The sequence below is a fragment of the Lycium barbarum genome, chromosome 6 (assembly GCF_019175385.1).
Source record: "Lycium barbarum isolate Lr01 chromosome 6, ASM1917538v2, whole genome shotgun sequence".
Taxonomy (NCBI): Eukaryota; Viridiplantae; Streptophyta; class Magnoliopsida; order Solanales; family Solanaceae; genus Lycium; species Lycium barbarum.
This window is the reverse complement of record NC_083342.1, coordinates 109454475-109526563: the sequence shown is the minus strand read 5'-3', so window position 1 is coordinate 109526563 and position 72089 is coordinate 109454475. Positions and strand designations below refer to the sequence as shown.

General features: G+C 35.0%; 3 protein-coding genes and 1 long non-coding RNA gene across 5 annotated transcripts; 2 read left to right on the top strand and 2 right to left on the bottom strand.

Moving 5' to 3' along the window:
• Window positions 1-3193: 3193 nt before the first annotated feature.
• On the bottom strand, window positions 3194-5135 carry LOC132645402 (AAA-ATPase At2g46620-like). Its single transcript, XM_060362366.1, has one exon. It carries the CDS (start codon window positions 4917-4919, stop codon window positions 3441-3443), a length of 1479 nt encoding a protein of 492 aa, XP_060218349.1. The 5' UTR covers window positions 4920-5135; the 3' UTR covers window positions 3194-3440.
• Window positions 5136-41478: 36343 nt separating this feature from the next.
• On the bottom strand, window positions 41479-44189 carry LOC132645401 (uncharacterized). The gene is made up of 2 exons (XR_009584099.1): window positions 43509-44189; window positions 41479-41805 (listed from the first exon to the last, which is right to left on the bottom strand). It is a non-coding gene; the product is annotated as an uncharacterized LOC132645401 (long non-coding RNA).
• A 13146-nt stretch (window positions 44190-57335) lies between these two features.
• Window positions 57336-62174, top strand: LOC132645400 (uncharacterized). 2 transcript variants are annotated; one of them, XR_009584098.1, is made up of 5 exons: window positions 57336-57705; window positions 58064-58327; window positions 59136-59295; window positions 61492-61593; window positions 61820-62021. XR_009584098.1 is itself a non-coding variant. In XM_060362365.1 (4 exons), exons 1-4 carry the CDS (start codon window positions 57478-57480, stop codon window positions 61996-61998), a joined length of 831 nt encoding a protein of 276 aa, XP_060218348.1. In that variant the 5' UTR covers window positions 57337-57477; the 3' UTR covers window positions 61999-62174. The 2 variants fall into 2 exon arrangements, 1 of the variants encoding a protein (XP_060218348.1); XM_060362365.1 differs by lacking the exon at window positions 61492-61593 and having other exon boundaries at window positions 57337-57705; window positions 61820-62174.
• A 2524-nt stretch (window positions 62175-64698) lies between these two features.
• LOC132644364 (extensin-like) lies at window positions 64699-65769 on the top strand. The gene has a single exon (XM_060360958.1). The coding sequence runs from the start codon at window positions 64699-64701 to the stop codon at window positions 65767-65769; it is 1071 nt and encodes a 356-aa protein (XP_060216941.1).
• The last annotated feature ends 6320 nt before the right edge of the window (window positions 65770-72089 follow it).

Below are 72089 nucleotides of genomic sequence, written 5' to 3'. Positions count from 1 at the left end.
ATCTGATATGTACTTCCCTCAAATAATCAGTAACCCCTTTTCAATTCTCTCCATTTCTACTACCATCTTCCTCCATGTGATGTTGTCTGCTTGAGTGAATTGATTTGTAACAAGTTGAAGTTGGTTTGTTAGTTTTTTTGTAAACCTTAAGTGGTTGAGGTATGATCTTTAAAAATATCTGAAAGAGAAGTGTATTGCAGTTCTTCCTAATAATAAATAAAAGAAAATGCTTATATTAACGTTGCCAATCAGTTGATGAAGGCGAGTCCGAAGCCAAAATGACTTATTTTTGCCGTCATTAGCCCAAAATAGTATGTTTTTTTTTAGACCAAAATGGGTATTTCGTTACCAACGAAATACCCACACTCACACTGTTCCGGTGCCGAATGAATTCTTGCATTTCGCTACATGTAGCGAAATGCAACAATTTTTTTTTTTTTTTTTTTTTTTGCAATTCATGAAAGAAACTGTTTTTTTTTTTTTTTTTTTTTTGCATTTCGTTGTGCAATTCACGAAATGCAACAATATTTTTTTTTTTTTTGCAATTCGTGAAACTAATGAAAAAAATTATTTTTTTTTTTGCATTTCGTGAATCAATGAACGAAATAGTTTTTTTTTTATTTTATTTCGTTCATCTAAAAACGAAATTGGAAAAATATATATATATATATATATATATATATATATATATATATATATTGTATTTCGTTGATATACCAACGAAATAGGAAATTATATTTATTTTTTTTGCATTTCGTGTATTAAAAAACGAAATAGGATAAAAAAAAATTAGTTTTATCCTATATGTTGAGAAAATTAGTCAGCTTTATTTTCAAAAATTGAAACCACATAAGTGAAATTGACATTCACAACTACATTACTCCGAAATTTTTATGTTGAAGTCTATTGCGCATCATCAAAACATAACTTTATTTTGAATATAAATATAATTCAATTAGATAAAAACATAGTTAAAAAATATAGGAGAAAGAGTAGTTGTAAATTGGTCAAACTTTAAACAGTCATAACTTTGTGCTCGGATAGCAACGCAAGTCGCCGTAAGGCAGTTTGCCGGGCCGATTTTCTAGAAAACCTCTTTTTTCCCTTCCAATTTTAATTTTCCCCCAAATTGGCGGGAAATTTTAGTTTTCTTTACTTATAATATGATGATGCGCAATAGACTTCAACATAAAAATTTCGGAGTAATGTAGCTGTGAATGTCAATTTCACTTATGTGGTTTCAATTTACAAAAATATATATATATATTTTCCAATTTCGTTTTTAGATGAACGAAATAAAATAAAAAAAACTATTTCGTTCATTGATTCACGAAATGCAAAAAAAAAAAAACAGTTTCTTTCATTAATTTCATGAAATGCAAAAAAAAAAAAAAAAAAAAAATTCATTAGTTTCACGAATTGCAAAAAAAAATTGTTGCATTTCGTGAATTGCACAACGAAATGCAAAAATAAAATAAAATTTGTTGCATTTCGTGAATTGCACAACGAAATGCAAAAAAAAAAAAAAAGTTTCTTTCACGAATTGCAAAAAAATAAAATAATTTTTTTTTGTTGCATTTCGTGAATTGCACAACGAAATGAAAAAAAAAAATTGTTGCATTTCTCTACATGTGTAGCGAAATGCAAGAATTCATTCGGCACCGGAACAGTGTGAGTGTGGGTATGTCTAAAAAAAAACATACTATTTTGAACTAATGGCTGCAAAAATAAATCATTTTTGCTCCGGACTCTGATGAAGGCCATCCTTTAACTTTGTGATGCTTTTAAGGAAATAGCAGTTGAGTTGTCAACTTGTCATACACAAGTGCGCATAATTCTTATGAAGGTTGTTACTATAATGAGTAGGAATGGGAGCAGGAAGGTTGCTTTTAAAATAGATTTGATTTATATGAATTGTTAAGGTAAGAAAAATCACAATCAAAGTATATTTTATTTTTGGTGTAACGTATAATTTATCTTATTTTTCAAGTAATTAATCTCATATTTTAAATATTTGTTACGTGTAGTTATTTTTTAGATATTTTTTAAATTGACCTGTAGTTATTTTTTAGATATTTTTTAGATGACCTGACCCTTTTTACTACTATTTAGTATATAGAGGTCAAGTTGTTTCAATTTATTTAAAAAAATACTTAGTATAATAAATGATGTTAGATGGCTTTAAATCTATGGTTAAGGGGTTGTCTGAGTTGATGATTTGGTCAAAGGATGACTATATCTATAATATGTTTTGCACTAGACCAAGGACAGCATGTCACGTTTGAAATAACAAAAGTTTCTGCCTCTTTTTCTCCTTTCTTGGTTTAGCACTTTTGCATTTATATTAAACCTCTCTCATAATGCCCAAGAAAGGAAAATGGAGTTGCATAATGACTTATTGATTTTCAATTGGAATTGAATAATAAGGTCCAAAAGTTAATGTCTAAAACATTTTTTGACTATATGACTCCTTAAAAGTCATTACCATCACAAACCTCATCTTAAAATTAGGAAAGAAGGAAGAAGAAAGCATGGAACTCGTCATGTCAAATTATGGTGTTTGTTTGAAGTGACGGAGTATTTTTAATTTGCACTTTGCAAATTCAATTTTTGAACTTCTGCAACAGAAATAATCCACTTATTTGAGCTAAATCTTGAAACAAAGGTTACTTTTCTTTCTAAGATTTCAAGCGCAATAATCTTTTCAAAACTACTTCATTGATCCTAATACTAAAATTCAAACTCTCTAGAGCAGAGACCCTTACTTGGACTTGTTATGCTTATTCTCAAACGCTTGGTTGCATCTTTTAGACGTCGCATCCCATACCGGTATATTATTCTTTTGTTACTACATTTATAGAATAGGTTCAAACTTACTTTGGTGCTGGAGCATATTTTGGTTCTTTTAGTTTTGTAGCTTTTCTACCTGCAAAATCATTCGAATCTTTAGTTACAACCACCTCTTCTGACTACTTACTTACTTACAATGTATATAATAAGTTAGAAGATACTATAGTTTCCTACTTTTTCCTTATAAATGAGAAAGGTCTAGTTAAAAAGGAATAACAAACAAATCTTTCACTATTTAACCTGTACTTTTCTTCTTTGCCAGATCTCAAGGGAATCCCAAATGACAGTTTACCATGAGGCTAGAGCTATCCTAAAAGAGAAGATTGGCTACCGCACAATAAAGTTTGGCACAAGCTTTAACCTTTTTGTATTTATCTAAAACTTTCATCTAAACAGCAGAATATCATAATCATCATTTACAATTTGAAAGCTAATGCGATAGCTGAACCACATATTTATCTTAAGACAAACTCTTTAAAAAAAAAAAAAAAAAAGAGAGAGAGGACACCTACCAGACAAAGACTTTACTTATAATTCGAAAAATAAGGTAAAAAGAATAAGAAAAATGAAAAAAAAAACACAAACATTTGTCACCGTTCGATCATCTCGGAATCATGATCTATCGAACTAGGACTCTTACAACTTTTCAACCTAAACAACAACTTCCGAAACTCCTTAGCTACAGGAACAGAATCCTTCCAATTTCCGCCACCTGTCTCCTCCGTTTGCGGTAACGGTAACGGTAACGGCGATGATGATGAACTGTCACTTAACCGTTTACCCCTTCCGGTTATCTTTCCTTCCGTTCCGTTGGATTGTAACGCCGTGATAACGGACTTCAAAGCCCTGCTTGGTGAGCTCCTGTTGACCATCATCAACTCTCCGATTGCCGCGTGGCTCATGGTTGCACCGTTATGGAAAATCTCTTCCACTTGTGGAAACAGTTTGTGTTCTTTCACGCCCAGATAATTATTTGCTAAACACTTGAATGAATTAAAATCACACGAAGGAAAGTGTATGTGTACATCTATTCTCCCTGGTCTTAACATAGCTGGATCAATATGGTCTTTACTATTCATAGTAAAAACCATAATCTTTTCATCGCCACAACACGAATTTACAATACCATCCATGAAATTAAGCAACCCTGATAAAGTCGTTGTTGTTGTCGTTCTTGATTTCTCGTTGATCAAACGATCGACATCTTCGATAACAATTAAGGATCTGCTAGTTGTTTGTAACAAAAGGAGTTTAAGATCTGAATCATCAGAAACTCTTGACAAATCAATGTCGTAAACATCGTAATTCAAGAAGTTTGCCATGGCTCCAATAAAGCTTGATTTTCCAGTACCAGAAGGACCATAAAGGAGATAATTACGCTTCCAAGCACGACCCAATTTGTGATAATAGTTTTGCGATTTAATAAAATTTTCAAGATCGGATTTTACCTTGTTCTTGAGATCCACGTCCATGGCTATCGTATCCAAAGTGGCAGGATGTGTAAACGGAACAGATCTCCACCGTCCATTTATTGGATTTTCCAAAGGCCCATTATTTATAAACAATTTCAATTCTCTTCTTCGTTGTTCGATATCATCAGATACAGTATGAATATGCTGAAGATATGGCCTGAGAATTCTGCGTTTATCTTTCTTCTTGATCCTTAACAAGAAACTCTTATTACAAACTCCACCATGGTTAAATTTTTCAACTTTATTTACCCATGAGACTCTTGCTCCGAGAAATTCGTCTTGAATGACCTGATTATCATCTAGAGATAAGATGATATCATTAGATTTCTTACCAGAGAATAGATTGGTGAAATTTGAATCTTCAAGTGATGGCAAAGAATTAATGTAAAGGAAGACTCTTTTGTAGAACTGATTGTCTTGGCCATTTTCGTTGAGTTCTGCAACTTTAAGGTATTGATGAACATGGATTCTGTCGTCGACCCAATTTGCCCATTTTCGTAAAACAAGAATCAAAGCTGTTCTGTACAAGATAAATCTAACAAGAAATAAAAGGCAAGGACCCAAGAATAGAAGCAAAATTATATTTACAACCCACATGGTGCAATATAGATGGAATTTTTGGTCGGAAATTAACAAAAAAAGCTCATATTATATACGGCGGAGAAGAGGGTTTAGTGATATATTTAAATATCTTATGAAGAGGGCAAGTAGTCGGTAAGAACATTATCAAAGAAGAAAGTGAAAGAAGGACGTTTATATAGTTTAAATAAAACACTGTAGTTGTTTGGTGTGAGATGATTACTCTTTGCTTGCAACTTTCCAGCCAAGACACTTATTAAAGGCCTCGCTGGACAGTTGAGACTATTTTTCCCGTCCCATTGATTGAAAACTATTTTCTTTTCTTATTTTTGTTTTTATTTTTATTTTTTTCCAAAAAAATTGGGTAATTGAACCTATGACTTATTATGTATGAGTAATAGAAGAGTAGAAAACCTTGGATCCAGCTCCTTTCTATTACAGCTTCCTTCTATATCCTCAAACACATCTAGATGAGCGACATGTGTTATATTTAAGTTTTAAAGGTCCATATAATATCACACTAACAAGTACTCCCTCACTCGAAGGGCAGAGGGTGTAGCGGCTGTGGGTTATCCTGGAGTTTCAGGAAAAAAAAAAAAAAAACAAGTACTCCCTCAGGATCAAAAAAAGAATTCACTTAGCCTCTTTTTATTGGATAAAAAAAAGTGTCCACTTAGCAAATCAAGAAAGATTAACCTTGTTTTTTCATATTTGCCCCTATTAAGTATTATATGATCAAATTCCAATGCATATTTAATTAGAGGTAATTTGGTCAAATTACTTATTTTTGTCTAGGAGTTAGTATTTTCTTAAGGGGTGAGCAAATGACTAAGTGAACTCTTTTTTTGATCGTGAGGGAGTATTTCAATCATAGTTAAGTGAATAAATGTTGAAAAATACCATTCAATTTTTGTAAGAAAAAGATATTCCCCACAAATTTTTGGACCAATTAATTTCATCATATATTTTAATATTTAAATTACATGTTAAAACTTATTATTTTTTGTCTCAGGTTGATAGTTAGTTTATAGTAGTATTTTTGTAAAACGGTGACAGCATATTATATATCACACGCATTATATAATAGAAAAATATATTGACACATAAAATCTTAGAAATAGTGTTGATGTCCTCCTGAGAAAATGTGTGCGCTACTGAAGTTTGATGGGATAGTAGAACCCCACGTCTAAGTCCAAGTGATACGGGTTCATTTGTGACCATTCTTCAAATCGAGACAAACCGTTGGTTACGCCAACTATCCATTGTAGTAGTTTTAACCAAAAAAAAAATGTAGTTGCAACAAAACAATTTGTGAGTACGACTTGGAATAAATACCTTTTCCACCCAATTTTGGCATGCTATAATGAATAAAATGCAAATATTTATGTGTGAGCTAACCAGACCATACTCTCCTCAATAATTTGAGTTCATTGGACACGAAGATCAGACAATGTTTTTTTTTGGCTTTCTTGGGGAATTGGTATAACTTCATGAAATCGAGGAATTTAATTAAATGAATGGGTAGGTTCACCTCTACAATATTTTTATGGTTTCTTCCATAGTACGACTCTACTGGCGATTAAATGAGTTACCCTATTGCCTTTGACGTCTAACAACTTAGTATGACAAGCTATATTCCTTTTTAATTGCTAAGCATTACCAGTTGAAGTATAAAAAATGGAATGCTGTCTTTAAAGGCAATTGTTAAATACATTTTCACACTGGTAGATTTTCAAGAATTAGATCCACCTACGTTAATGCAATAAATATCTTATGTCAGAATAATGTTGCCTCAAATATATGATCGTATCCAGGGCATTTGGAAAAATCGTGGATCCTTGATTCGTTTACCTTTAAATGTTTGAATTCAGGACTCATTTTTCTTTATTACTACGTAATATCATATTCAAAATTTGACAAATGTATTTGACAGCAGTTTTCTTTGTCCGTTATAGTTTATTGGTGCGTTTCATTATTCAAAGCTTCATTCTCTCAATTCAACTCACCTAGCAGCTGACGTTGTTCTAAGCACACTTTTCAACATATGGAGGCTGTTCTCTGCTAGTTCAGACACAATTGTCAACCTATTGTGCATGCTCTATGTGAGGCGGAGCCAAGTGGGTGCGAGGGGTTCATCCAAATCTCTTTGACGAAAAATTAAATTACATATATCAAATTAAAATTATTTTATTATTTATATATAGTAGATGTTAGATTACTTGACTTCTCCGTATGTTTACCTCTTTATGTTTTGAATCTCCTTACTCGAAATTCTGATTCTGTCACTTACTCTGTCTGTTGCACAATCAGTATGTAAATAGTGAACTGCTCTAAGCTTCTATATCCATAGATTACACGTGTTAAAGGATATTGGTCTTAAATATGATAAAATATATTTATAAGATTAGCCTGAGAGTTTAAGTTAAATAATTTCAAAAATTAAAAAAGAAACATTCTTTTTTCGAACAGAAAAAATGAATAGCGTGACATAAATTGAAACACGATGAGTATATGACAAGTCACTATAGGTACATAAAGTCATCCAAGCTGATTTGTAAAGGTGGTGAACCAATTCTCTTTTTATCACTTCAAAATTTTCCAATTGAATTGTTAAAAATTTTACCTTAAAAGTTTTGAGTTTTATATTCAGCTTTTTCACATTTTATTTTTCCTATAGTATTCTCTTTTCCGTAAAAATTGTCACCTCTGCTCAATATGAATTTATAAATTCGTGTGGGCAAACTTCTTGACCTAGGTCTAATATAACAGCTGAGACTCTAAAAACACTCTGCCAAGTGGCAATTAGCTCAATTTGCTTTGACCATTGATAACTGACCAGCTGATCCATTTAAAATTGAAAATGACCCTCTTCCTTTATAGTATATCTGACTCATGAGTCATGGTTATCTTTTGAAATACGAACTCTTCAAAGATTAAACGGGTAAGTAACCCCTGATTTAGTCCAATATCCAATTTCTGATGAGAATTAATTAATTAACATCAATACAGAAAACTACAAGTTGGATTAGCTAAGCCCTGGGCCCCACTTTGATCCTTTTTTGGCCTAGCCGAAAGCCAAGCTTTTCTAAGTTTCCTCCCAAAAGTCTCTGTTCATTAGTCAAATTTCCCTGTAAAAGTTTCTATATATTCTATATTTTCTTTTGTGAAAAACGAAAATAAAATAAAATTATGTGACTTCAACGTTCGCGTAGTAAAAAGGAAAAAAGTAACAGGGGAAAGCATTACAAAATCAACCTTGCATATCATGAACTTTTTCCTTCTTTTCTTAGTTGATACCCACAGGAATATACAAAGGTGGTTCAATTTTAGATAGCACTTTATTTAACGCTTAACCTATTTTTGATGAATTAGTGTATTCATTTGTATAGTCCTCAATTTGGCTGAAACCTTCTTTAGTTTTTTGTTAAAGTGGAAAGAACAAACTAAATAAATATTCTAAAGTCGTTCATAAACATCACGGCTTAGGTCCTCAAGGAGAAGAAATTCCATGTCCTTAAATGCATTACTCCGTGTCGAAAGTTAGAGGTTCAAATCATGCATGCTCACTATAAAAAAATGAGTAATTTGTGGAGGTTGAAAGTTGCAATTCGCAAGGGTTTTAGCCTCATTAAGCAATTAGAGCAGGCGAAAACCCCTGCAAATTGCAACTTTCAACCTCCACAAATTACTTTTTTTTTTATAGTGGCTACATCCGCCACTGACAACCATCAATATTCAATTTAATCTTTTCTGCACAAAGAGAAGACCAAGCTAATAGTTTATAAATACAGAACAACTTGTCTACTACATATGCGCAAAACAAGTGCATAAATGATAAATGGTAAATGTCCAACTTGAACGATTTCAAAATCCTTTCTGTCCGAAGATATGAACATAATTGTAGTTCCTAAATTAGGTTGAAGAAGATCGTTATCCTTCTTTTCCCTTTTTATCTTTTTCCTTTTCAATTTTGCATTTCATAGGAGAAATAAACCAGAAATGGCCAGTCATGCAACTTAATTTGAAGTTTACTTATTGTGCGATATTTAACCGAGGCGATATTTTGTTATCTCACTTGGTATTTAACATCCGTTTTGAGATTCAACTAATTCAGATTCGCACCCTGACTTGTTTTTATAATTGAATCTTACAACATACACCTAAAGATTTTTGGGAAAACTAAAAGATTTGTTATTTTTACTCTAAAAGGATTGCTATTCGTGGTCATGAATAATCTTAGAAAGAGACAACGTAGATCCTACTGAAAACACAAATGAAGGAGAGATCTTAGTAGTAGCATTTGACTTATCTCTATAATCAAGGTAGTTGCAACTTGCAAATCCGTCTTCAAGATATATGCATAGTAGTTTTACTGTTAAAACTCCACTCAGTTCCCGTTTATTATTCCTCAGTGATTCAAGACGGAACTTTAGTAGTACCATTTTGGACCTATGCGAATAAAAAAAGTTGCTTTACTACATTCTCTAGTCTAAAATTCTTTGCCCCTTTTCATTTGCCACAATTATATACCTTTAAGTTGAACTTTTAAATGAAAAAAGTAATGATTAATGGGAAATAATTAACGAGTACAACAACAAAAAATTGTTTCCAAAGTGAAAAAAACTGAAGTACAAATGTCAAGCGATTAAGCTTTTACATATAAATGACAAATAGAAAATATAATAGGAATTGAATTTTGATTTGTATGGCTGAAAATTGTAGGTTTATTTGAGGCGCATAAAGAATAGATACAATAGTACAAATCTTTAAGGCAATGAATGTGGTCCAACAATATATTAGCCTGTTAGGGTATCACATCATTATAAAATGGCCCCTAGCTTGAACCAGCGCCGATATTGCTGGCCTACTCATTCATTTCGAATATCTTTAGAATCAATGTAATATTTATTTTCCTAAAAGAGAAGGATGAAGATTCATATTGTTGAAAAGAACCAGTCATAACAAAAGAAGAAGAAAAAGAAAAAAGAAAAAAAAAACAAAGTTGATAACCATAATGTAAGAATAATCTTTCAGAAAATTGGTGATTCCAATATTATTATGCTTCCATGCGATAGAGAATTATACAACTAAGCATATTCCCACGACCTACAATTTTATTCGAAAGAGCCGTCAACTTCATGATATTTTGATCATTATGCCACGATTTCCTAATTAAATTGGCTTTGTTATCTCCAACTTTTTATTTTATGTAAAACATTTGTTGTCTTGGCATTAGACAGTATACGCGTACAAAACGTGTAAGCTATATAGTTAGTTCTATAACACGGAACAACCACATTTTTGACTGTTTGATTTTAGCTTTGTTCTTATTATATTTTCCCCCTGATTATTAATTTCATGCTGTAATCCCTTTTAACATATCTCGACTATCCAAAGGTAAAAATAGCATTTCACTATTTGAGTATTTGTCTTAAATGTATGAGTTCACGTAGTGATTTACCAGTGTTTGAATAGATCTAAAACCATCACGTTTCACCCTTTTATAAATTCAGTAATCTATAAGTCGGATTAGCAGATTCCGAATACCGGAGGGTCAAATTAAGAAAAAAAATCCATTAATAGTAATACTATTACAAGCTAGTTGAGAAAAGTTCTTTCTTATTTGGTTACCTACCTGTTTCCATTTTCTGTTTGACAGTTGTTATGCGATTTGGGGGCTGGCTCACCAAAATTGGATCCTTTCGCTTAGATGACTTTAATTTGCCCGCACGATCACGATGTGTTTGAGTTTTCTTGAAAAAAAATCCATTAATAGTAATCCACAAAATCCTTTCTCTTCTTTTTCTTTTTAATTAAGTATCAACTAGGTAACTTATTCAATATCTATAATTGTTTCATAGAGCTAATATTTTGATATCTACTTTACCATGCAGTGTAATAAAAAAGAAATAGGAAAATTTTAACCGTCTTGTCTTATTCGTCCATTATTTTCAGTACGCCAGAAAGGTAAATACTTACCGAGCACAAAGTATTTACAGCATATCAACTCAACTTACTATAGTTAAGTAATTTAATATTATAAAAATATGCATTAATTAACTATGATAAAAATGCATATACAAACACATATCATGCATCTATAATTTATTTGTTCAGTTTAAAAATGCAGAACAAAATTAAGAAAAAAGAACAAAAAAGAAAAAAAGGTGAAAGAAGAAGATCAGCTTCGCTTGAGCCTGATCCACAAGGAATCTTTCACCGCCCAGTCATGTTCCAGGGTGGCTAACTGGAAAAACATAATTATCGGCGAGATAATTAAAATTCCGCTTGATTGCTTTGCACGTACGTAATAATAAACAGATAGCATATTATATACGAGAGATTATGTGTTGGATCGTGTAATTTGAGGAATGCGAAGAATTTGAGAAACTTCCTTGTAAGAAACTAAATGTACATAAATTTTAGTCAATGCAAGTCTAGCATACGTGTGATGAATCTTCTACGCATATCCGTTGCACATGTGTGCATGTCTTTTTGTATTGATTGCAGACCACATGACTAATATCTATGCTGTAGTACTGTCGTGTTCTTTTCTTCTCTCTTTTTTCAAATGAAAAATGCCAAGTAGCTCGTATTCGAAAATAAATATTACTACTAGTGTCTGCTCCGAGTTTTAGTTGCAACTCTTGCATTCCGTTCGGTTAAACTTTACACGTACATATGAAAAGAAATCATACGATCTAACAAAATAGAAGAAAACCTAAACACATGCATTTATACCAACAGTTTTCTAAACTCTTTTTCCATTTTGTGTTTTCATATTTATGAAGTATTTCTAATTGATGCACAATAAGGACATTCTATTTACAAAATTCCAACTTACCCAAAATATGCAATAACATAATAATTGGATCATCAGAAAAGGAAGTTTTATGAGATACTACCTATTAGAGGTGCACACTTGTGTTTCTAGATAATGAACTTCGCCTAAACTGAAAGTCAACTAATATTGAAGCATAAGGCTAAGGAAAAAAAAAACATATTTCCATAAAGCAAATTACCATTAAAGTAGAAAGTTATGGCAGGGTATAAGGAATCCTACATCAAAATGGTTAGTGAACAAACTAGTGAAGCCCTCAATCATATGTTTTCTTTTCTTTACCTTACCTTCTCAGCAATACTAAAGAGTTTGAACTTTCCTTTTTTATACTCTATAGGCTAATCGAATAATTGTTTGTTGACACCTTTAAGTGGGGGATCGGAGCATTTTTGGAATCTAATCTAACGTGGCTGGAATGCGATGCTGCCTTCTGTGAATTGTGGGATCGCTGCTCTTACCCTTTGCGTACAATATTCCCTTGCTAGCAGAGGTGGAGCCAGGATTCGAAACTTGTGGGTTTGAGGTTCTAATTCTTTAAAGTTACTGGGTTCTTAATTAATAACTTTTACATATTTGATAAAAAATTTAATACAAATATATGATTCGGACAAAAGCTACTAGGTTCGGCTGAACCCACACACAAAGGGCTGACTCTGCCCCTGCTTGCTAGTAGTTGCTATTTGTGATTTTAGCACTATTGGGGCCTTATCATGGCTCTTTTTGTTGAATTAATATAGTAGTTGCTATATCAGTCGTTAATGTATTTAATTTTAGATCAATTGTAATCATTTAGAAATATTGGAGCTGTTCCGTGTTAAAAATATTTTTACCAAAATGTGACTTCTGCCTTGAAAATGACTCTTTGTTCAATTACATTTCTAATGATGATTAAACTTTGATTGCTATAATTACGCTGGAAACATTACCATAACCAACAAAACAACAAATAAACCGAAAGATCACCTAACTTCAGAATCACCTTCTAGAAAGGGTGCTATGAAAATTAAGCCTCCAACAGAAAAGAAAATTCCAATTACAAAAGAATCTCTGAATCAAGCTACTATATCTATGTGCTTTCCTAGTCAGTATAAGAAGATCTAATCTCTCTACAACTTCCTTCGAAATTAGTGTAACTAGTTTTAACATACGTGTGTTGCACGTGTCAATAAATTTAAAATTCTATACAAAAAGAATAAATTACTTAAATAGCAATGAACGTTAAAATAGATGCGACATTCATTCAAATAATAAAATAATTTGCTTATTATTTCTTTATAATTGAGTTAGTCAAGTACTCCCTGCTTATTATTAGACAAAATAAGTTCATGTTTCTCTGTAGATTGTTAGAATTAATTTAGGGTGCGTTCGGTATGGAGGAAAATGTTTTTCAAAGAAAATGTTTTCCTGGAAAATGTGTTCTTGGAAAATAAGTGAATTTCTACTTATTTTCTCATGTTCGTTTGGGTAGCGAAAAATAAGTGAATTTCTTACTTATTTTCTCATGTTCGTTTGGTTGGTAGAATATATTTTCAGGAAAATACCCACCCAAGCCCCACAATTCCACCCCACCCCAACCCCCCACCCCCACCCCCCCTTTTTTTTTTTTTGAAGTTTTCAATTTTCCTTTCTTGGTTTTCTACACCACCACAAAACACACACCCCCTCCCTCCCCCCACCCCCCCAAAAAAAAGTTTTAAAAGTTCCTTTGTTCGGATTTTTACACCACTTACCCCCACGACCCCCTCCAATAACCACACAAACTTTCAGTTTTTATAATTTTTTAATAAAGGTAAAATTAAATAGGAAGTAGAAAATTCGGGAGGGGTCGTGGGGGTGGGTGGGGTGAACAAATAAAAAAAGAAACTTTTTTAAAAAAATTCAGAAAAAAGAAAAAAACAATGGGGGTGGGGGGGTAGGTGTCACGCCCCAAACCATGGCCTGGGCGTAACACGGCACTCGGGCCTTGCTTGCATGTGTCTGAGCGAACCTCATGGATTGCTTGTCAACATGGGCATCAAAACAACATAATCTATATGATGCAATTTTAAATGAATCATGGAAACGTAATTGCGGAATAAAGTCTTGAAGTAATCTCATAGCATAAAAAATCATGAAAAACGTAATAGTCTGCAATCATAAAAGCACAACTGACTCCGTGAACTAACATTTGTCTATGAAACCTCTAAACATGTCTGAATACTAATTACCAGGACATGGCCCTGGACTACCATAAAGTGAATACTAGTGCAGACTCCATGTTGAACCTCGAGAGAAGTGGGGCTCACCAATAAGTTGATAACTGAGGTGATCCTACTGTGCAGGTGTATGCTCCTGAAAATTAGTATCTGCACCGTGAAGTGCAGGCCCCGGGCAAAAAGGGACGTTAGTACATGGTGAATAGTACTAGTATATAAAACCGTTGAAATGAAGAACATGGCACAATATAGGTATAGGACATGAACTGAAACTGAATATAACTTGAACATGAGCATGAAGCGTGAGTAAAGTCTGAAAACAGTAAATCAATAGAAATACATGTATATATAATTGCTTGTAACGTGGGGAATGATATAGTATAACCGACAACATGATTTGGTACTTGTGTCCTACCAGCAGAACACTCACACCTTGCTAGAGATATGAGATTTAATTAATATAAGCATGTAAGGATCCAAACTGCATAATGAAGGCGTTGCCTCCTTGCTGACAATCCTTATCCTACGGTGGCTACGTAGTTTCAGGCTTTACTGAGCCTTCTCGGTTAACTAAACAAATCCCAAAACATGTGAATTATCATGATAGCTTATGAGATCGTGGTTTCATGAGATACTTGTCATAGTCTTGCAAATATGTTCTTCATTCATGAATAATAATAATAATCATAAATACATGTAGTTATCTTGAAAACATACTTGTGTCTTGCTAATAAAACCATAAAGTTTAATAAAAACATAATGGGAATGCATGAGGTTGAATTCATGATTCACGGATTAAGATTGGGTTCCTAATAACCGTAATGGAAGATTAAGAATACTATAATTGATATAGATACACAATTCATGATCATAATTACATAACTATGGGCTACTCATATGTTAGATTTAATGCCCTAGGATTTGAACTTCATAGATATAAGAAAATAAAAATAAAAGAAACGAGGCATGGGGAAGAACGTAGAGATTCCCACATATAGATAGAAGTTCTACATACCTTGGTAAAGTTTCAAACTTGAAACAATTCCCCAGGGTTTAGACCTTGAGCCTTGAGTTTGGGTTTTTCTTGGAAACCCTAGATTAGGAACAGTGATTTCTTGCTTAGATTATTAGAGTATATGTTAGAATTTATTTGGAAGGGCTTGGATTAACTTACCGTGATGTTTTGGATTGTTCCTAGGGCTTGAAATTGTGAATAATGAAATAAAAGAACTGAAAGCTTGAATTTATACTAAAGTGAGGCGGAAAATTATATGGACACTTATACGGTCCGTATAATATGACCATATTTTATCATGGCACAAAACAGAATGTCGAGTTTAAATTTCATGAAATATGGACTAATTATACGGTTCGTATAAAATTATATGGACCGTATAACTCGTTCGTATAACATGACCAGTGAGCGAACTGCTCTGCAATCCTTCAGTAAAATGGTCATAACTTTTTGTACAGATGTTCCATTGACCTCCATACTATTCCGTTGGAAAGGTATTTCAAAGCTACAACTTTCATCAAGGAAGTTTTCCCAAATTTCTAATTGATAAAGGGGCTATGGTAGCTGGAAATAAGACCTTCTAAAAACTCACTTGCAAACATGCCCCATAGAGTGGCTTCCAACTTTGTTTTGCCTAAAAACGCTTCTTATGACTTGATTAGTTTTCAAGACACTTCCTATAACCCTCATATTGGTTCCATTATATTATCATCTTACGAGTCAAACCTTAGCACGAAGTTATGAGGTATTACAGTAGGGTGCGGGGTGAGAGGAGAGGTTGGGGGTGGGTTGAGTGGGGGGTGGTGGTGAGGGCGAGGGGGAGGGATGTGGTGGTGTAGAAACCCAAAAGAATTATTTTTTTGGCGTGGGGGGGGGGGGGGGGGGGAGGGGGGTAAGGGTGCGGCGTGGGGGGAGTGGTGCATGGGTTGCGGGAGTGTTTGGGGGGTGGGGTGGTGCATGGTTGCGGAAGTTGTTGGGGTTTGGTAGTTGGGGGTGGGTGGTGCAAAAAATAAAAAATAAAAAAATATTCAAAACTTTTTTTTCAAAACAGTTTTTTTTTTTTTTTGGGAGGAGGATGGGGACAGAGGGTGTGTTAGGGTGGTGGGAGTGATTGGGGTTTGGTGGTTGGGTGGTTGGTGGAATGCACTTGTAAACTTGTTTTCCCTACTTTTATTAGGGAAGTCATTTTCCCATTTTTGAGGAACTTGTTTTCCTAAAGTGTTTTTCAAATTTTTTGTCCAAACAAAGATGAGAAAATTGAAAAAAAAATCCGAAAAATATTTTCCTCCATACCAAACACACCCTTAATCTAACTAATTGCCGCTAAAGGCCCCTTTTGTAGTAGTGAGATTAGCATGTACGACTTGATTTCTATTGAAAAACACAAAAGAATATTCATGGTATTATCCAAAGAGGATATATTAACATTATTATCCAATAAAACCCTTCATAACTTTGTTTTTTTATTCTTTAATTCAATGTCTCAATCTTGAATATTGTGATGATAATAACTCATATCTCTCATTTTTCGATTATGTTTATCGCCTATAATTGACCGGCCCACAAGCAAATAAGCTCTATTAAATTGTAATTGTGACTTTTTTTCGCTTTTTTGCCTCTTTAATTTGTTTGTAATATCTAATTTACGTGTATGTATGATTTTAACTAACATATATAGGAAAGAAGCTACATTAATTTACACAATCTCATTCGAAAGAATTAAGAACAACATGGTATCGGAAAAACACTCTAAAAGAACTTGTTCCTCCTAATCTCATTCGAAAGAATCATCAATAATATACTTATCGGGTAAATAAATAACAATAGAATAATATAAAAGAAGAAAATTAAACCTATCAACCCATAATTATGGTGAAATAGATAGGACCTTTCATCCTTAATGAAAGAAATCAGCTTCTAGTCCTAAGAAGAAAACTTTTAAAATTTCAAGACAAAATTCATGATTTATGTTTTTTTTATAATGTTAAAAGAAAATATTATTTATACATTTAAAGTTCCAAATACACGATGGAGTTGTCTGTTTATTTTGAACACTAATTATCATTGATGTACGAAAAAAACTTTCCAACTCAAAGCGTAACAAAAGAAATTGGGAGTATCACATTTATGATAGATTTTTTATATGCAAATTCAACCACTGCCCAGCAAAAGAAATATTATTGAAATTACGTCCAAGTGCAAGAATTCTACCTGGAAAGGAAAGAAAAAAATAAAGTCCTAAATATATTGCATCAACATAAAACAAAAAATTGACAATCTTTTTTACCTATTAGTAGGGGTGTACAAACGAAACTGACAAACCATGTCAAATCGATAACCCGAATCAAATCGAGAAGAAAAACCCGACTAGTGGTTTAGTTTGACTTGGTTTGGTTTTAAAAAGAAAAACCTGATCACCATTGGTTTGGTTTGGTTTGGTTTGGTTTTAACTAAAAAAAGTTAAACCGAACCAACCCAACTCGACATTATATGTATAAAATTTCAAAAATATCTTATACATAAAAATATATATTATAATGTAATTTATAAATATTTCTTGAACTTTTCCATATTTTTTGTCTTTTAACATATTATTTCAAACTTGGATTTAGAATTTTAAATGGTCCAATAAGTTTTATAACCCATAGATGTTAGTAACTCAAATAAAACCCACCAAAAATCATATCAATATTAATGCTAAGAAAAGAAATTCAATTCTAAATTACAATAATATTGAATATCTATTCTTTAGTTTTATGTTCGTTTAGAAAGTCAAAATACATAGCTTATTTTTTTTTTTTTTTTAATATCTAGTCATTTAATTAATACTTATTAGCCATACTTATTTTAGCATGACTTAGGCCTCATTTATTTGCACTTAATGGAGATCTGAATCTTAATTATTCAGACCTTAGTCATTAAGTGTGTTTGATTTTTAGGTCTGAATCTTAATTATTCAGATCCAGCCCATTAAATGCATATGTTTCTTTCATTTTAAAAGCACTCAAAGTCTTATCACAATTCAAACTCTTAAAATATACATGTTTTAGTTCCACCAAATTTCACGCCTCCCTCTCTCTCCAACCAGCAATCGACAACCAAATTCTTTTCCTCTTCAACTAGTAAGACTCTATAATCTTCACAGAATCAATCAAATTGTTTGGTTGACGTGGATTTGACTGTCATATTCTTTCACTACAAGCCGTCGATCACTGCCCACAATGGGTGTGTTAGCTTTGCAATTGTGATATATTGGATCATCTTCGAGCCCACACTAGAGATAGATCAGATTGCTTGTCAGCCATTTATAATATATTCAAGTAGTTTGATTAGTTTTCTGGTAAGCCCTAAGAGGCACGAGTAAATGGAACCAATGTCTAAATATTCATTCATTTCTTCAAAATATTATTTTCTATGACAAAATTATTTTATTTTTGTTGAAATGGTACCTTTAATAAAATTATTGTCTAATTTTATTTGAACTTTATATTGATTATGTTTAATAAGATAAATTAAGCATATTCAGATATTAAAAACAAACAGTCTTAATAATTCAGTGTTCAGATCTAAAGACAACAGCTTAATATTCAGATTTAGACATCTTAATCTTAATGCATATCTTAATATTCAGATGTATATTCAGATTTAGACATGGAAACAAATGAGGCCTTAGTACTTTTAGATTAAGATCATTTTCTATATGCCTTAAAAATTAACCGTATTTATTATAGCATGATTTAGTACTTTTAGATGATGATCATTTTATTTTATGCAATTTTATTATTTTTTTGTTGTTGAATATTTTAGTACAATGTCATCTCTCATCTCACATTTTGTGTTATTTTCTTAATAAAAATCTTAATTAGATAGTCGTATAAAAATCTTAATTAGATAGTCGTATCTTACTAGGACTAAAGAAATGTTTGAAGTACAGGTTTTATGTTTTGTATGAAGACTTTACCGAAAAAAAATCCGAAAAACCCAAAAAAATCTGAGCAACCCGAAAAAACCGAGAAACTTCGAGGTTGAAAAACCTGACTTTTGTTGATTTGTTTTGGTTTATAGATTTAAAAACCCAATGCGATTTGGTGTGGTCTTTAAAAAATCCGAACCAACCCGGTCCGTGTATACCCAGCCAATTAGTCGTTCCTCAAGTTTCAAACCTTGTGATTTGGGCATTTGGCTATCAAAGATGTAAAATCCAACCGAAAAAGCTGGTGATTATAACCAATTTCCCACTCTTTCAGCAATCAAATTAACTGACATAAGTTGAAACTTCCTACTCCATTATTCTTTACTGAGAAAAAGCATATCTTAAATACAAAATCAAATTAAAAACAAAAACTGAACAGGAGTATCAGCAAAAGAACAACAAAATAATACGGACAGAGTTAAGCTTCGTTATCAAAGAATACTGATAAGAGTAGATTCACAATCAAGAAAACCGACGAAAGCTGATTAATCTATTGATATTAAACCATACTCCCTCCGAATAAAAAAGAAGTGTTCACTTAGCTTTTTTTTTTTTTGGTCAAAAAAAGTGTCCACTTATTGAATCAAGAAACAATTAACCTTATCTTTTCATATTTGCCCCTATTAATTTTTATGTGATCAAATCCCAATGCCTATTCAATTAGGGGTAGTTTAGTTAATTTACATATTTTTTTTCTTGGAGTGAGTAGTTTCTTAAGGGGTGTGTAAATGACTAAATAGACTTTTTTTTTTTTTTTTTATCCTGAGGAAGTATCTTCTAAAATGACCTCAATTAATGTATCTGGTAGGCGTTTGTAACATATCGAAAAGTTTCAAACCCGGTGCAACTTCTGCTTGAAAGACAGCAGGAGCATTGCTATTGCACCTTGGAGGCTCAAATACTAAATACTTAGCATATCAACTTTATTGAAGATGAATCCTTAATCGAATTAAATATATAGTTAACCTAAGAGTACTATGTCTTTCTGATAATACGTAGTCTTACCATATTTAATTTGAATTGGAGACAAATTCAAATTCATCAAGGATTTTCCAAAATTAAAAGAATAACAAAATATTAGGGTTTATTACCCGTTCAAATAAGGAAGTGTTTAGTATATAAAATTTTAGTTGATTTGAAAATCCTAAATATAAGGAAAATAATTAAATTATTTATGTCTTATGTGAAATCATTTGTAATTATTAAAAGACGATTTTTTTCTATTATAGAGTCTTTTAATGAAGGGCAAAAAGTTCAATCAATATTTATAAGGCCCTTCGTGCTTTTAATGTAGTATAGATATATATATGATGGCCTCCACCCCCCCCCCCCCCCCCCGTCAACCAAAAAAACAAAACCCCCCACCCAATATAGTTGCCGCAACTTCCTTTAGAAATCCACTCCAATGCTTCCTTTAAGTCTCTCCAGCACCTGCCTGACTTCAACTTGGATATGAATAACTAGCCCCGCTAAACAGCTCAGTTCTCCCAGTTTTAGTCCAGATACAATTGCAAATAGTTGCAAGGACCTCTCTATGTACTGACCCTCACATAAATAACAACCAGCATTATCAACTTGTATATGATCTTTCCTTATTCAATAATCTCCTCTGCACAGCTAACCATAAAATGAACCTATGCTTAGGCTGTATAACAACACTCCAAATCAAGTCAGCTATCCTCCATATTAGCCCAAAGTGAGTCTTGGATGAAACGAATTGACTTAAAAATGGGTTATCCACAAATATTTGGGGGCTAATTTTGGTCAATTTAATTGGAGATGGACCTATATATAACATCCACAGCCCAGCCTGTGCTGATGTTCATACTCATTTACTAAACTCATATATCAAGGAACCAATAATTTTTGATATTGTATAATTCAAAATTGTATAATTCAAAATAGACGTTCTCAATTAATTCATGAGCGAGATACAATATTTCAGTGCTTAATAATTGGTAAGTTCTGGAAAAGTTCCGTTACATTATTCATAGTAGTGTCGAAATTAATCAAGTAATTATTTGTTAATATTGTCCAACATTTGTTTTTAAGGTTAGGTTTCCATTTTGCCCGAGAAATGTTCAAATTAGTAAAGATTCCTTATTGTGATTTATCATTTTATATTGAAATGTGAAGAAAAATTTCATACTTAAAGAAAAAGAAATTTGGGCCGCCTAAATTAGTTGGGCTAATGAGGATGACTATTGCTATTGAATCATCTTGGGCCAATATTTCGGGAATCTTATAGGGTCATTTGCACTTTTGTACCTGTTTTGTGCTGGTCTTTAATGTTTACCCTTCAAATGGGCTGATCCTTAATTGTTAGCCTTCAAAATCATAAGTTACGCATTATAATATTTATAAGTTGTGTCAGTGTCCTTAAAGAATTTAAGTGATTTTAAAGGCCAAAAGTTAAAGACCAGACCATTTGATAGACAAAAATTAAAGACCAGTCCATTTGAGGGACAAACCGTGCAATTACTTCAATCTCATAAGTAGTTCATGGGCTAATGAGCATGATTGAGCCAAGTCTCGCGAAAACATTGAAGGAAATACTAAATTCTTGATGTGGGGTAAATATTAGGACTTACAATGTCTTATTTCTTTTTGGGAAAAGGGTTAAAAATACTCTCTTATTGAAAAAAGATCAAATATACACTCCGTTTGAGTTTGGGTGCAAAATTACTCTTAACGTTACACAATAGGATAAATAATACCCCTGACTAACGAAAAAGTGAAAAAACAGGATTTTAGAACACTTACAAGGTTGACTTTTCTTTGCTTCTCCCCTTCCCAGTTCTCTCTCCATGTCTTTCATTCTGCTTGCTATCCCTTTCTCTTTTCTTTATATCTTTCTTTCTCTTTTCTTGCTCCTTAATTCAAATCAATACAAGAGAAAACCTCCTAAATTTCATCTTTTTCACACAAAAATCTAACCCATTTTGCTTTATATGTGCAAACAAGTTCCATCCACCAGCACCTGTTGTATAAAAAAAAGTTGTTTTTTTCTCAAAGCAAATATATCAAGAACTTGCATGATTTTGCCATGGACGGGCTAAAATGCTATACTCAAATTATGCCATCTCATTGACAGAAGGAAATATATATCGAGCAAAGGATATGTACAAATCTTGAATACTCTTGTCAATAAGTGTAAATCAATTACTCATTAATTTGACCGCTACTGCACAAAATCAAGTTTGAATTTCAGTAGGTGCAAACTCAGTTTGACATATACACTGCACTAATTGTTCTAACGAGAAATTTTTTGCTCTTGGTATCACTCCTACACGCTAGTTTTCTCCGCTCATTATCCTACATGCAAGTTCATGTTGACTTTTAAGCAACTTTATATGCAGTACAAGAAGACATTAAAAGGTTGCAATTTATCTTGATGGCTATTTTTCCACCTGCTGAAAAATAATACTTGAAGGACATTAAAGCTAGACAACCAAAACCAAAATTTGCTCAGACTAGTTCGTTATGCAATATTGATAGGAAATAACTTGTATGCAAATTCATTTACTTGACAACCTAATATGTCATCAATCACACCGCACTTGTATACACATAATTAGTTAATGGCTGGTTTGTTTTAGGATACAACCGGTGGTCGTGGGTGCAAATTGAGTGTAGATAAAGCAAAGTGGGTTCAATTTTGTGGGAAGAAAGATGGATTTCTAATAGAATTTTTTTCTAGATTTGACTTGATTTGAATCAAGAGGTAAGGAATGAACAAAGAAGAAGAAGAGATAGGGAATCGGTGGGCAGCGGACAGAATGAGAGAGGAGGCATGGAGAGAGAACTGGAAAGGGGAGAAGAAAAGAAAAGTCAAACCTTTTAAGTGTTTCCTGTTTTTTCACTTTTCTGTTAGTCAGAGTATTATTGATCCTGTATAACGGTTAGGGTAATTTTGCATTCAAATTCAAAGGGAGAGTATATTTGATTTTTTTTTATTTTTTTTTTTTATAGTAGGAGGGTATTTTTGACCCTTTTTCCTTTCTTTTTTTACATACGAGAAAATACTAAGAGCCAGTTTGGATTGACTTATAAGTTGCTTATAAGTTGTTTTCAGTTTTTTTGAGTGTTTGACTGGTCAGTTTAAAGTCATTTTGTGTTTAAAATAAGCTCAAAAAAATAACTGGACTTATTTGACTTAGCTTATCTAAAGCAGCTTATAAGCTGAAAACAGCTTATAAGCCAAAAAATAAGTTAGACTACCCTAACTTATTTTTTTTTAGCTTATAAGCTGTTTGCAGTTTATATGCATAAGCCCATCCAAACAGGCTCTAAGTTCTTGATCGGAGGGGCCTCTGTCCTTCCATTCCTTGGATAAACAATGAAAATGGAGTACTTGATCGGATTGATCATATCTAGAGCACAAGAAGGTTCAAGTTTGTAGGTACGTTAGAATGTCTCAATTACACACATCGTCGTTGCACTTTTATTTAATACCTTTGTGATTCCAAACGTACTGCTCGTCTCACTGTAATTTGTTCTTGAATTCTCAATGAAACTTCTACCGCTTTATTCCTAAACGTAGAGAACCCATCGCTGCCACGGTTGTCCTACCGGTCCTGCTCCACAACTTACCAATACCATTAAGACTGTTTAGACAATTTTGTGGAAATTGAGAGGTTGTTGCCTTTTGGGGTAGGTGGGAGAAGGACCGTGGCAAGCACATGACACGATTAAAACATGCGAGCAGAAAAAGATGGCTAAAATCAAAAGATTCTTATGAAGCCACATTCACATAAAAGACAAAGCCTGCCACTTGTTGCCTGTTGGGACATATATATATATATATATATATATACTTGGGCAATTATACACAAAAAAAAAAAAAAAAAAAAAATTGTGAATACCTATAGCCGCATAAAATCCTAAGATTGATGTAGTAGTACTGTCATACATTTTGATATTTTACAATACAAAATAGTCGTAAATCAGAATAAAGAGAGCATCACGATATGTTATTGATTTCTATTTTACATATCTCAGCATTATTTAAATTCTGTTAAAATAAATTTAATACTCTATTCATCTGTTTTGCTCTTTATAATCGTGCAGGTCGAATTAACCCTATTAGGATGGACAATAGTATCATATTACACACTTTGGGAAGAGAGAAATTGCACAAGAAGAATCTCCCCAGTCAATTTGAACGCTACTAATTCAATTTTTTAGGCACTTTGTACGAAACCTCAATTCCATAAATTATAGTAATTTGTTTTAACAATCAATGGGTTTGCTTCTCTAGAAATGTTTGTGTAGGAGTAAAATGCCACTTTTTCTTGAAAAAATTAATTCCAATTATTGTTTTGAATCTATATGTTGATATATAAATATGTGATATATAATGAACGTAAATGTGAAAGACTATAAGTAGTGGTGTACAAAGAAAACCGACAAACCGCATCAAATTGATAATTCGAGTCAAATCGAGAAAAAAACCCCGACTAGTGGTTTTGTTTGACTAAATTTGGTATTGAAAAAAAAAATCAACCATAATTGGTTTGGTCTGGTTCTAACTAAAAAAAGTCGAACCGAACCAAACCAACATGACATTACATGTATATTATTTTTAAAGATATTTCATACATATTTTTTTTTATTTCTAATGTAATTTGTAAATATTTGTTAAAATTCTTCATATGTTTTGTCTTTTAACTTATTATTTCAAACTTGAACTTAGAATTTTGAATGGTTCAATAAGTTTTATAATCCACAGATGTTAGTAATGCAAAAAAAGCCCAAAACAAAATCAACTCAATACTAAAACAAAGAGTTCAATTCTAACGCTAGGAATGACAATAATGTTGGATATTTGTTAGCTTTGCATTGGTTTAGAGAGTGAAATACATAACTTGATTTTAGTTTTTCTTTTTGTCATGTAGTTAATACTTATTTGCCGCACTTATTTTAGCATGACTTAGTATTTTAGATTATGATCATTTTCATTATGGCTTATTAATTAACAATATTTTTTTTAATCAATTTCATTATCTTTTTTGTTGAATATTTTATTACAATACATCACTCATCTCACATTTTTTGTTATTTTCTTAAAAAACACTTTAATTATATAGTTGTATCTTACTAGGACTAAGGAAACATTTGAATTAAAAGTTATATATCTTGTATGAAGACTTTTCCTGAAAAAACCCCGAAAAACCCGATTTTTGTTGGTTTGGTTTATAGATTTGAAAACCCGACGCAATTGGTTTGATTTGGTATTTGAAAAACCCGAACCAACCCGATCCATATACACCCCTAACTATAAGAGCAGTATCTTTGCATACAATCTCGGTTTGAGATTCACTTCGACTAGCTTTTGCTTAGCGAGATGAAATAAAATGCATATAAGTCCTACGATATATTCTAGATTGTGAAATCGTTAAAATTTTAGGTAATGTTGGTATCAATATAACGGTAGTTAGTGGTAATTTTTATCTTTTAAAAATATAATTACTGTTAAAGACTTGACACTTTAGGCCTGTCAGTGAGACGTAAAGAGAAGTTTCATATTTAGAGAAATTGTTTACCCTAAAAAATGGTAACAATTAAATTTGTAAGTGGTTTATAAGATACATAGTTAGATTAATAGATTAGGTATAACAATAGTATGCAAATGATAATCGTATATTGATGAATGATAGTAAATAAAGCTTAAGTAACTGAATCTGTAAACTCTGAAAACTGGTCCGGTTTTGGAGATTGCCTCTTTAACCCGAGCCAAACACTAAGAAAATTCCTCTGCCTCTTTTTTAGATTACAAGTGTGATGAATAATGAAAATCTAACCCTAAAATAAAGGGGGTACACCCCTATTTATAGCTATAAATAGATGCGCCTTAGTATAATCTAAAAAAGGCCTTTTTAAGAAAACCCTAAAGTGGATAAGGCGACGTCCGTACGAGTAGTCTGACACCCATACTGTTGTCAGCGCACATGGCGAAACGATCAGGTGATGCGTGGCCCGGCCAATAACGGATACTCCGAGCCTATGTTTAATGTCTTCGCCTCAGATTCGGGTTTTCTGTGCTTATCAACATACCCTCGGTTTTGACACTCAGTTGGATGAACTCACAACCCCTCGACCCTCGTTCCCTTCGATGCCCAACGATCTTATTCTTCTTCGATCTCGTATCAGACGGCTGCAATATTTACTCCGGTTCTTACCGAATACAAATTGCTTCAGTTTTTACCGTATACGATAGTCCCCATACTTCTCGCATCGAAGTTTAATCGAAGTGACGGGAAGTGGAACGATTACTTCGGTGACTTCCTTAGTAAGCCTCTTCTTTGAAAACAGGCGGGAAATGAATCGTCCTTCCATGTCACGTCTCTCTGACTTGGAACACGTGTCTCCTTTTGGTTGGACGATTTCGGTAACCGTCTCAAAATTTCTCTATAAAAGGCGTTACAGTGATTTCACTTTTCACTTCTCTTTTTTCACTCTTCACCTCTTGATCATCTCACTTACCTTGTTCTAAAATTCTGTGTCTTCGAAAATTTGTTGAGAAAATTCATCCGAGGTCCCAAAATCTTCTCCAATTTATGGAAAATTCTCTTCGAGTCTTCACAAGTTCATCCTTTCCGTCTTCAAATCTTCACATCAACTTTCAAATTTTCATACTTTCCTCTTCGAATCATCAAATCTTCATATTTTCCTCTTTAAATCCTCGAAATGGCAACAAACACTGATTCTACCCAGGAAGATGCCCCTTCGGTTAGCTCTCCGAATACCGAGACTGTCGCCAGCACCGGAGGCAAATCACAAACCAGTTCTTTCGAAACCCAGGTCAAAGACATAATCCCCTTAAAATATAACTTCAACCACGAATTTGCAATTGAAATGGCTGTAAAGAAATCTGACTGGGGTTGCGACGTGAGGCATTACCTATCATCGATTAAGGAGGTGCACCTTCCCCGAGTCCGAACTGAGTGTGGTTGGGACAACCGCCCCATAGAGATCATTGCTCCCGGTGATGACGAAGCAAATCACCGATTTGAAGGAGGGGTTTTTATATACTTACACATACCTTTTCACTTTCAAGCTTAATCCTCCAATAGATCCAGTTATCCTTGAGATATGCCGGACATATAAAGTGTGCCTTGCTCAAATAGGCTCGAATGTTTGGAGGATCGTGGCCTGCCTCTGTCTTTTGGCTGATAATGCCAAAGTTAACTTCACCCAGCACCATTTGATCCGGCTATATTGCCTGAGGATCTTCCGTGATGGAGTTATTAAGCTCGCCAAACGGGGAAGGAACCTTATTCTTTCCCTATTCTTTCCTTCGTTGATGAGAATACAGATCGGGGCTGGTACGAGCGTTTTATCCCGGTTAGGATCGCAGACATTATACTGGAGGAATATATGCCTTTCCCCGAAAGGTGGAATGACAAACGTAAGTCTTATAGGACTTATATCTCTTTTAGGTGCCTTTTGAGCATTTTTTCTAACTATTTCCGATGTTTTAGCTGACGGATGGCTTCCGGAGGTGATCCCCGGATTTTTTAGGTGGATCGAAAGAATTATCAGCCAACATCCGCACCAAGAGCGGACATGGGAAAATCTACCGCAAACGGTGGGCTGCTCAAAATCATGGTATCTTTCTCTTCTCTTAGCTTCTTGCTATTTTCTTTCGTTCAACTTTCTTATGGTTTAATCCTTTGATATTCAGATTTAAGTAGAGGCTGTTCGACCCTACAGCCCACACCAGCAGACGAACCCACCACACCGGGTTTAGATTTTGATATTTCAGGATGAGCACGGCTCATTTCCGAGGTTGAAAAGAAGAAAAAACCCAAGTCTAGGAGTCAAAAAAGAAAGAAGAGCTCGAAGGATGCCGCTGGTTTATCTGAAGCTCGAGGCCTGAGGGATGACCCAGATGACGACATTTGGATCGCGAACATCAGATCGGATCCTTCTGTTGCTGCTGCTACTGGGGCTGAGACAACTTCGGTGAAGGTCTCGAAGGAGAGTGCCGCAGCTGATTTGCCAAGCTCAGCCATATGTGGGGAAGTTGAGACCTCTTTCCACCCGATAACCGAATATCTCCAAGCCCCGATTCCAATAAGGGCAGTTGAACTGATCGACGTTACGGGCGACACTTCACCCGAGGCGGCGCCTTTGGTAAAAAAGGCTAAAAGGGCTGAAATAACTTCACCTCCTCCTTCTGCTCTATCCTCGGAGCAGGTGAATTTTGATGACATGTTTGCCGATACTCCACCTGCAACGACGGAAGCCTCGGGACTTGGACATCTCCCTATTCCACGAGCAACGAGGAAGCCTACTCGATCTACTGAGTCAGGTTCGAGGTCTCGACTTGTAGATATTTTTCCGGCTCCAAGTGCAGAGCCAAGGAGGGCCAGGTCGACCATGGTCACTGTTCCTGAAGATGGTTGTTTTTTGTCTCGCCTTGTGAGGGTGGCCAGTTATCTACGACCTTTTGTGTCGGAGTCCGACAAAGAGAAAATGGACAGACTCTCGTGGCAGTGCCTTCTTAACGAGGGTAGGCATTCTGGAAACCGGGTGAATATTTTCTCTCCCTCCTTCTAACGAGTTTCAATTTATCTGAAGTAATTTCATTGTCTGCTGATCTCTAACTTTATTTCTTTTATTTTCGCAGGTTGTCGTGATCGTGAGTGAAGGTTTTCTTCTAGCTCAGCATGAGATAGATGACTTATGGGCTCAGTTGGATCCCCAGGGCCGAGTCACTGAGAAGTTCAAGCTTCGCCTCCAACAAAAGAAAGATCAGTTGAGCCATACCGTCAGTCCTCCAACCCTCCGAATAGAGCTTGAAGTAGCTAAGGAGGAGAACTTTCGATTAAAAAATTAGCTTGATGATTCAGTCCAGAAGAACAAAATCCTAGAAAAGGACAATAAGGAGCTCAGCCGGGGCAACTCCGAATACGCCACAAAGCTTGGTGAGTTAGAGCTCACTATCACCCAATTGAGGGAAGGACTTGATTGAGTCAAAGGCGAGGCTGCTAAGATGGAGGAGAAGTTCAGGCAGCTCGAAGTCGAAAGGGAAACTGAGAAGGAAACCTTAAACGTTGGCCAAGAAAAGGCCGAGACTCGATCCCTGGCCTATGAGGAACTTAAGAGTGAGATCGAGGCCGCCATTCGAGACAATGATAGACTTCAGGCCGAGCTGGCAACTTCTAACGAGGTTTGGATCACTCTGAGCGATATGAGGTCCGAGTTGGAGGAAAAATTAAAGAAGACTCAGGCCGACCTGAAGGAAGCCCATGAACAAATTGAGGTTACCGAGGCTCGATCCACCCTTCTAGTAGAATATGTAAAGTGGAAGTCTAGAAGATCTACGCTCGAGGCAGCTCAACGAGGCATTACGGATATCCCTGCTCGGATTGCCGAGGCAAAAACAATCGAGGATAAAGCCAAGAAAGCTCTTGAAGATAGGTCCGAGGAAGACCCAGAAGGGTCCGGCTCTGATGACTCGGGCTCTTCTTCGACAGATTAAATAGGCTCATACGACCTTTGCATTTTTTTATCTTTTTAATTTTCACAAGTGTAAGCTTCGGCCCTTCATGACATACGAAATTTGTATGGGCTTCTCTTTTGCCAGTATTTCTTTTGATCATTTTTTACACTTAGTCATGTGAGACTTCGAACAAATCTTTAAGTTTCATATTGGTATTGTTTCGTATCGATATTGTTTCGTTAAAAATGACTAAGGTTCGACCTTAAGCCCTTAACAATTTTTTTCTTAGAAAATTGAGCCAACTTAACTTTTGGGTTTTGGGTTTTGGGCTTTACTTTAACCGGTTCCTGTTCAACCGATAACTTATTGATGGCTTGTCTGTAGGAGCCTTTTTATGCTTTGTGAATTCAGACGTCTTCGAACCACTTCGGGCATTTAAGTCGAGGTCTTTAATTATTCGACCTTCTTTCGACTGTTTTAGTTCTTTGTAAGTTGGGCTCGGTTACTTATAACCTTAGTGCCTTCGTCTATTTTGTGACGGCAGTCCTCGAGGGTAGCTCATGGGCTATAATAAATAGTTACTCTCGGTAACATTCATAAAATGGCACATTTGAACGTACTTTTACCGAAGTATTTTTCTTCATATTTCAAATATTTGTCTCTCATAAAAAACTAAGGACTTCATCCGACCTCTTCTTCTTTTGTCGTAGCAATATTATCTAGGCACGATTCATTCGATTGTTTGGCCCTTACAATGAAACCTAATGCAGAAGGCTCGACCAATAAAAAATAAAAAGTGATTCGACTTTGACTTCTCTTCTTTGCTTCTTTAGGCTTTCTTCGATCTTGTTGTTCCTGGTGAGGGTATCATAGTCTCGTAGTGTTTGTGTGTGAAGCATGAGCGGAGAAACACTTATAGAAAGCAACATTGTTGAATCCCCAGTCTCAGTACTTTGCTGGTCTTCGCACCCCCGACACTTAGCCCGGTTTTTGAATTCTAAAGTAACACGTTGTACATTGTTGCTTCGGTAAAAAACCTTACCGAAAATCCCACTTCGGGGTAAAACCGAACTTATAAAAAGTGTGCAACACGTGTTTTCAAACCTAATTCTACTATCTTCGAATTTTACTCTGATTTAGAAAAAAAAAGGTGAGAACTATTGAAATTCACGAAGGGTTAGTAGCTCGTACCTTAGCAATAATATTTCTTCAAGTGTGCTACGTTTCAGTTGTTGTGCAGCTGTTGGCCGTCTTCGATTTCCAATTGATATGATCCTTTGTCGGTTATTCCGGTTATCTTATACGGTCCTTCCCAATTCTGGCCCAGTTTTCCATCATCGGGATTCTTAGTGTGCAGGGTAATTTTTTGAAGCACTAAGTACCCAACTTGGAAATGCCGAAGGCTCGTTCTTTGATTGTAATATCTTCCAATTCGTTGTCTTTGAGCTGCTAAAAGGACCAGTGCATTCTCGCGGAGTTCGTCCGCTAAGTCAAGCTTCATTGCCATATCCTCTTCTTTTGACTCGTTCATCGCATACCGGAACCTTAGGCTCGGTTCTCCGACTTCTACAGGAATTAAAGCCTCGGCACCATAAACTAGAGAAAATGGTGTTTCTCCAATATTTGACTTCAACGTCGTTCTGTAGGCCTATAGTACCTCCGGAAAAACTTCCTTCCACTTGTGTTTTGAGGACTCCAGTCGCTTTCCTAGATTTTGAATTATGGTCTTATTTGTCGACTCCACTTGTCCGTTTGCACTCGGGTGATACGAAGTTGACAAAATCTTCTTAATCTTCAACCCTTTGAGGAAGTCATTAGCCTTATTAGCAATGAATTGTCGACCGTTGTTGCAAGTTATCTCGGCAGGAATGCTAAACCGACAAACGATATAGTCACAAATGAAGTTAATGACCTCTTTCTCTCTGACTTTCTCGAAGGCCTGCGCTTCAACCCATTTGGAAAAATAGTCAATCATAAACAAAATGAACCGAGCCTAACTCAGAGCCCATGGCAAAGAGCCGACAATGTCCATCCCCCATTTCCTAAATGGCCAAGGGGACAGGATCAGATGGAGCAACTCCGCCGGCTGGTGTATCATCAGTGCGTGCCTTTGGTATCCATCACATTTTCGGACAAAATGTTTTGCGTCCTCCTCAATTCGATTACAGTAATATCCTGCTCTGATTATCTTTCGGACCAAAGCTTCGACTCCCAAATGATTACTGCAGGTTCCTTCGTGGATCTCCTGCATCACATAATTTGTTTCTCCGGGCCCCAAGAATTTAGCCAAAGCTCCCTAAAAAGATCAGCGATATAACTGGTCATCGACCAAGCAGAATCTCATAACTTTAGTTCGAAGGGACCTCGATTCCTTAGGGTCTGTTGGGAGCGTCCCTTCTCGCAAGTAGTCTATGTATTTGTTGCGCCAATCCCATGTTAAGCTCATTGTATTGATCTCGGCGTGGCCATTTTCTATTGCCGAGTTCATCAACCGAACGACCGTGCCAAAATTAAACTCCTCCGCTCTGACCGATGAACTGAAGTTGGACAATGCATCTGCTTTTTTGTTTTGCTCCCTCGGTACATGCTGCATAGTCCATTCTTCGAACCGGTGTAGGACTATTTGAATTTTCTCTAGGTTTCTTTGCATTCGTTCGTCTTTGACTACAAAAACACCGTTGACTTGGTTCACAACTAGGAGGGAGTCACACTTTGCTTAAATGACTTTAGCCCCTAAACTTCGAGCCAACTCAAAACTTGAAATCATAGCCTCATACTCGGCTTCATTGTTAGTCAATTTTAAAGTTCTGTTTTATTGTCGAATAATATCACATGCGGGGGCCTTAATAACAATCCCCAATCCGTACCCTTTCACGTTTGATGCTCTGTATGTGTATAGGGTCCAGATTCTTGCGGCTTTCCCCGAGGTTGGCAAAAGTCGGCCAAGATTTGGGATTTTATAGTCGTTCTAGGTTTATACTCGATGTCATAACTGCTTATATGAACAACCCATTTCATTAACCTTCCTGAAAACTCCGATTTATGCGTGATATTTATTAATGGGTAAGTAGTCACTGCACATATGGGGTGGCATTGAAAATAAGGTTTCAGTTTCCTAGAAGCATTTACCAAGGCTAATGCTAATTTTTCGAGGTGATGATAACGAGTCTCTGCATCCTTTAATGTTATGCTTCTATAATAGATAGGGAATTGCGTACCTTCTTCTTCTAGAACCAAGACGCCACTTACCGCAACCTCGGATACTACCAGATATAAGAACATTTGTTCATTTGCCTTGGTGTGTGCAACAAAGGGGGACTTGACAGGTACCGTTTCAAATATTCCAAAGCTCTTTGACATTCCGGTGTCCATACAAAGTCATTCTTCTTCCTTAGCAACGAAAAGAAACAGTGACTTTTATCCAAAGACCTTGAAATGAACCGGCTCAGAGCCGTTATTCTTCCGGTTAACCTTTACACTGCCTTCCCGTTGTTAATCACCTCGATGTCTTCAATGGCCTTAATTTTGTCCGGGTTAATTTCAATCCCTTGGTTCGACACCATGAAACCCAAGAACTTCCCTGATCTAACGCCGAAGGCACACTTCTCCGGGTTCAGCTTCATGTTGTATTTGCGAAGTATATCGAAGGTTTCCTGTAAATGCTTTAAATGGTCCTCTGTTTCCAGGGACTTAACTAGCATGTCATCAATATAAACCTCAATTGTTTTACCTATTTATTCTTCAAGCATTCGGTTAACTAGGCGTTCGTAAGTTGCACCGGCGTTTTTAAACCCGAATGACGTTACATTATAGCAATAAGTCCCATATCAGGTTATACAAGAAGTCTCCTGATCCTTCGGATCTATCCGAATTTGATTGTACCCGGAGTACGCATCGAGAAAACTTAACATCTTATGCCCGACCGTCGCATCTATCATTCGTTCAATGTGAGGCATAGGGAATGAATCCTTCGGGTAGGCTTTGTTCAGATCCTTATAATCAATACACATTCTAAATTTATTACCTTTCTTCGGCACGACAACGACATTAGCTAACCAGTCCGGGTATTTAACCTCCCGGATGGAACCTATTTTTAAAAGCTTTGTTACCTCTTCTTTGATGAAGGCATGCTTTACTTCGGCCATCGGTCTTCTTATCTGTTTCACCGGGGAATATTTTTTATCGAGGCTTAACTTATGCGTCATTAATTCCGGTGGCACACATGTCATGTCTAAATAGCACCATGCAAAATAATCGGCGTTAGCTTGAAGAAATTTAATTAACTAACGCCTGAGCTCCGAGGTTAACCCCGTGCCCAGGTATACCTTTCTGTCCGGCGAGTGCACAAACAAGATAATCTGTTCCAGCTCCTCTATGGTAGACTTGGTTGCGTCCGAATTATCCGATAGCACGAACGATCTGGCACACCGAAGCCATCTTCTTCGAAGCTCAGGTTCTTCTCTTTCTTTTCTTCATCCAAGCTGACCGCGCCTCCATTTTTTAATTGCTATTTAGCATCTTTGCCTTTGGTTGATTCAACAACTTTTTGGGCCGGTTCCTTCTGAATGAGGGGTGTTTATTCGACCGCGAACATCTCTCTTACCGCGGGTTGTTCACCACGGACTTTTTTTAAGCCTTTCGATGTCGGGAATTTTAACATTTGATGCAATATCGAGGGTACTGCCCTTCTGCTATGCATCCATGGTCTGCCAAGCAACATATTATACTTCATCTCACCCTCGATGACATAGAACACCGTTTGCTGAATAGTCTCGGCTATGTTGACCCACAAAGAGATTTCTCTCTTAGTAGTTTCGCTTGCCATATTGAATCCGTTGAGAACCCGAGCTAACGACACAATTTGGTCCAACAACCCCTATTGTTCTACCACTCTCCATCGGATAATATTGGCTGAACTACTTGGGTCAATCAAAATACTTTCAAGACTAGATTTAAAAATAAGGATAGAAATTACCAACACATCATTGTGTGGTTGAATGATGCCTTCCGTATCCTCATCGTCGAAGGACATAGATCCTTTAGGCACACAATCCCTGGTCCGCTTCTCTCGAACAATTGAAACCTTTGTCCTTTTCATCATCGGTCCTCGTGGCATATCCGTTCCTTCGATTATCATATTGATCACGTGTTGTGGCTCCATGGGCTCGACCTGTTTATGATTTTCCCTGCCTTTGTAGTATCCTTTGGCTCGGTCACTCAAGAATTTGCGAAGGTGACCATTGTTTAACAACCGAACCACCTCCTCTCTCAATTGGCAACAATCCTTGGCCTGATGGCCATGAGTTCCATGATACTCACACATCACGCTCGGATCTGTTTGAGCTGGATCAGATCTTAATGGTTTCAGCCACCTGACATCCTAGGTATAGCCAATGGCCGAGACAAGATCTGTGGTGTTAATTGGTATTTTTTATGACATTTATAAGGTATTTATTTGATTTAATCAAAGAAAAAAAAGCATTTTGTTTTAAAATAATAATAATTATTTAATTGATAAATTGTCAAAAAATCAAAATTAGCAGGTACATTATTCCCTTTAATCCATGGAGTTTGAGTAATTTAAATAATTGACAATTTCACCCTTTAATATTTAATTTTGCATAATTGTGTGATTTGTCAAAATTTATTTATAATTATCTATAAATGTTTTAATTAGTCAATTAAGTGGTCCTTATTGCAAATTGATGTTTAAATTATTTAATTATTTTTATTATGGCCACCATTAATTTGACCAATTCATGGTTCAAGGAAATTGGGGTCATTCTTGTAAAATTAGCCTCTTAGTGGCCTTGATTGAAATAACCAAATTCATTGGCTTAAATTAATCAAGGTTAATGCAATTTAATTTTTTAACCTGCTAATTAGGCCAAATATGGTCATAATTGAAATAACCAGCTAAAATAAAACCAATTAAGGCCAAATTTGGCCATAATTGAAGTAATTAGTTGGATCATAATCCATTAGGGCCATGTTCACAATTTTAGGCCCATTAACACAATTGGCCAATTTTTTTTAATCTATCTTAGTAAGATAATTATGTCTTAAATTTTATCTATAATTAAAATATCATCAATTTTAATCTTTATTTAATTATCTTTTGTATATATATCGGGTATACATATGTATACACGAGGTATACATATACATGTATACACTTAGTATACATATATGTGTACACAAAAAGAAAGGGCCACCTTAATTCCTTAAGGTCTGGACCGAGTCTGGCCCAAACCAAGCTGAGACCCGGCCCAAACCATTTAATAACGATAAAGGGGTATACCCCCCTCCTTTTATTTCAATTCTTTTTTCAGAAAAAGCCCTACCCCCACCCCGTTTCTCTCTCTATCCTTTTCTGTGTAACCCTAATCGTCGCCTCATGTTTTCCCTCTTCTCTCTCCGTAAAAAATGGAAAAATTACAGAGTATAGCATATGTACACAACTTTTACATGTCTATTGTTAATGTTTCACTTGGTTTCGCGAAAATATGATCCAAGCATGGTAATGAATCGTCTTTTTTACTTTATTGTTCGGTGATTTACCTGTTTTATTGTTGTACCTTGCTTGATTTCCATTGGTTGGGGTTGAAAGGTCTAGATTGAACCAAATGAGGTTCAGATTTGGCCGTTCATGTGTTTAGGGAGTCATTTGAGACGTAGATTGGATTTGAAAGTTCATTTTTAGGGAAATTTGTTTGTCCCACATTGGTTTTTTTGGAGAGTTGAACAATTTTTGGCCCTCACATTAGAGGGGGTCTTTTTGGGGGAAAAAGTCTGAGTTTTGAAAGTTAGGAGTTTGAAAAGAGTTTGAGAGGTTAGAATATTGGAGAAATTAAAAAGGAAGGCTGAAAACTTTGGATTTCAATCTTCTTTAGTAATTTTTTTTTAAGACTTCACTAGTTTGAGGTTTCCTGAGTTTAAAAATTTATTTTCCTTTTGTTTTTTGAGTCTGTGTGGCCGAGTGTGGTCTTAGAAGCACAAAGGGCTTTTAAATTCATTTTTGACCAAGGTTGCACTATTAAAAGGTGATATTCTATCCTTTATTTATTTTGTTACTGCTTAGTAGTTAGTTTATATGATAGTGGCTTGTTAATGTTAGTTGGTTGCTGTATTGCCTTTTGGTTCAACTAAATGAATGTGCTGCTTGGGTGATGTTAAAGTTCATTAACTTGTTTAAATGTGGAGTGTTGACACCCGATTTTGACCCTTCTTCTTTAATTTATTTCTTTGAGCTTCTAAATTATTAATTAATAAATGATATTATGATTTTTAGAAATTATTCGTCATTATTACTATTATTTATTAGTAGTATGTTATCACTATTATTATTATAATTAACTACTCACTATTTTATAACATAAAAGAATTATTTTGATCCATTTAGAAACTCAAAGAAAGACTTAAAGAGGGAGTGGGCCGTCCAAACTTCAGCCACTTGAAATCCAATTTACAGCCCACTAAATTTCTTCCTAGCCCGTTAAGACAACCTAATCAGATGGATATCCCTTCCAAACAGCTTTTTTTTTACCACATCCATTATCAGAAAAATTCCAAAGAATTTCAAGACAAAAACAGAAGGGGTTTCACCATTTCGGGCATGACCTTCTCATGCTAAGAATGCTCCTTTTGATTCAAGCCTAAATTATGATTGGCGAGTTTAAAACTCGATTTTCTTTATAATTTTTCTTTCGCCATTTTAGTACAAGAGCCTTATTTGATTTTGTCTTCTTCCATCTTTTTCTGATCTTGTTACTGGCGGATCCTTACAAAGATCTCAAACGTTCAGATTTTGAACTGATTTTTGACCTAGGTAATTCAAATCCCGCCCAAAAATTTTGAATCCTAGAAAACCCTAATTTGTATCTATAAATACTAGCATTTGGAGTCCATTTAAAAAAAAAAGTTGGGTAACAGTCGCACAACCCCCCTTTTACCAGAGGTTCTGGCCGCCACTCTTGCCTTTAAAAGTTCTCGTTTCCTTCTTTTCCTTACCTCCTAAAAGTCGACTGCTTGCTGCATTTTTTTTATATATCTAAAACAACTGTTTACTGTCCTTTGTTTGCTGGAAATGGCTGATCATTTTTTTTAAAAGTGCAATACTAAACTGTCCAACTTACTGTCCTGTCTCTTCCTTTCTACATTTTTATTTGCTTTCTTTTAGTAGCGCTTAAAATAGTGTTAGTGGTCTAGTTAATTATCAACGACAATGTGTTAATTTTGAGTTATTATGCTACAATAATTTCTATGTTTGCTCGTTTGAGATGTCTCCTTGCTTCAGTTGGATTTAGTGCACAAATAGTTGGTTTTCTCGTCATGCTTAAAGCTTGTCCAGTTTGTTGTTCCCAAATTTGTTAAGTTGAACATGATGCTCAAGTAGTTTAAGATGCTTAGCCAATTGATCTGCTTTAGGAGATTAGTAGATATTTTTCTCGCTATTTCCTTTCCAAATAAGAACATTACCTTTCTAAAAGTTTATATCCAAACTCTGCTTTCTTAAGACATTATTGAGTTAAAAACCAAACTTCTGATGAGATTATAGTAAAATGAAGTCTCAGGTGTGACCATTCTGTTCTTGACCCAAATGATTCGTTACTCTTTCTTTTAAGAATGGAGTATGCCATGTAGTGAAATATTTTAGAGAAGCATAACCTTTAAGCTTCACTCTTTTGTCTCTTTATTCTTAAGTCTTCAAGTAACAGTTTGATGTGCTTTGTTTTAGCTCAAATAGGTTGAAAGTTTAACCGATAAATACCTTTTTGTTTGAGTAATGTATAGGCAGGAATGATTTTTGCTTTCAGAATGAATATATCTAGTCTTGTTTTGATAATACCAACTAGGCTTGGGTTAATTTAAACAAGAATGTGCAGTAGGTGTTCCTTAGTTCATTTTGCTGTAGTTGTTTTATGAAAGCTCATCATCTTGGTATAATCACTGATTGCCCGCTATTTTTCATGTGTTCAAATGATATAATAGAACCATTTAGATGACCTAGTTAGTCTCAGTTTGGTCAGTCCAATTTCAAATCTTCTTCCTTATCTCGGTCTTGGCTTTATCATTTCTTTGCTGATTGAGTTCTAATTGGCATGTAGTTTAAATTAGTTGTTTTCTTCTCCTCTTTGCTATTTTTTTATTTTAGAATCAGTAATACTTTTGACTAAGTTATTCCCCTTTAATACATTTGATAAAGTTGAAGTAATCCATTCCTAAAGTTCGTGACCACAATCTCAGTTTATTTGTGCTTGTCTAGTATAGTGTTTCAGAATGTTTATTGTTTCGTTAGCTGGTGTATGGCTAAATATTGCTCATGCTTTACTAAAAATTGAGATAGGCATTATACATAATCTATGATAATTTTTTCTTTCTGGTTTCTGATTGAGTAAGAGCGACTAGCCATTGACAATTTGGGGATTCAGATGAGAATCAATAGCATTTTCGTTAACATGGAAATGTATCGAGTTGGAGATGTGCACAGATAAAACAAAATCATGCTTAAATGTTGGATTTCTTTTATCAGTTCGATAGTAAATTATTAGGCTGTGATGGAGTTTTTTTGGCTAATCTATGATAGAGTCTTAATAGTCCATTTCCTTGATTATTTTCCAGTAGACCCTGACAATGTTAACATCTCCTTCCCCTTTAGCACATTGAGACTCATTATTTCTTTTCGTTAAAAAATGCTATGCGTAGTTTCGACTTCCAGAATACTTGTTTTGCCTTTCCAGTGGTTTGTCGTCTAGTTTTGGTTGATTTGCATGTATGAATACTAATTTTTTTTAGTAATGCTTTATTTTGTTTAGCCAATTTCATACGAGTACTTCGTAAATTTGGTTCAATATATTGTAGTTAAGTGATTTTACTGTATTGTATTTACGTTTGTTTTCTATTATAAAATCCTGTCTATTATAAAATCGTTTTACTATTCTAATTCTCTCTTTTCCGGTTTTTTTTTTTTTTTTGCATGACATCCGGAGTTGCGAGGAGTCTCAAACGAGACTCGATGTCTCTACTAGATCAAGGAAACTGGCATTTCGTCCATCAAGCATATCTCTCATTAGTCATTGCCCTCGTTCTCTCCTATCCGAATATTGAAATGAGAGCGAGAGGGTTATTTCTATTTTTAGCTTTCTTTCTCTTTGACTTCTTTCTGCTGTTTTGGTAACTTGTTGATTTTTTTGCTTTGATTATCTTGATAGAGGAATAGGACCAGTGCAAGTATTAATTTAGAAAGGGTAGTCGATTTAAAAGGGAAACCGATAGGATAGGTGTACATTTGACCCTTTTTCCGTATTTACCATGTTTTTCAACATTCTGAAAATTTAGGTTTGTATTTGTAGACTTTCTACTTCACGGGTAGCATTGCATAAAAGAAGAAGACGTGATTTATTCCTAAGTTTATTGCAAACTGATTTTCTTAGAATCTGATTCACTTCCTTTTAGTTAATAAAAGTTGATTTATTTTTAAGGAGAAAGATTTAGTAAATTGGTTCAAGTCATAAGGTGTTTAAGCAAATTCATCTTATGTTACAATATCAAATTTTTATGAATTACACAAACGTTAAGACCCTTCCCAATCAAATAACTCGTTACTTTCTAAATAATGCAACATGCCTCTTGACAAGCTAGTGTGGTGAGATATTTAGTTAAATATTTGATGATTTTCTTCAACTAGAAATAAATGCCTTCATGCTCTTTTGATACATTAAAAATCCAAGTTTTAAAAAAAAAAATGACTTCTTTTTCTAATTTGCAATGGCTTTACATCCACTTCGTTTGAGAGTTTATAATTAAAATAAGCAAATTTTATGCATTATTGTATTTAAAAGCTAATCCGCACTTAGTTATAATAGATATTTTATTTTCTTTAAATTGTTTTAGTAATACATTTTTTTAACCCCTTTTCTTTGATTAAACCTAAGTTTGAGCGGTTAATCGTATTTAAACGGATCTTAAAGGATGCATTACCCCTTCCCTTTAGGATAACTAAAAACCCTTATCTAGAATCATTAAGTTAAGCAGACGATTAACGGAGATTTAGTTTAGTTTTGCCTTAGTTAATACTTAGGTGTCCTAATTCACCATTAAAATAATTAGGTGACGACTCCTTAAGTTTAAAATATAGGAATCACCAATATGTTGTACTTCGCTTTGACCCGGTTAAAATGGGCCAAGCTGTTATACCCCCATTTTAATCGGGTCAAAGCGGAGTACAACATATTGGTGTTTCCCAATTTTTTATTTTAAGGAGTCGCCACCTAATTATTTTTTACGGTGAATTAGGACACCTATTTTACTAAGAAACGCTAAAAAAGTTAACTCCGATTAATAGTCTACTTAGCTTAATGATTCTAGTTAAGGGTTCTTGATTATCGTAAAGGGAAGGGGTTAAGCACCCTTTAAGATTCGTTAACTACGATTAACCGGCCAAACTTAAGTTAATTAGTAAAAAAATGGAAAGGTTGATTTTAGACTACCTTTGCACTAAAATTAAACTCATGACTAAGTGCCAATTGACTTAAACTACTTAAATTTATTAAGTGACTAAGAGCCCGTTTGGATTGGCTTACAGCTTAAAGCTGTTTGCAGCTTATAAGCTGAAAAAAATAAGTTGGGGTAGTCCAACTTATTTTTTTTGGCTTATAAGCTGTTTTCAGCTTATAAGCTGCTTTAGATAAACTAAGTCAAATGGGTTCAATTATTTTTTTGAGGTTATTTTAAGCATAAAATGACTTTAAGCTGGCCAGTCAAACACTCAAAAAAGCTGAAAACAACTTATAAGCCAACTTATAAGCCAATCCAAACGGGCTCTAAGTAAGATAAGGAAGGCAATAAAACAAGTTGGCTCACTACTGTTGTGTGAAAAGTAGCTTTTTAAAAAAAATACAACTATTCTCCTTTATTAAAAAATTGGGCCTTGTTTGGAAAGTAAGGATTTAAATTAAAATAGGGAAAGATTCATCTATAACTACTACTGGAAATGGTCATTTAATGTTTCTTAGAGAATTAGATAGAGCACTTAAACCAAAGGTTTATAAAGTGACGTTAGGACAACTTGAACTAGGTGAATAATTTTGGAAATCTGACTTAATTCTTTAGCATACTCAATTGATTTAATTAAAGATTAAAAGTTAGCCATATGCTGATCTTAAACCCATTATACCAGGTACCAAGCAATTCAAATAAGCATCAAAAGCAATCATTCAAAACACACACACAAATAAAATAGTAACAAACAGAGCAGAGAGCCAAAAGAGAAAACGAAAATTGGCATAGGCGGGCTTCAAGCGAATTCGATTGTTTTCTTGTTGTGGGTTGAGGTTAAAGAATATGAAATGTGTTGACTCCATGCACGGTATAGTAATAGCGCCGGTTTCATTTTGAAACTCCGTTTTGGAGAGAGTCCCGATTTATGACTCTATTTGCTCCCAAAGTGTACATGCAAAAAAAAAAAAAAGATAAAGATTAGCATAAAAAATTTTAATAAGAAAGAGTCAAACAAGATGTTCAATTTAGTACTGATAAACTTTCAAATAACAATCTACTACACTGATTAATTTATCTATCTATTAACCCATGCTCTGCCCATTATTGTTAGAAATTCATCTGCATAATTCTTAGTCTTCTATATTTCACAAAGAAAGAAATACAATATGATTATAGTAACATGACAAAGGAAACATTTCGAGTCAGCACAATAAGGAAATGCATCCTTAGATATTAGATTGATTTCATTACTACAATAAGGAAAAAAAAAATGTAATTCAATGTATTAAGTGTGATTCCAGTGCCTATTATAAGTAAAAACAAGGGAATGAAAACAAGGTTAAACATCAAAACAAGAGAATGAACCTCCTCAACTTCATCAAATAGCTTAAAAGGAATGACTTAGTTAAAACATTCCTATTCTAGGATTGGTTTAAAGACAGCCAGACCAAGAAATGCTTACACGCACCACAAAACAACTTGTTCTAAATATCTCGCTAGGCTCACTTATCTAAATAGCATGTTTCATATCAAGTCACCTCAACATCTCTAAGAGCATACTTAGATTATAATGTAAATGGAGAAAAGGCTAATTATGTCTCAAAGAATGCTTGCATACAAGCAACATAAAAAAGAACCAACACATAGAAACTGATATATCCAAAAATCATTTTTTCAAAGTCATGTTCTGGAACTATGCTAGGTCTGGAATTTTGTTTTCAATTTCACATCAAATTTAACTCAAATTGTCCATAATGGGGAAAAACTAATAAGCACTTAAGGTATAGGTTAGATTGATATTCTATCCTTAGCATACTTTCCAGTTAGGCTAAAACAAGTTTCATATTAGTGGACAAAAAAAGGAAACGAACCACTATGGTGTTGAAATTAAAACCCTTAAGGTAGATTTGATACCTCAGCACTAACAAAACAACTGAAGCTCAAACTTTAGTTATGTATACATGATAATCCAATGCTGATTTTAAATCATACAAGCTTAGATTTCAAGAACTGTTATAAAGAAAAATCTCTTAATCTCATACTGGTTTTTAAAGAAAGTGGAATTGTGAAGAGAAAAGGCAGAAAAAATTCTTGATTTCTTGCAGAAAATATTCATGCTAAGATACACACAACATGCAGGTTTGACAAATCTTTAGGACAAAAATTTGTGTTAAAAAAAAAAAGAGGAATACTCCCAAGAAAAAATGACTGAACTGGTCACTCAAACTATTTAGACAGAAACACCTTAAACTTGAATCATATTGACCATTTCACACTTCACAGGTTTTGAAAGAAAGAGATTAATCAGTTCATAAGACTAGCTGACCATCTAAAATACATACACTTGCCTGAAGCAGATGGTTCACGACTGATCTTTATTAATTAAAATCTAAGGAAACTATGCTAAGTTAAACCAACAACTTTCCCAATCAGTGCACGAGACTTTTATTTTTAGCTAACAGGACCAACATTATATGATTACAAACTAACCTACATCCATATTAGACGAATAAGCCATAAACATGATAATCACTCATTAACCAACACTAATCACCCGTTAAACACAATAATCACAGAATAGTCAAAAAAAATTAAAGACTGAAATTAGAAGGAAAGAGATTGAGGATTACTGACCTTTTTCGGGTGCAGCGAACAGGGGTGCGGGGTATTAAATCTACTCTCGAACACTATCAACTCCGAGCTTGAATACGCTCAGATTCGAAGCGATGGTAGAGGCGAAAGAGTGATTAGTATAACTTAGGATTTCGAGTAAAAAAACTAAAGGGTATTGGAACTGAGGAAGATTAATATTTTTGGAGGAATAGAGGCGGCCAAAAGAAAGCCCCCTTTTGGTTCCAAAACTCGTCTTTTTTATAGGTCCAGATTAGGGTTCCTAGAGTGATATCCGACCTCTTCACAAAGTGAAATTCGTTCAATTTAATTTCAAATCCGCATATTTTTGAAAAGATTCGAATCTTTTCGTTGGCAAAGGAGGGAAACCTCAAAATAAATTTGAAAATCAGAGATTACCGTTCAGGCTTAAGGCAAACAAATAAAAACCAGAAAAGCTTTGCCAAAAATGGAGGAACAAATGTTGATGATGTAGAAAACTTGCTGTATTTTTATCCGAAAATGGTTTGCGTGTGCATAGAGGTCGAAAGGGGACAACGACGTTGATAAATTGTAGACTTAGGGTTCGTCTGGTTGCGAAACCAGCCAAAATTTGCACCGAAATGGAATGGACGACCTCTGTCTATGGCTAAAGAAAGGTCAGACCTAACCAAAAATGGAGGAGGGGAGAAAGGAAGGGACGGCTGAATTAACGATTAGGTTTGGGAGGTTGAATGTGTATCATTTTTCGTTGGGCCGGGTCATTGAAATGGGTAGTGGGCTGGTGACAATGGGCTGCTCTGAAAAACATTCATGGGTTGATGGCCGTTTGGGGGTTGTTGTCTTGGGCTTTTAAATGGTCCAGTCAATGATCAGTTTTTTTTTTAATTGGGTTACATGAAATCTTCTATCTCGGATTTAAGATGCGTTCTTCCTTATATTTATTTGAGCTCCTGAATTAAGATGAAAGGCACTCTGTGTGCTAACTCTATGATATCGTAATTGTTGTGCGATGATATTTATAAAGTTTTAAAAGTAAGTGAATGCTATTGTATAATTGTATAAAAGGAGTGCGATGTGTAAGATGTTAAAAGCGATCATGACGATTGCAAGAGTAGTAGTAGTAGTAATATCAAGACTGCCGCTAGGTGAAGATACACTTGACAAATATATTTTCTGGTGGTGTGGAGAAATCATCTTCCAGGTGATGACTGATTGCTGGATATTTTAAGCCTTTGTTCATTCACGATTGCATATCTGAACATACTCATAAATGCCATCAGCCATGAGAAGACTGATTTGTAACAATCAAAATTAATAATAATAATAATAATAATAATAATAATGATAATAATCATAATGATCATAATAATAATGGTAATAATAATAATGATAATAATAATAATAATAACGATAATGATAATAATAATAATAATAATGATAATAATAATAATAATGATAATGATAATAGTAATAGTAATAACGGTAATAAAAACGATAATGGCTAATGGCTATATTAGAATAATGAAAACGATGATATTAATAAAGCTAATAATTGTAGTAAAGTATAATAACTATTTCTTAAGTTATCAAAAATATTAGAAGCGCATATAAATATTTTGGAAGAAAGGCGGGACAAAATTGGGTGTCAACATGGAGGTTACTCGCTTTATTTTTCAAAGCATATGTTTGACATTAATAAATAGCTGTTGAGTGTATGAGTTTCAAATAATGTATCGTTTGTTTCTATAGATATAGTTGAAACAGATTTCATGTACACTATTGGATGTTGAGGTTTCCTATTTAGGCTGTTCAACACTTAAATATGATAAGATTGTGATTATATGAATCTTGATAGTAATTTAGTGGACTTTCTAAATCAACACTGATCCTATTTGAATGCAGTAGAAGCTAAAGTTCTGTGATGATCTATTTTAATCATTTGAGGCATTTGCTTTTTCTTGGATAAGACTATGCTAAACTTGATTTCTTCAATCTATTTTCATAGGTATGCATGCTTTGTCTATATTAATTATATAGTATGAATTATAATTAGGATAAACCAATAAGGGGTCATGATTAAACTGAAATAAAGCTTAAGGAACCTAGGCATGTTTATAGGAGTCTTCGATGTGTGTTTAAGGAATTTAGAGTTAGGGGTATGCTTGCATTTGTGTGGGTCTGAATCTTCCCAAGGCTGTTTGAGCATGTCTGAATTAGTCAAATAATTTGGAATAGTTGTATGCTATATACTAAAGGTAGTTTAAAAAACAGCACCCTAGAATGTGATATAGATGTCTAAAAAATGAAGGTTTGGGATTCAAGTTCATTCATGAGATAACAGGTTCTTAAATGGTTCATTAGGAGCTAATGAAGGTCCATAAAATTGTAGAAATCATTTCAAATGAAGTAGAATACCTAGATGCCGCTAGCAGGATTGTGTGTCATGTTTGGTTTCATTTGAATAAAGCTCAGTCTTGGCATTTATGTTATCAGACCTTTTTTTATATCTAATTTATGCTTGAATTTTCAAAAAAAGTCTAAGAGGATTAAAAAGATGATTTGAACCCTGATGTGCCCTTAACTACTTGAAAGATGATTAATCAGTTGGAAAAGGAGTTGTTTTGAGTCTGAAGGTTTATGTTCAGTCTGAACTTAAGTTTTTTATTTAGTGATTTAAATGTCAACTTTTCTAAAAAAAAAAAATGTTACTGTCTAAAGGAATTCAAATTGGCTTCACGTAGTGGTGACCTTAGGCTGAGTTGATTAGAAGCTGTTAACTTATGTGATCAATTAGGGGTCTAGATGAAATTCAGTTTAAAGGCAGTGTCAAATTACTCTTGTCCATAAGTTCAAGGTGACTGTCCTTAGGTATGGGAATAAGGTAAGGGGCTGGGGTTGCCTTGGGAGAGTAAAAGGTGAGCTTAGGCATGAACTGGAGGTGATGACCAGTGGGGCCTTTGATCCCTCTTTACTGAAAGTAAGAATCAGCAGAGGGATGGGGAGGTGATGACCTCACAGTATCATGTTTCCCTTTCAAGACCCTGAGGCTTCCTTATCTTTCTAAACCTTGTTCTCATGATTGTGGGATTCATTGAGATTCTGGGATTGGTCAAGAATGGTTTGACTAATTCCTGAGATTTCATGATTATTTAAAACTAAGTTAAAACAAAGGGTAAGATTCTGTCACATTTTATCATGATTAAGGCGGCTAAAACTGCCATTATCTAAGTACTAAAAAAGGTAAGTTACTCACTAGGGTCCGAATCCATTTTTTTTTAGAAGTTTAACATGCTTGCCTTTCTTGTTTGTGTCATGATGAATATGCTTCAAACTTGTGTTATACATGTTATGTGTGAACTTATTTAGGTGATGTACTAACCTTAGTCTGAACTTAGTGAAAAGACATTTGGTCAATCTAAGATTGGTGAGAATCCTTTGTTTTCAAACCTGAACTGTGGCACTTAGATTTTAGTGGGGTATTGTAGTGTAACTTGGATTAAAAGGACCAAATTATAATCTGTCTGGTAAGGTTTGATTCTATGCTATTGGTGTGTTTTAAGATCTTGTCATATATAGAATTATGGAGATGAAACAATTGAGTACTGTATCTGTATTCTAAAAGATGAATACTGTTAGGCTGGAATTGATACATGATGAATACTCTTAAAGGAAGTGTGAGCCACTTGGCTTCGGATGGCCTTTTCAAGATACCTCAATTAAGGGGTAGGGAGGAGTCAAGCCCAACTTGACTCATAGTATCTACCCCCCAAATGAGGGGCATCATGATCAGCCTATAGACCATAGGAGGCACTCTTGTCTTGAAGGTATAATATTGGCTTTCGTTAAATCCTATCATTTTACCAAAGGTTTGGAGATAAAAAGGTCTAGGAAAATCAGTTTGTTTAAAGGTCTAGAGGCACTTAAGAAGTTAAGAATAAGGGAACTAGTTATTTCAATAAGATGATCTTTGTTTTGTTTTAAAAGCAATGAGCTAGTTTGAGGCCCTTGACAATAAATGCCCCTGTTAGGAGTTTAGAAAGTCTGAGTCTGTAAAAATTTGTTTTGAACTTTATGCCATTTCTTTTGAGGTTTGTTGACATACACCGTTGGTTGTTTCCCTTTTACTCCAAGTGACAACTTATATGAAATTTTATGGTGAATGTGCTCTTACTGATGTTGTACTAAAATAAAGGTTCTTTTCTGAGGTCTTTTATGAGAATATGAAGTTGTACAGACTTAGTTTCACTTGATGTTGTTTGATCCAGACCTCTTGATGCTCCAGTCTTGTTTTGGATGATTACAAGTCATAGAATTTTCCTCTTTGTCTACACCCTTCTATTGTGCTTCTGTGATCACATTAAGCAATTCTAATTTCCTGCTATAAGGGCTGTTAACATATGAAGTTGATGAATCACTTATTTGATGTGTATAAGAGTAAAAGTTTGAACCTTAATTAGCCTTGGTTTTGTCCTTGAACACTAATTCTAAGGGACAGGATTCAGTTAAGTAAATGGAACAATCTTTGAGGTCTAAGAGTTGAACAACACATAAGAATATGGGTATACACAGGATATATACAAGTTAATAAAAGGAATGGGAGTATATACATTGTATACACTTGATATACACATCCCATGTGTATATCATAGGTATACTGTGTATATATCAGAGAATGGGCTAATTACAGTTAGCATATATATATGAGTAAAAGAAGATGGCTTGTTGTATCACTTATTTGACTAAGTATCCTAAGATTTTTGTGTTATTTTCATATGCATCACTGCATTACCACATTTGCCTTAGTCTCTTTGCCATGATTTCTAACTTATTTTTTTTATATTGCTTGCATTTAAATCATTTCCCATAAGATGATGCTTGTGCACAACTTTGGGACTCAGATTGCATACTATGGCAACATTGGGTTTCAGAGAGTTTGAGGAGGTTTGGGGAATAGGTCTAGCCACTCCCTGATATCCAGCCATGCCTGGGGTTCATGAAACCCCTTGAAACTTGTGTGGTGTCGGGAATAAGGGTGGTGACACCTTTTCCCATTGGTATGGTATGATTTGGAGTTTCCAGTGAAGCAATAGTGTATGATCAAGTCTTTAGTTGTGCACTTGTAATCAAATGGGATGTATATGTATATGTATATATATGTATGGTTATGTTAGTATTAGGTTCACCAAACATAGACTAATTCGATTCCTTTTCCTTTTGCCCCTTCTCTTACTGCACGACCATTTGGGCCAGAGTCCGACCAGCCTGTTGGGCCAAAGGCCCAATAGGAATATTCTTTCAAAAAACTGTTAAGTCCAAGAAGGGAAAGGGAAGCTAATATTATTGAAGGCCTAGCCATGGGTGAGAATGGCATGAAGGCCCAGCTATGGGTAAAAATGGTCTTTTAAGGGGTTTGGTACACCCCTAACATATCTCTCTTTCTCCTTAAATTTCATTATGTCAGCCTCCTTTTAATTGAAGTGTTGTATTTGTATGATTGTAAACACTCACATTATTATTGGAATCATTTATGTTTGGACTAGGCATCTTAGGTGAACGGTGCATATGCCGTTTAGTTCGACCTTAGGCCCCAACGTGATTTTTTTAAAAACCCAAATTGGTATAAACATTTTTCAAAAAGAATAAAAACGTCTAGAACAGTAAGGGAATAAAGAGGAGTAGTTTCATAAACATGCGTTGCTACCATTTTTCTAAAGACAAGGCTTAAGCATTTTAAACTAGGAAAAAACGTTTTTCCTAGTTATAAGTTCAGTTTTCTAAAGTCCTTTTTCAGTCGGGCAAAATAAGTGTAAATGATAGGCTTTCAAAAAATGAGGTCTTTCCTTTTAAACTAAAAACCAGATGGAAAATATTTTCTAAAACATATGCGTAAGTGGCGTATTTAAGTATCAAGACATACACGTTTTTCTGGAAATAATTCAGGCAAACAATAGAGTTTTTAAGGGCTAAGGCCGAACCCAAAGATTATATTTTTAGGCTCCACTTAACCAAATTTTTTCAGAAAAAAGAAGAAGAGATAAGTGCAAACATGTTTTGGGCTTAGCCCAGTAATTGAAGAAAAACGTGAGATTTCGGGCCAGAGAACAACAAACCATAACCATTGTTTAGAAAATAGAGAGGATATAAGTTTGGGCTAAAGCCCATGCTTAAAACGTTACTGCTGCGATATAAATATGTTTGACGAATTTAAAAAAAACCATGAGTCAATTGGCTATATAAATCAAACTCTTGTAAATTAAATCCGCGTAAACTATTTATAAATAAGTAAAGTTTTAAATAGGGGTGTTCTAAAAACGTACTAAACGGACTAACCCGAACCATGTATGAGTCTAGCATGAACAAATTTATTCATGTTACACTTTTAAAAGACTTGCTATCTTTACAAAAAACCACTATTATCCTTATATATGAAAAGAGCTAATTTTATCCAGATATTATAAATCCGAGCCTAAATACCCTATATGTAAAGGGAATATATTCAATTATTTTAAAAAATGATATGCAAAAAGACAGACTTTTTTTCGGGAAAATAAACATCAAATAAACAGTTCATGCAAATACTCACACATTGGAATTCGAAGGTCAACCGTATAGTACGGATTCTTAATACTAGGGTGCTTAACACCTTCCCAAGGGGATCATCAGAATCCTTACCTAGAACTTTGGATTAAGAAGAATTTTTCACGGTATATGAATAAACTCTTCAAAACTGATTTTCCTAATTTCCTAAAAATTAGGTGGCGACTCTTTTAAAACAAAGTTCGAAAGAGCACCAACGAGTTCGAAGTAGCTTTTTCGAGTGCTAACCCCGCCCGCAAAAATGCGAACCGTAACACTTACTTCCGTTTATCGGACCGGGGGGAAGTTCAAGTTGATCATCCTCTAATTAAATCTTGGATTCGTACCTAATATGGACATCGGCCCAAGTTACTGCCTCATATTCCAACAAGTTTTCCTTTAATTTAAACGAGGAAGTCGAGCTTCGAGGATTGAAACCCTTAGTAAAGGCTTGAGCTGCCCACTCCTCCGGTACCAGAGGGAGTTCCATTCATTCCTTTTGGAACCTATTCACGAACTCTCGGAGTAGCTCGTTATCTCTTTGGGTGATTCTGAAGATGTCCGCTTTTCTTGCCTGTACCTTCTTGGCCCCGGCATGGGTTTGATAAACGCATCTGCAAGTATCTCAAAAGAAGTGATGGAATGCTTGGGCAGATGGTCGAACCACGTCAGTGCCACTTTGGATTGTGTTTCACCGAACTATTTTAATAATACTGATTCGATTTCATCCTTTTCAACATCGTTGCCTTTTATGGCACAAGTATACGAGGTCACATGATCCTGCGGGTCCGTCGTCCCATCATATTTCGGGATATCCGGCATCTTGAACCTTTTCGGGATCAACTTCGGGGCCGCATTCGGAGGGAAACGCCTTTGATTGTATCTCTTTGAGTCCGGTCCTTTCAGGATCGGGGGTGCCCCCGAGATCTGGTCTATTTGAGAGTTGTATGTTTCCACCATTTTCTCAGTGGATTCGACTCGTTTAGTCAATGCTTCGAGCATTTTCAGGACCTCGACAGATGCACCTGACCCCGATCCGTTATCGCTATTAACGACCGGGGCTTCCTTTCGCCTTGGCTCGGTAGTGTTATACCTCGTTTTAACCGGGTTAAATTAGAGTAAAACATATTGGTGATTCCTATTTTTTGCTTATTTTAAGGAGTCGCCACCTAATTGATTTTAAGGTGAATTAGGACACCTAATTATTAACTAAGGTAAAGCTAACTAAACCTCCGTTAATAGTCTGCTTAATCAGTGTGATTCTAGGTAAGGGTTCTATATTATCCTAAAGAGAAGGGGTTAGGCATCCTTTAGGATCCGTTAACTACGGTTATCCGGCCAAACTTAGGTTAATTAATGCTAAATAAAGTGCTTCAAATTTTACGAAAAGGGCTAAGAAATGTTGATAAGGTTTTAAGAAAATATAAGAATGTTGCTTAAAATAAGATTTAGAGAAAAATATAATAATTCGTATAAAAGAAGATTTTAAATGCTATTTAAAAAGATTTACAAATGTTGTTAAGATTCTAAGTAGAAATATAATAGTGCTATTTAAAATAAGATTTGTATAATGATTCTCATATAAGTAGAAACTTTTGAGAAAAGACTTAGCAAATTTAAACTTAGAATAAAATTATATTATATGAATATGGTGACATAGAAGTCTAGATTTATTTTTTACAAAAAGGATGCAAAAGGAAGTGAGTTTCTTTCTCTTTTTTATTGACTTATTTAGACTACATTTGGCTAAAGATGAACATAATTGGACAGATCTTAGAAAGTTATTTATAAAACATACTTGAATTCATTTTTGGCATATCCACCACATTTCCAATTTTAAGATAATAAAGAAACAAATGGAGTCCTTTAATTTAAAACATGTGCTCACGCTATTTGAAAGTCAATTATTCTAATGAAAATAAATATTATAGATACTAAGAATAATTTAACAAAAGAGAAGAAGAAATCTTAGGTAATTAACTGTTGGTTTTCTTTAAGTTAACTACCCATTGCTAGACTAAACCTACTAACTCATTAGGATTTATCTAAACTGAGAAAACAAAACAAACAAAAAGTTAGTTGCATAATAAATTAAATGCACAAAATGAATAAAGGAGTAGATAATTTAAATGGGTTCAGCCCATTTCTAGAGCTGCTGTAATTCGTCGGCTACTGGGCTTCAGCCCAGAACTGCTCTTTTTCTTTAGTATGGTCTGCGGATGGCTGCTGCTATTGGGCTTAGCCCAGAATTTTATTTCTTTCCTTTTGGGTATATGCTGCGGATAGAGCTGGAACGAAAAGGAAAAGGCTGTTTCGTTGGGCCTTGGCCCAACATTGAATGCGGAAGACGAGTCCAAGGGACTCGTATGCGATAATCATGCATAAAACGAAAGAAGAAGGATTAGTATCTAATCAGTGAATAAAGCTGAACATATAAAATATAGACTCAAAACAAATCAGGAAATTGTGTATATACTGTGTATATTGAAGTATACCTCATGCATACACATTCATAGCTGTTTTAAATAAAGGCATACCAGTAATATACGTAAATATACATAACCAACTGAAATATACTTGCAACAGCGCACAAAGTTTATACAACACCCAAACTGTTTACTCACATGAATACATGTTTACTCACATGAAAATGCATATGGTTTAGACTAAACATATTCGTAACATCCAACCACTTGAAGAATTCAAGTAAGGCATTTTGTACATGTAGCACGTGCATAGTTTTTTTTTTTTTTTTTTTAAAAAAAGTGGGCTACCGATTCATGATACCCACCAAGTCTAAACATGACATACAGATATCTACTGAATTCAGGAGGGATATTCATGGTATTCAGTCACGTTTCCAGTTCATATTCTTTGTATTAACAAGGCAAAGCACTAATAATTGCAGCACAATATCATTCCTGCCAATAGCTAGCAATTCTGCTCGATTAAACTACAAAGGGTAATTATCTTTTCCTCTCCAAAGTACAGATTTTTCAGCCCAGCAGTACCAGTTCTAATTTCAGTCAACGTAATGCATTATTTGAACACAACACTTAATATGTCATGTGATATTCCAACAAAAGCACAAACCATACAGGACATACGCATCTTTGAACCAAAACATGACATTTCCAGCATTCATTAACTAATTCGAATCACAGGCCACACAGTTTATAGAATTATTTAAGTCAAGGTCGGCTGTTCTTAAGATTCAAAATGTCTAGAATACAACAGTCAATAATCAATCAATTTGAACCCTAAGCATTTGTTCATTGGCATTCCCCAAGCTAATCTCATAACAGAAGATAAACATTCCAGCTATGGCAGATTTAATGACATGCTCTTATCTGATTCAAGAAACGCGTCAACACAGGACACATAACATATATGAATGACGAAAGACCATGCTATCATTTTCAACTCAACTATCCAAACTTATGCAAGGCAGTTTCAAATTAACAAACTGAATTAAGGCAAGATAAGCTTGACTGGATCAGTTAACTCGACACAGATTCATACACAGCAGTGGTGTTCGACAAGGAGATTCATGTTTGCAAATGGACATACTTAACAGACGCAGATAGGATTCCAGGTTCAAATACAGAGGACTAATTCATTATACCATATTCTATAATTCATACATATACTCCGAATTCTCAGGTTAACAAAATTTACACATAAGCTTGAAACAGGTTTATTTCTTATGTCCTATAACCATTTACTCAAATACACAGCAAGATAAAAGCATGCTGATTAAGCTATCATGCTTAACCAAACTGAATCCAAACATGCCTAGACCTTACTACGTAATAACCAACTAACTATTCTTACCATGGTAGTATATTAACACAAGACGCGCGTTCAAAATGGACAAGTCATACTCGTATAATGCCCAAAGACATGCTTAAAACAGACCAGGTTAACAACCAGTCATGCTAAACAAACTAAACGCCTTAAATCTACTGAACAACAACAAAATGCAGCCAAACTAAAGCATATTAAACTGAACCAAAATAAGCAAGTAACCACCAGAAAAGAGACTGAACAAACAGGGGACTAGTCTCCAACAAATTGTGCCTAATAAACTTTAACAAAACATGAAACCAACCAACATAATCTAAACATGATAAGCTAATCAAAACAACAACAAAAAGCAACCAATTTCCATAAGTTAAACACGTAGAATGCGAAATAAAAGGGAAAGGGAAATTACCTTCTTCGGGTGCAGCGAGCTGAGGCCTCGAGCCTTCGATCTACTTCGAACACCACAAACCTCCGGATTTGCGCGCACACGGATTCGAAACAGCGAAACAGGAATAAAATGTGTAGTATCTTGAATCAATATCAAAAGGAATTATGCCAACTAATATTTTAGAGGAATTTGGGCGTCTGACCAGATCTTAATTTCTAGGGAATTTATGCGACTAAAAAAAATCTAACTTTAGGGGTTTTCCAGGCGGCTCCAAAAGCTTTTTTTAGAGGATTTCCGGCACTGAAAGAACTCCCCCTTAATGGATGATGAAAACGAATATTTATAGGCTGATTTGGGGTTTGAGCTAGGGTTTTCCTTTGTGAAGAAGAGAGAGAGGAGTGGGAAAAGGAAAGGAGCGGGGGACAAAGGGAAGTGGGGGACAGAGGGAAGTGGGCGTGGAGTGTGCGGCATGGTGGAGAGGAGATGACGATGAAAGAGGGAGAGAAGAGAGTGAGGAGAAGGAGCGTATGAGGGAGAAAGGGGAGGGAGGCGGCTGGTTGAAGAGAGAAAGAGAAAGAGATTAGGGATTAGGGTTAAAAAAAAATAAGGGGATGGGCTGGACCGGGTCGGGTGGAAGGAATGGGCTGGACCGGGTCGGGTAGTTGAGGTAGGAATTGGCTGAAAATGTGGGCTGGGCGGATGAAAAATGTTGGGCTGGGTATTTATTTTTTTGGGGCTGGGGTGAATTAAAATGTGGGCTGATTTTAACGGGTAGGATACTATTTTAGGTGACAATGGGCTTCTAATTCTAAATAAAAGGAGTAGAATATATATTTTTTTTTTGAAGTTGCCAAAAATATTAGAAGCGTAAATAGATATTTTGGAGGAGAGGCGGGACAAAATTGGGTGTCAATAGGTAGCCCGATTTGGCCCTGCCGATGCCGTTCTATTGTCTTTCTTTTGGAGTTGAGCTATAGCCACCTGTTGTTACTGCAACATTTCAAATATCAAACATAAGCTAATTTCATCCGCGACATCCGGCGTCTTTCGGGCTTGTGCCCTAAGCAAAGTAGCTGAATTGTTGCTATTAAAGGATCTGTGGCCGGAAGGGCGGCATTGTCCTGGTTGACGATATTCTAGTTAAGGCCTTCGGTCGAGTTGACAACATTTGGGTTGGCTGGGTCAGTAGAGGGTGCGTTCTAGTTTGGTAGCTAAGTGTTGATGTCGTTTTCAGCGACTATCTCATTGTTGTTCACGTGCCCGGATTGACCACTTACCATCTCGAATGTATCTGAAACACAAACTTTCGAAGAATAAGTGAAAGAGGGAGTTGTAAATTAATCACCACTATTATCCTATGCCCCACGGTGGGCGCCAAATTGTTTACCCCCGAAAATGGTAACAATTAAATTTGTAAGTGGTTTATAGGATACGTAGTTAGATCGATAGATTACGTATAACAATAGTATGCAAATGATAATCGTATATTGATGAATGATAGTAAATAAAGCTTAAGTAACCGAATCTGTAAACTCTGAGAGTTGGTCCGATTTTGGAGATTGCCTCTTTAACCCGAGCCAAACACAAAGAAAATTCCTTTGCCTCATTTTTAGATTACAAGTGTGATGAATAATGAAAATCTAACCCTAAAATGAAGGGGGTACACGCCTATTTATAGCTACAAATAGATGGGTCTTAGTACAATCTAAAAAAGGCCTTTCTAAGAAAATCCTAAAATGGATAAGGCGGCGTCCGTACGGGTACTCTGACACCCGTACTGTTGTCAGTGCATATGGCGGAACGGTCAGGTGACGCGTGGCCTGGTCAATAACGGATACTCCGAGCCTATATTGAGTGTCTCCGCCTCAGGCTCGGGTTTTCTGTGTTTATCAACATACCCTCGGTTTTGACACTCAGTTGGATGAACTCACAACCCCTCGGTCCTCGTTCCCTTCGATGCCCAACGACCTTATTCTTCTTCGATCTCGTATAGGACAGCTACAATATTTACTCCGGTTCTTACCAAATACAAATGCTTCGGTTTTTACCGTATACAGAAACACGAGCCATTATTATACTCTGATTTTTTGTGGGTGTTTGGCTGATATTTTTTATTTGTTACTCTTTTAAAGACTTGGAGCCTGTTTGGATGGGCTTATGCCTATAAGCTGCAAACAGCTTATAAGCTAAAAAAAATAAGTTGGGGTAGTCTAACTTATTTTTTTTGGCTTATAAGCTGTTTTCAGCTTATAAGCTGCTTTAGATAAGCTAAGTCAAATGGGCCCAATTATTTTTTTGAGCTTATTTTAAGCACAAAATGATTTTAAGCTGGCCAGCCAAACACTCAAAAAAGCTGAAAACAGCTTATAAGCAACTTATAAGCTAATCCAAACGGGCTCTTGGCCATTTAGGCCTGAGACATAAGGTGAAGTTTCATACTGTTATAGCACTCTTATATTTCGTGTTTGGCTGATATAGTTCTATTGGTATTATAGACTCGGCCATTTAGGCCGGTCAGTGAGACGTGAAGAGAAGTTTCATACTTAAGGAAAGAGAAACATGTGCAATTAGTACTATAGTGGAGTATGATTTTCTGTGCTTGGCTGATATAAAAATATGTGGCATGTAACCAACATAGAATGTGAAAGATAGACTATAATAATGTTAATATTTACCTGCATAGAATATTTACGTTGAATTATTTTTATTTATCATGATTAAGAAATTTAATAAAATAAAAATGATAGTTGATCGAAGTAAAGTATATAAGCAAATACATGCCATGAATCTACTAGATCCTATAATAATGTTATGCTTGTCGTTATAAAATAATGTAAATATACTCCTACCATTATAAAAGGATGTAAATATACTTTTTTTGCTAATAGAATTTTAAAAAAAAATTATTTAAATTATTTTTTAATTAAAAAAATATCACGTGACTTTAAAAAAAAATCTACCCATTTTTTGTGACATACATCGTTAACAAATCAAATAAGTATTACTTTTCCAGGGATTTTTTTTTTTTTCAAAACCGTATCTAACACGAAAGTTATAAAGGCTATAGATGGTTGAAAGCAAAGCTAAAGCTGCGGACAAAATTTTTCCTTATCTTATTCTCCTCCTGTCAATCTATCTCTCCCTTTTGTTTTCTTCAAGTTTCTTTCTCCTTCCATTCCTTCAAACAGCAACGTGTCAGAAAAAATCTAAGCACAGGCCATGGCTGCCACACTCAGCCTCCTCAAACTTCCAATCTTGTCCTCAAAACAGCAAGAACCAAAACCCAAGATTTCAATTCCCAACAAGCATTTAGTTACTCTTCAGTCACAACAATGTCGAGATTCTTACAACCCACAAAAGCTTGTCCTCCATGACACCTTTGACAAGCTCAGATCAGCTTCTCTTCCTCTTACAGCACTCACATTTCCTTTCTTTCTTGACGCCAAGGCATGTTTTCTTGTTATTATTGAGAAAACTTTAATCTTTTTTACTAATTCTGTTTCAATTGGTTTGTCTTACTTTTCTTTTTATTACATTTAAAAAGAATGTCTCTTTGCTGTTTTTGACAATTCTTTAAATTCCAACTTGCAAGCCATAGGTTTAAGACCACAATATTAAATGACATTTTGGTACATTTCACGTATCTTTAATTTAAGGTCAATATTCATTCAAAAGTTTCTTTACTTTGTCATACTTACTTAGTGTTAAGTCAAAACCGGACAAACAAATTGAAACGGAAGATGTAATTGTTACCGAGCATATTGACGATTTTGAATGTTGGGTTTTGTGAATTTTGATGAAACAGGATGCACTTGCAGCAGGTGGAGAGTTTGGGATTTTTGAGGGAAGAAGTTTTGCTTTGATTCATCCCATTGTGATGAGCGGTTTGTTTGTTTACACTTTATATGCTGGTTATCTTGGATGGCAATGGAGGAGAGTTAGGACTATACAAAATGAGATTAATGAGCTTAAGAAGGAAGTTAAACCTGTCCCTGTGAGCCCTGAGGGTACCCCTCTTGAACCCCCCAAACCATCCCCTGTTGAAGCCAAAATTCAGCAACTCACTGAGGTCCTATCTTCTTCTTTTTTCCTGCATTTTTACGAATAGTTTGTTCTTTGTATCTTTTAATTGGCTACACTGGGGAACTATGTGTGTTTTGGAGGAAGAGAGCATGATTGATCATTTATCTCTTAGCTTTTACAAAGTTTACAATACATTTTGTGGATATGTCTTTTTGCTATGTATTATAAGCTTAAAATTGTTATCTTTTTTCATATATCCCCACTAGAAATTATAACAATGTGACATACTAGGATTTACTGCAGGGTAGAGAATATTTCTTTCGGGAAAATTCACAATCTTTCAGATATATAGACACAGAGGCGGATGTTGCCTTTTGGCTATGGATTCATCTTAACCCATAATTTTCGACAGGGACTATAGATGTACATATAAAACCTACTACAGTTTCAATCAATATTAGATTTGAACTTATAATTTTAGTTGTACAATGAGTTCAGTTCTAAACTTTTTTACAGGTTGAACCGTTAAGTTTAAACCTTGGATTCTCCACTGTATAATCTAATATGACTAACTGCTAGAATTTCCTATCCTACTAGTAAAAATTCTTTGGTAGTTTTGGCTTTTCGCTGTCTTAGTGCCCCATTTGAATTAACTTCCCATTGCAAATATTGCACGTCCTGACAAATGAAGAGACATCCAGAATGTGTTGATGGAAAAAAAATGTAATGTTGTATCCCTTTTGGTTGAGCTCCCAATATAATCAGTTGCAGATGCACTACTAAAACTGGTGTTCATGTATCATCCACTTTTTGAGTTCTGAATCTATTTCTTTGTTGCTGCTTTTGAACTTTAGGAACGGAAGGAGTTGATTAAAGGTTCATACAAGGATAAACACTTCAATGCAGGTTCAATATTGCTTGGATTTGGGGTGGCTGAGGCAGTTTTTGGGGGTTTGAATACCTGGCTTAGGACAGGGAAGTTATTTCCAGGGCCTCATTTATTTGCAGGGGCAGGTAATGTTCACATCTCCTATCAAGCTCAGCAAATTGTGTACCAAAAGGAAAAATAACTGCTTCGTCACATTAGATAGATTCTGTTTTGCATCATCAATTGTCAGGGTTATGATTTTTCATCTGTCTCGTACTTGTGTTCTGAGTCATTGTTATCCTGATGAGGATATCAATAATATGAAAGAAGTATCCAGAAATTGCAATCAAGGAAGAGCTAGAAAAAAGAGAAAAAAAATTGTGCAATGCTCTCAGGTCCTGAATACCTATACATATAAAAAGAAAAAGGAAGGGGGCAGCGGTGCACAAAGCATCTTGCGTTAGCGGGGTCCTGGGAAAGCGCCGCACCCCAAAGGGTGTGATGTAGACCGCCTAACCCAAGTCCTTAATACTATAAATATATTTATAATAATATAAATGTGTCATATTTTTCATTCTATTTTGCTTTTCCCATTATTTGTGAGTACTAGAGTTATTGTTTCATCTTCCATTTGTGTGACCAAAAAGGTATTATAGACTTTTCAAAATAGGACAAAGTTTGTACAAATATCTTTATTCTTCTCTATCGGTTGATTGTTTATGTTTCAAGGATATAGAATTCATTGGGTACTTTGATATGGGAGGAGGACTAATGTGAGGATTAAATTTGGGCCTTATTTATAGAGAGGAAAAGGAGAATCACTCTTTAACCTGTAGAAGTAGGGCTGGGCGTAAATACCGAAAACTGAAAAATTGGACCGAACCGAACTTCAAAAAACCGAAACTGAAAGAACCGAACGAACTAGTTAGGTTCAGTGTTTGGTGTCCACCTTCAAAAAGCGAAACCGAAATAGTCAAACTGAAATTTGATAAAACCGAATTGAAGAACCGAACGCCCACCGTAGTTTATTCTCTTCTTGACAAGTATATTCTCTCACATTTGGTGAGAGCTTGAAGAAATTAGAAGCTGTATTGATGTAAAGGCTACTCGAACCAATTTTTTCTTAGTAGTTTTAATTATTTTGCCATTACTTGGTAGGACCATATTCTATGAAATCAACTTAGAGTTGAGATATTCTTAGGTTGATTATAGTTTTTTAATCTTGCAAAGCGTAGTTATTCATTTTGTAATTGATTTCGTTATTTTCATTATTAATAAAAAAATTCGCTTAGCTCGCTGCTCAGTGGTATAATATTAGTTAATATTTTTTTTTTCGAGCGGAGGTCTATAGGAATATTTCAACAAACTCGAACACTTTATGGTTTACGTTTTCAGAAACTTCGGTGTTCGATTTGTAGAGTTTAGTTCTTCGGTGTTTGGTTTAAAGCGAAATTTAATACATTACCCAAAAAAATTAAAATAGTTCAGGCCCATTAAGTTTAAGCCCAAAAAAAAAACCAATTTTAACAAGCCCTCTTTTGCTTTTGTATCCCTAATTTTCCACTTCAGTTGAGAAAATCAAATATCCTTAATAAAGGAAGGTGACTAGGATGTGTCTTTATGTTTAATGTATGTCCTTTATGTGTTTTCTTAATTATTCTTACTGTATGTACATCACACCTAGTAATCCTATATCATGGTTATGGTTTTCTGTTCTTGTGTATCCTGTTTGTTTGATTTTGATTTCAATTTATCAGTTTTATGATTTATTGCTTTTGAAAATATAAATTAGTGTAAATGGAATCTCTTCTAATATCATATCAAAAAAATCGAATTGAAAAAGCTGAAACTGAATCGACCCGAACTTCAAAAAACCGAAACCGAAAGAACCGAACCGAACTAGTTGGATTTGGTGTTCGGTGTCCACCTTCAAAAACCGAAATCGAAATAGCCGAACCGAAGAACCGAAAGCCCACCCCTACGTAGAAGAGCCCTTGTTCAAAGAAGTTCATAGAAGGGATTCCTTTCCTTGGGTAAAGATAGGTCTCGTCCTCTTTTTTTCCTTATTCATGCTCTCCTCACTTCATTTGATGGAAAAGTACCGAAAAAAGCAGGAATATGTTCAATCTCTGAATAGGAGAACTTTGTAGTTGCTGCCTAAATGCGCTTTTTAATTAGATGTGAGATGAATAGATCTACAATCAGTGGGACTTGGGAGTTATTACTCCAGCCAAATTAAATTATTATTAGAAGACTTCAATTTTTAAAGAATTCTTGTTACGGAGTTTCTCGAATTTACAGATGACCTTTTATAATATATCATATTCTCTATCTGTTATCAGTGAGTTATCAGGTAGCCCATGGTTGTTTGAGGTGATCTGATCCTGCATCTCCGAGCTGCATTTCTTACAAGGCTTTAAAAGCATGTACACGTTTTTTAGTACGTAAGTTCCAAAGTTTCAATGTTTTAGAACATAATGTATTGGTGCGATCTTGCTGCCGATGCTTAAAAACCAAAATAATATTACTGTTTCTCTGTTAGATAGACGTCTCTTTATTTCATGATGATTGGTAGGTTTTGTCTTCTGCGACCTTATCTGGACTATTAATTTTTTGTTCATTAACTGGTAGCTCCACAGGACTTGATTTATTTTAACTTTCATGGAACAGGGATTACAGTTCTGTGGGCAGCAGCAGCCGCCCTTGTGCCAGCAATGCAAAAGGGGAATGAAACAGCTAGAAATCTGCACATAGCTTTAAACACACTAAACGTTGTCCTTTTCATTTGGCAAATTCCCACTGGGATTGACATTGTCTTCAAAGTATTCGAATTCACCAAATGGCCTTGAATTGTTTGAAGTTTGATGGTCGAGAGTTGTCTGCATTCTTATGTAAGCATTCATAATAGAAGAAATCCTACTTAGTGTGGTAGTAGTGTACAATGATTTCACATCAGGTGTAACGGCCCTTTGAAGGATTTGCAGAAACTATGAAAAAGAAAAATAAAGGCTGAATAATTTGGGTACAGGTCAGCACTAATTGGGTAAGTAAGCGTATATCAATCAATCGGCTATGTCTCAATTCACGATTAGTTGGGGTTTACTATATTAGTCTTTTGTATCCATTTAGTTCTTTTTTTAGTATTAGAATACTTTCATGATTCCTTCAGCTTTATGAACAAAACTTCATGTTGATTTCAGAGTAATATCTGTAGCTTCTAAACTCTAAATGGTTAAAACTAGCTATCTTTGTCTGTTATCAACTTATAACTGGAGTATCGTTTAATCATGTTAGATATCCGAATGCAAATTGCCATGGCTCTTTAGTTTATAGCTGCAAGGAAGTACCATGCTTATCATCATCCCTGTTATACAATCAAGTGATAAGCATTAAGCAGCACGAAGACTCCTGTATTTGTTGAAAACAATGTTATCCTTGGCATCTGGAGATAAAAGGAATGTGAATTTTTCTATCATCAACTTACTTTCATTAAGCTAAAATACTTTTGAAGGATCAAAGTACCAAGAAGACAATGAATTCCAAGGAATCCAGAAAAATGAAAATTTGTATCTACATCCAACGGTTTATATTGTATCTCTTCAATAAGTTCAGTAATGAGCATAACGGCCCTATTTTTCCAATTGAGAAATTTACCAATAATTAGCGTTATGAGAAATTTTCAAACAAACAATTTCAACGAAATCTTTCAATTTCTTACAACCCTTTTTTGTGGCAGAAGTATCTACTGGTTCTTCAGGGCAATATGTTGGTCTAGCACAAGGGGCATCTTTTAACGAAGAGTCTGAACCAAGATTTCTAGATGAACGGAGTAGAGTATTAGTATATCTAATACATAATTTAGATGTGAAAATGTGTTGTGTTTAGTACACAAATGGTAAGAATGAAGACACTGCATCATGTATAAGGAATCTGAAGCCTTCTTATGAATTTTGATTTGCCAATTTCTTCGAATATCTTACTAGGAAAATAATAGGAGTCTATTAGATACACAAAAAGTAGGAAAGGACGGATGAAAAAGAAGCGAATTTAACTTAGATAGAACCTCGTTGAAGCCTCTTAATAGGGGAGACAGCATCATATATTCAGCAAGCAAAGTCAAGACAAAGACGGTCGAAGTGAATGATACCCCAAATTAGAATACCCCTTTTTGTTGAACTTCAAATTCAAGAATCTTATTGAAGTGCAATATACAGTACCATGTTACTCCCTCCGTCCGATATTACTTGGCCACTTTTTCTTTTGCACTCTCCTTAACAAATCATAAATAAAAGATGTATTTTACTACCTTGCCCATATCTCTCTCCAATAAATACATTCTAATCAATATTTATTATTTTCAAGAACAATTAATACTAAAGGTAAGATGGGAAAGATTTAATTAATTTTATCTTGGTTTTGTAAATGAACAAGTAATTTGGGACATATATTTTTAGTAATGTGCCCAGTGGCGGACCTAGTAAGAGCCCAGGGGGTTCTCTTCGGCGAAAAATTGCACTGTATATACAAGGTGAAAATTATTTTTTATGTATATATAGTAGACGTTGAACCCCCTTAGCTTCTTCATTTATGACTTCTTTATATTTTTGAACCCCCTTGGCATAAATCCTGGCTCCGCCACTGAATGTGGCCAAGTAATATGAGACAGGGAGTATTCGTTATTGTTCATTGTTTTTTCCTTTTTGTTTTTAATGTTTGTGTTATTGTGACCAAAATGAATCTTGAGGCAAGAGGATTCAAGCTAAAAGGACCATAGCATGGCTTATACCATCTTTTTCAAAAGGTTATTGTAATGAAAAATCAGGGGTATGATTGGAGCTTGAGGGGCTCATCATGAATAATTGTGGTTTTGGTTCATTGTGGTTGAGGACTTGTGGTGTGTGTTTGGGCTAGGTAGTGTTGGCCAATATTGGGGTTTGTATGAAACAAGAAATTAACGTATATGACAGATGGTTTTCGCAATGTCTGCATGATTAACGGTACTGTACAGGTGTAGAAGCCGCAATTTGCACATTTTCTTACTTCATATATGCACGCGATAACTGGGACAGTGTGCAGGGAATATCACAATATGAGCTTTTCACTCTACAGCCCATATCTATTCTGATAACGGCTTGTTAAGGACTCAAAGCCGTTTAAAAATTCTGTTACCCCACTACTTAGGTTGTTTCTGCTGTAAGTTCTTAGTTGTCATTGTCACCGAGTCTTTGAGAAGCCAATCAAAGTGAAAACTTCATTCCACTAACAAAAAGGATGTGATGTATTCTTGATGAATGCAGGCACCAAAGATTTGATACCAAACCCTGAAAGTGAAACTGATGCTTTTCTTTTTCACCTTTTAGTTGGTTAATTTTGGTACGTAGCTTTTTTTTTTTTTCCTACTGTTTCTCACAGTGAATTCCTCAAGAATCCTTAATCAGTAGACTTGTATAAATTAAAGTGCGCAGAAACGAATAGCCAACTCATTGAAGTTACCTAAAATCCAATTTAAGTTAATTAGTGTAGTGAGTTCCTAAAGAAGTAATAGTACAATGTCAAACCAACAAAGACCATTTTCATGGCTCCGGTTGGCTCCTTTCGGTCGCCAAATGCAACCAGCCCCAGTCCCAGCCCCAGCTCCGGCTCCAGCTCCAACAGCAACCCGTCGACCAACAGCATTTCGAGCACCTGCTCCACAGCCATTTAGGCCCCCAACCCCTCGGCCTCGGCCAACCGTCCGACCACCTGCACCTACTGTCACATCTCCTCCTCCACCCACTAGAGCATTGTTCCCTGGCATTACTACTACTACACCGAGATCCCCAACACCATCCACTGTCCCTTCCTCTCCAGCCAAATCAACACCCGCTACATCTGCCCCTGCTTCTCCAATCAGCAAAATGGCTTCTTCTTCATCACCTACATCTCCTACAGGAACTTCAACATTTCTCCCAATCACTTCCTCTTCTTTTAACTTAAGAAGCCCTGAAACCAAGAAGCCAACCCCATATTCTCCATCCCCAAAACCAGCAGCATCACCACCTAAAACTGCACCTCCAGCTACTGTAACTGCTCCTACTACTGAAACTACACCCGTATCTTCAAGAATGATCAAGCCTTTGAGCGAATCTCCACCAAAGTACCCCAAAACAAAGCCTCTGTTTCATCCACCCACTCAAGCACGAGCAGCCCCACAAGAAGAGAAGAAACTAATGCTGGGGCAAGAAGCCGCTGGAAATTCTAAGATGAATGAGAAAGCTGCTATCGATAATAAGAAAGTTACTGAAGTGAAAAAATTACTACCAAGGAGGTTGGTAACGCTGATTGGTGAAAACAAAGGGGCGGTAATGGTATTGAACCCAAATTCCACCAAGAAATCTCACACTAATGTTTTTGGAGGAAAGTCTCAAACTGTTGGCAAGAAAGAAGAAGGCAATACTGTTGAAGGAGAAATGGGGTCGAAGAAGAAGAAGGAAGATCAAAGTGACATGAATACAATGGAGATGGAAGAGTCTACACTATTCATAAACAATAATGTACAAGGAGTGAACAATTCCATATTAGACGATTCAAGTCTCACTCATCATGATCCTGGTTTTCATATCTTGTTCTCAACGGATTAAAAGCCCTATGATTTGCGAATTAGAGATGGTGAGATCAGGCTTTTTCCTGCTTGCTTGGTGACATGCAAGGGTATGAAGTTCAGTTCATATATGACCGACTCTATATGTATGAGGGAGGTAATAATAATATTCAATATATATACGATGTTTGAGGAATTTTTCCAATTGATAAATAAAAGTGATGAGGGCATGATGTTTGAGTTGTAGTCCACACCTTTAGTGTACTATGTCTGATTCTCCATGTTTGAGTTGTAGTCCACACCTTTAATGTACTATGTTATCGGCATTAACTTATGAATTTCCTTTGAAGTTGTTGATTAATATTTTAGCACGAAGCAGTCTAGCGAAGCCTTGAGCGAATGCCTTTCTAGTATGACATTTATAATGTGCTCCAAAATCATGCACGATCCGTCCCAGTTGAAGTTTTGTGAGTGAAAAACTTCTGACAACAGAAAAATGGAATGATTGAAACCAAGCTAATTCATCAATATACTTTCTCTAACGTGGAGTCGTCCAATCATGGTCTGATGCAAAGTTTCTGCATTAGTTTTGTTACTCATCGCCTTCTGCTTGACGTAAATATGTAGCAATTATATTTAGGAGTATGTATTAAAAGCTTAATATCTATACAAAGTATTCGTAGCTACAAAATGAGCAATGATGTGCCTACTATAGTATTCCTCACTATGTACACTTGTTCCTCTGCATCCAATCCAAATGGTGCGAACGATATTGTAGTACTCCCTTTGGGCCAATTAATTTTGTGGCACAGTTCAGATTTTTTAAGAGTCAAATATGTTTATTTTGACCGTGTCGGATAAAGAATCTTTATGTTTTTTGAAATAAAATTTACATATTTAAAAATTATATAAAAAGTATTGTAAGTCACAATAATTGGCAATTCATAATATTTAAAAGATATATGAAAAAATTATGATTAGACAAAAACTTTTTTGAATCTTGAAATTTCAAAGGTGCCAGATAAATTAGAACATAGGAGTATATGATTGGTCATGATGACACAACTAATAGTCAGCTAAAATTTTACTTCTAGCTAAGGCCTTCAAGAGAAATAAAGCATGTCTACGACATCTCCATCTTCCACAGAGATTAGCTTCGAAATTCTTCAAAACATGGCTTATCCAGGGGCGGAGCCACCGTCATGGAAAGAGTTAGGGTACCGCAAGGGATTCATCAGATATTTTTTCATCGAAAAATTACACTATATATATAAGGTCAAAATTATTTTTTATGTGTATATTGTAAATATATAATCTCCTTTGGCTTTTTTGTATGTTTCGAATCTTCTTAATGAAAATCCTAGGAGTCCGGAGCCAAAATGACTTATTTTTGGAGCTAATAGCCCAAAATAGGATGCGTTTTTTTTATACCAAAATGGGTATTTCGTTGGTTATCCAACGAAATACCCACAATCAACACTGTTCCGGTCCGGATTGTTGCATTCCGCTACACTTGTAGCGAAATGTAACAATTTTTTTTTTTTTTTTTTTTGCATTTCGTTTGTATTCCAATAAATAGGATTTTTTTTTGGTATTTCGTTTATAAAAGAACGAAATATGATTTTTTTATTTCGTTCATATAAAAACGAAATAGGAATATATATATATATATATATATATATATATATATATATATATATATATATATATATATATATATATATATTTTGTATTTCATTGGTATATGAACGAAATAGGATAATTTTTTTTTTGTATTTCGTTTATAAAAAAACGAAATAAATATTTTTTTTATTTCGTTTATATAAAAACGAAATAGGAAAATATAATTTTTTTTTGTATTTCGTTTATATAAAAATGAAATAGGAATATATATATATATATATATATATATATATATATATATATATATATATTGTATTTCATTCATATACCAATGAAATAGGATAAATATAATTTTTTTTTTGTATTTCATTTATATAAAAACGAAATAGGAAAATAATTTTTTTTTCGTTTATATACCAACGAAATGTTTTGTTCCATTTCACAGGTATATAACGAAAAACCCCTTTTTTTTTTTACCTTTTTTCTGCTCTCCATATCGCTATGGTTTTAATTTTTGTTCATTTCTGTTGGTTCAATCAGTTTCAGACGAGCATTGAATAGTTGTCAAAATAATATTTTTTACATTTCGTGACTTAATTTGCGAAATTTTTTACTGTTCTCCGTTTATAAATATTGTCCTATCTTTACCTATGGTATATCCTTCGTCTTTCAATTTTCTTTTATCCATCTCATATCTTTGAGAAAACACTCAAAATACCCCCTAACGTTTGACCAAAATCCCAACTACACACCTAACCTTTGCGGGAGTCCTATTACCCCCCTGGACAATTTAAAAGAGGAATAAAGTGACCCTTTTTTGCTGATGTGGCAGTCATATATGCAGACCACCAAATATTGTGCGGTGTTTGTCTACACGCGCTAGGCCCCACCTGCATTATTTTTTATTTTCCCTCTTTAATTGTAACCCGACCCATACCCATACCAAAATCTAAAATTACTCATTTCTCTTAATCAGCCCCATTTCTCAAATCCCTAACCCAAAACCCGTTCGACTCCATTTTAACCCGATAAGTTCTGGGCAAAGATATTCTACACGGACTTCTATTTGCCAAAATATCTTTGTTTTCCAAAACCAAGTTGAAATATTGATTGAACCAAGAAGACAGATTATCAAATTTCTTGAGCAGTTTCGTTTTAAAAATCTTTTGTCACTAAATAAATGTCTTTCTCAACCATCTCATGTCGGGGCGAGCCAAAGAGCACTGACATTCATTACAAGAAAAAATGCATTTGAGCCTCTCACTACATACTTTATTGACATTACATCTCAGCAAAGATCCTTGAGCCTCTTTAAGGTTGGATTTGAACTTCATTTGTTGTTGCTGCTCCTTGTGCATCAAGTGAAGGTTAGTTTTTGACATTGCAAAGCCTGACAGATCGAAAACAAGCATCTATGAACTATAATTTGGGAAGAAATTTCGAAACCCTAACTTTGAAATGGAGTAAAGTATAACAATACACACCAAAATTAAAAGAACATACTTACAATACAGCCAAATCCGACCGAATATACTAGCTTAATTCTTCAAAAATGGCCTGAAAGAAGAAGAGAGATTGAAGCTTTTAATTTGGGATAAAATAAAAAAATGGGTCGGGTAAAATTTAAGAGGGTATTATTACTTTTTGAAGTTTAATTGCTGATTTGGACTACCAGGTGGACATTTTACAACAGTTGGGAAATAAATTTAAAGTGTTGATCGTGCGTTGAAGCCATACCATCATAACTTTGATCGGAGTGGATAGAATCGTGAGACGGGTGGACCAAGTAATGCTACTACGCAGTTGCATAATTTGAATTGTAATGTACGACACCCTTCACATCCTGGTCCAAGTGAATTGGACAGTGATAGGTAAATATAATCATATTTTATTCACTTTATTCATGGATTGTATAATTGTGTTTGACTTGTAAATTATATGAATTTTCCTTATTTATAGGCATAACGATTTTGAAGATAACCCCACATTGACTCAGCTCACACATATTGTGAGCAATAACGATTTAGCTAATGATATAATAAATGAGTCGGATAGCGATAGTCCATTAGATCATGAAGGGACGGACGATGATCAATCGTCTGCCGACGGTGACGATTCTGATGAAGATGTTGCGGCCCCCAGTAATCTTAGTGTTAAATTATCATTCAAAAGTGATCCCATATTTGGATAATACAAAAGAAGTAGAACCGGAAGATTTTGCATACATGAGAGATAACGGGTCTGTTCAGGCTGCACTTTGGAATTCCAGTAATCCTAAAGTTATCAAATCAGGTTAGTTTGGTGTGACTAATTTTTTTAATAATATATTATTTTTGAATTTTGTGATTTTAATTGGTGTAATTAGGAGTTATTATTTTTTCTTGTACATGCAAATAGGTATGTTATTTCACAGCAAGAAGCAAATGAAAGGTGCAGTGAGACTCTATAATATAGCCCACAAAAAAGAATTTAAAACAGATCAAGCCAAAGGTACATTTTGGAAGGTTATTTGCAAGCGGCATGAGGAAGGTTGTAGTTGGATGATCCTTTTTTCGTTGATCGGAAGTGGTATGTGGAAAGCAGGAAAAATTATTGAGCCACATAATTGTGACACGGATGATTATACAGAGGATCATTTCAATTTGAATAGCAACATGATTGCTACTTCGTTGATACCATATGTTATGATCAATGCACAAATCAATATTAAGTTTGTTCAGGAAACTATAAAAGGCATCCATCACTATACTCCTAGTTATAGAAAAGCGCAAAAAGGGCGTAAGAAAGCTTTTGAGATGGTGTATGGTGATTTCGAAGGTTCTTTTAGGGCATTGCCTCAATACATGGCTGCCCTAGAACATTTCAATCCAGGCACTATTGTTGAGTGGACACACGAGTTAACTACAATGCAAGGCGAACACATCTTCAAGTATTTTTTCTGGGCCTTTAAACCAAGTATCGATGGATTCAAAAGTTGCAGGTCGGTCATCTCAATAGATGGCACCCATGTCTATGGTAAGTATGAGATGAAATTGTTGATTGCTGTTGGCATTGATGCAAACGGAAATATTTTTCCACTTGCATATGCTATAGTTGCACGTGAGAGCTATGAGCCATGGAAATCTAAAATATTATTTAAAAGATAGCAGAGAAGTTGACTATTTAAACGTGTATCAGATTGCATTATATATAGTGGTACATTTAGTGTTTATAATAAAGCTCAACTTTCGGTTCCTAATTTCATTTTTCAAAATTTGGGTAATGGTGGTTATAAGAATGTTGCTCGATCTCTTATTTATACTGAAGTAGAGTAATATAATATTGAAATTCACGTACCTGTAACAAAGTAATAAATCCGCAAACATCACGGCTATTAGCCATCGAAGCACGGCATAGACAATTGTACAAGTATGATAATGCTGCTGCTCCCCAAGCTTTCCCGCCTATTGCATCAAGGTTTATTATGTCAAGCAAAAAGTGTAAACTAAGCTTTGAACCAGTATTATCAGGGAATATAGTGCCACCAATCAACCAAAGCAGGTACAACCTGACCCTCTTTTGTACCTCAGCCTCATCAGTGTGTTCATCAATAATATCATTCTTGGCAATCAAGGTTTCCAAATGATTAGATAATTGTGTTATTACCAACAAGCTATACAACCCAATATTTGCGAATGCAGTTATTACTGTAAACTAAAAACAACAAAGACCCAAGATAATCCGGGTCGTCATTTTGGCGTTGTAAAGTGCCTGAAGTAAGTGTTTTTACATTTTTTAGTGATTTTTTTCTTCACGTTATCCATATATTTTACTTTAAAAAACTGATTTTCTTATAATGTTTATAGGATATGGGCGGTTGCAAATACTTTCAGTGGGAAGATAGCATTCACGTGGATAAAACGGTGACGGCGAAGTTTAAAAATCCAATTTTGGATAGAGATACCGCGACTTCACGTATCTCTAGAGATACCGCTAAGTTGGACTCGAAATTTAAGCTTGTGGAAGCTGAAGAAAAAATCGAAGGTTTGGAGGTGTTGCTCAGCGATTCCGAAAAAAAATGAAATTTTCGGAAGGCTAAACTTAGAGAGGCTCAACACAAGAAAATAGCTTTGAAATAAAAACTTAAATTATGAAAGATTATTTGTGCTATGTTGTTGTTGTTCATTATTTACATGTATTTTGTTTATTAAGTTTAATATTTCTATGGATTATGTTTTTTACAAGTTGTACCTTTTCCCCTATAATGTAATCCGCACCCTTTATGTACTTTATTTGTGTTTTTTTTGTGAAATTGTCAATTTATAATAGACTTTAACAATAAACATTGAAGAATTAAAAACATGCCAAACTAATTCAAATTTATGACTTCATCATAAAATAAAAATACAAATTAACAGCCTTAGTCCGAAACTTAAATGAACCATAATCTAAGACAGTGAGCCTAAATAGACCCTAATCGTCATCAGAATAGAAGTCCTCGATATCGTCCTCAGAACGATATTGACGGTCTCTTAACACACATCTTTTTTCATGAGATGTTAGTTCTCTACTGGTTGATGATGCTTGTTCTTCAGCCAACTTTAGCATGTAAAATCTACAACGTCTTACCAGCATTCTGTTGTTTTCTTTTCTAATCCTTTGTACGGCCTTCTCGCAAGTTGTTGGACCTACTCGAGGCATGGTTAGTGATTACCTTGTTGGGATTGGAGCGTTGAGATTTTTCAAGTCATGAACAAG

Bases quoted from the DNA above. Each gene is read 5' to 3' on its own strand.
- LOC132645402 (XM_060362366.1), bottom strand. From the start codon at position 4,919: ATGTGGGTTGTAAATATAATTTTGCTTCTATTCTTGGGTCCTTGCCTT.
- LOC132645400 (XM_060362365.1), top strand. From the start codon at position 57,478: ATGGCTGCCACACTCAGCCTCCTCAAACTTCCAATCTTGTCCTCAAAA. The intron at 57,706-58,063 runs GCATGTTTTCTT...TTGATGAAACAG, and splicing joins CTTTCTTTCTTGACGCCAAG to GATGCACTTGCAGCAGGTGG. The intron at 59,296-61,819 runs GTAATGTTCACA...TTCATGGAACAG, and splicing joins TCATTTATTTGCAGGGGCAG to GGATTACAGTTCTGTGGGCA.
- LOC132644364 (XM_060360958.1), top strand. From the start codon at position 64,699: ATGTCAAACCAACAAAGACCATTTTCATGGCTCCGGTTGGCTCCTTTC.